This window comes from Somniosus microcephalus, chromosome 6 (genome assembly GCF_052327205.1).
Source record: "Somniosus microcephalus isolate GS21.2 chromosome 6, FLI_Smic_1.0, whole genome shotgun sequence".
NCBI lineage: Eukaryota > Metazoa > Chordata > Chondrichthyes > Squaliformes > Somniosidae > Somniosus > Somniosus microcephalus.
Window position 1 is genome coordinate 138,709,739 of NC_140992.1, and position 72,089 is coordinate 138,781,827.

Consider the following 72,089-nt stretch of genomic DNA (forward strand, 5'->3'; position numbering starts at 1 on the left):
TGTATATGAGCTCGGCACGTACTACAATCAGGGAGAAGGTGCTCTCGCAGACCGTGTGGTTGCTGACGCTTCTCCCAGAGCTCTATCATTTAATAAAGTTGTCTCTCTTACTCAAAGTCTAGTTTCCGAGGTATCATTTTTCCTACAACAAATTGGCGCTGCGAGCAGGGTGCCACGGAGCTGAACAGTCGTTCGAATCAGTGACCAGCGTGAGTAGGCAGATTTTTGACCGCCCATAAATCAGAGACATTCGACAAGGCGACTGAACGGCGAAGCGGCACCAAAACGAATCTGGGACACAGACTGAGTGGGTAAGAGACACTACTTGATTTGTATGTATGTATTTGTATTTGTGTGATAGTAACTAAGTAACTGAGAAAAACCTCGGATCAGGAGGGCACTTGTCTCAGACACCTAGCCTCAGGCCGGTTGTTAAGAGGGCAAATGCCCCACGCGAAGGGCAGGACCATGAAGTAGGTGCCGAGACTCCAAGGTGTTCTAAAGTCGTGATACTAGTCGAGTACTGTTAACATTTTTCTGCATTATATCATGTTGCTAAGTGAACTAGGAGATTATTAGTGTCGGTGTTGTAGGACCCTGATCAGGGAGTTGTAGAAACCCCGTCCAACAAGCAAGCGTTACACGTCTGGGCAGTTTTGAGAGAAAGACAAACCCGGACCTCTGAGAACGCTGGCATAGAGTGCGACAAGAAGCTCGGGTATTCTCGGAAGGAAAGAATAGGGGGGCTCGCTAAGGAACAGATCTCCAGACACGAAGGAACGATCGGTGAAGCAGCGGCGATGTCAGGTGAGGAAGTTAAGAGGGGACCTTCGGGCTCCCTCACATATTCTTATATGACAAACCGACAGTCGTTAATTAAGAAGATGCAGAAAGACGGGTGGGATGTGTCACAGACTTTAGAACTCCAGAGAAGCTGGTTGACTAAACAGACAAAGGATAAAACCAAGAAGGCAGGAGTGTTATTAGTACACCAACTAGCAGGACTCATTGAACAAGTAAACGTAATAAAGAAAGTTGCACAAGACAATGTACAGATGGTTACGGAACTAGAGACAAAGGCATAATGTCAAGCAAAGATTATAAAGGAATTAGAGTGTAAGGTATACGAGGGGGGGGCAAATGGGGACTTGTCCAGACACCCCCTCCCTTCCCCCATATTACAGTGCAGAACCAACAGCCCCTGCAGGTGAGGGGGGCGTTGAAATAGTCGAGATGGCTCCTGTGAGCCGGGGCGGGACATTGGCTAATCCCACCGCCAGTACCCAATAAAGGCGGAGGCCAGGAAGGCAGTCATGGACATAGTGAAGGGGCTAGTAGAAAGGAGTATCCTGAGGGAAACCACGAGCACTACTAATTCCCCCACATGGCCAGTAGAGAAACCTGATGGGAGCTATAGGTTGACTATAGACTATACGGCCCTCAACAGGGTCACTCCTAAATTACACCCCATCGTTGCCGGCCCCTCAACAATTTTGAATGGGCTATCCCCTGAACAGAAGATATTCACCGTTTTAGACATAGCTAACGGATTCTGGGCACTCCCATTAGATCCGGAATCACAAGAGAAATTTGCATTCACAGTAGGGGATAAACAATATACGTGGACCCGATTGCCACAGGGATTCCATAATAGCCCAGCTATTTTTCACCGCGTCATGAGTGATATCCTAAAACAGATAGAAGTACCTAAAGGAAGCACTATTTTGCAGTATGTCGACGACATACTAATAGCCTCGGAAACGAAGGCAGACCATCTGGCAACCCTATATTTAGTACTAAGGGCCCTAGAGACGGCTGGCCTCAAGGTAAGCCCTAAAAAAGCACAGATAGGAAAAACTCAGGTCCTATACCTGGGACATCTAATCTCCCAAGGACTTAAAGAAATGCCACAGGACAGGAAACACGCTGTCCAGGGCATGCCGAGACCCGTAACAGTACGCGGAGTCAGGAAGGTACTGGGGCTCTTTAATTACAGTCGAAATTTTATCCCGGGGTTCGCTAAATTAGCAGAACCTATACAAAGATTAGTGAAAGGGGGTAAACCCGCATTGGAACCGATAGATTGCGGACCGGAACAAGAGGAAGCTTATACTCAACTAAAGTCTGAGCTAGTATCAGCCCCAGGGCTAGGACTGCCAGGTATGAGTAAGGACTTCCACATACATTGCAACAATGAAGAAGGGTTTTACACAGATAGTAGGTATGCCTTTGGGGTGGTCCACGATTATATGACTGCATGGGGTAGGAGGGGATTCATTACTACGGGAGGCAATCCCATAAAACACCAGCTGAGGATAGAAGCCCTCCTAGAAGCTAGCGACAAACCCCAACAGGTAGCAGTAATTAAGATTAAGGCACATCAGAGGGAACCGGACCGGACTAGCCTGGACTGGTTAAATCACCAGGGGAACCAGGCTGCGGACCAAGCAGCACAAAGGGCGCTAGAGCAAGAAAGAATCGAAGAAGTACCAATAGCCGCTGTGAGCAGCTCCGAGGACGAGATAAGTATTGACGAACTCCATGAGGACACCCCCGACGTCGAAAAAGGTACGTGGGAAGAACAAGGCGCAAAGCGGGGAAGCGATAATGTCTGGCGAAAGGATAACAGGGTAATGGCCCCCAAGTGCATTCAAAATACGCTATTAGAACTCCACCATGGGCTTGTACACTGAGGGAGAGAAGCGATGATGGGAAGCCTCAGCAAAGAATGGTGGTGGAAGGGGATGGGAAGAGATATCGCGAGATACTGCCATCGATGTATCACCTGTGCGCATTATAACCCCGGGCGACCCATAAAGGTCAAAATGGGACATCAACCAAGGCCACGAGGGCCCTGGGAGCACATACAAATAGACTTCACAGGTCCCCTTCCACCGTCACACGGCAAAACATACTGCCTCGTGGTCATAGACCAATTCACCCACTGGGTAGATGCTTTCCCCATGCGAAATTGCACCGCTTTGACGGTTGCCAGAGTCTTAGCTGAAGAAGTAATCCCCAGGTGGGGAATACCAATTCAAATGGACTCTGATCATGGTACCCACTTTACTGGGAGTGTCATAAAAACGGTATGCCAATTAATGGGAATTAAACAAAAATTCCACATCCCATACCACCCTCAAAGTTCGGGCATGGTGGAACGAATGAACCGAACCCTTAAAAATGCATTGGCAAAGGCAATGCAGACGTCGGGGAAAACCTGGAATGAAGTATTGCCCATTATCCTAATGAAGCTGCGAGCCACTGAAATCCGAACGACAGGCTTGACCCCTTATGAATTGATGACAGGAAGGGCGATGCAATTGCCAGAAGGCATCATAATAGGTGGGGCCAATGTAGGCCCTTTAAAAGATAGACTAAAACGATACGTTCTGGAACTTAGCACTCAATTAAAGGAGATGCGAAAGAATGTCCGCGATAATCAGGAGGACAAGAATCGGGCACAAGAGCTCACAATGACGGCTTATGTTCCCTCAGCGGGTAGTAAAGTCATGGTGAAAACTCTGCCCAGCAAACCAGGGTTCGCCCCAAAATGGAGCGGGCCATATGAAATCAAAATCAGTGGGGATACCTGTGCCTGTCTAGACATAAGGGGTAAAGGAGTATGGAAGCATTGGACACAATTGAAAGTATATAAAGACAACTGACTGGCTACTTTCTGAATCTGTTTTACAGGTGATCTGCATACCCTTTGTCATAAAATTCCTGTAAAGACTGGACTGTAGTGATATATTAATCATGTTTAGAGTATTATGGGTAATGGCGTTATTTCATATTGTCACGGGAAACGCGGTACCCCATTTACGAAAAGAGAGAGGATTGCATGTAAATACCTTTCTGTATATGTCATATGTCTATGCGAAAAAAATGGGCCAAAGCTCCTACTGGGTGTGCGCCCATGTGCCCACCCATACCGGGGAGGAATCCCATTAAGGCCTATCCCCTTTAAGGTAGAGGAGATGGTAGGGTGGTTATTATACTCTAATACCACCTGGAATAAGGAGGATACCATACAAACCCAAAATAGCTGGAATCCAGATCAGCTGGAACATGAGTGAAAACAAGCAGGGTATAACCCCACGAACTTTAAAGGATGGTTTCATCCCCAGTACGATAATCGAAGGTATCCAGAAGAGCTATTAGTCAGCACAGGGGGAAAACTAAACAATGCAGAGGGGGAAGTCTGCTTGGTAAACTATGACGAGACAGGGTTAGTGGTTGGATGGAGTAAGTGCAAGTATAATTACACTTTAACCAAAACCAGCACTAAACCACCAGGTGCCCTAGAATGGCCCTACGTGGGAACGTTTAATTTATCCGAAGTGCTAAACCGGACTAGCAATCTACCCTGGAGGGGAATACCTGGGATCATGTACCAACTTTGGAACAAATTTGAGGCCTATAATAATACCTATTTCATTTGCGGATATAAGGCGTATCCATCGCTTCCACGAACCTGGACTGCGTCACGCTATATAGGATACGTAGTACCATACATCCATTATTTATCCTCCCTCACCCACCACTACGGGTACCAGTCGTTATGGCAACCAGCCAAGCGTGTTAAGAGAGCTATTACGGAAACCGAAAGATTCTGGGCAATAGCATTCCCCTGGTATGGAACAGGAAAAATAGCAAGGGAATCCATAAACATGGCAGCAGTGCTCGAACAAATAGCCAACGATACGGCTGAGTCCCTGAGAGAAATGAGTGCCGAAATGGTGGCGATCCGGACCACCGCCTTACAGAATAGGATAGCCCTAGATTATCTGTTGGCGGCGCAAGGAGGCACCTGTGCCCTGATCGGGACAGACTGCTGTACATATGTCCCAGATAGCTCCGAGAATATCACGAGCCTAGCAAATCATATCCAAGAAGAAATAAAGAAGCTCCATCAACCCACAAGCACAGGGTGGCTTGATTGGTTGCTAGGGAAAACCGGGTGGGGAGCGTGGATGATGCAAGGGATAATAATAATGGTTGTAATTTGTATGTTGATGTGTTGTGCGCCGAGCCTTATAAAGTTGTGTTGCCAAACTGATATGAAAACCGTGATGCCGATCGCCTCTATCAAGGAGGAACACACCAACCTGCTACCAAGGGACGAAGAACACCAATACAACACTGTCGAAGGAACAACCGAACCCCCGGACATAAGCCAGTGGCCGTAAGCACCGACGAAAGGGGGACCGAGAATGGTCATCTGGGAGCAAATGAATCGTACTCCAGGGCCAAGAGGAGGGACTGTTAGAATAAAATTTTGCTGGACAAGATTGCTGGACGAGATTTTGCTGGAAAAGACACAAACAACAAATTCGCTGACTGGGACTAATTGAATCACTGCACAGTGAGACATGCCACGCTTATGCATGGCTGGAACAAAGTTCATCTCGTGTCCTGACTGGGACTAATTGGATCACTGAGGACTAACAAGGTTCACTGGTATCCTATCATCGAACTAATCACTTGTATCCTATTATCGAACTAATCACATTCCGCCGGGGAACAAGAGGGAACGAAGAGCTGAAGAGGCAGAATTGGAAGCACAAGTTTGTAAACTCCTGACTGGAGGAAAATAACGATATGCGCTAATAAACGAATAGATTGGATGAATGTAAATGATCTAAAACCAACTTCTTGGAATTGTATAAAAGCTCGGCACGTATTACAATCGGGGAGAAGGTGCTCTCGCAGGCCACGTGGTTGCAGACGCTTCTCCCAGAGCTCTGTCATTTAATAAAGTTGTCTCTCTTACTCAAAGTCCAGTTTCCGAGGAATCATTTTTCCTACAACAGGATGTGAGCAGAAGAAGAATGGGATGTGTGAGGAGAGGTAGAATGGGATGTGTGAGGAGAGGTAGAATGGGATGTGAGAGGAGAGGTAGAATGGGGTGTGAGGAGAAGTAGAATGGGATGTGAGGAGAGGTAGAATGGGATGTGAGGAGAGGAAGAATGGGATGTGAGGAAAGGTAGAATGGGATGTGAGGAGAGGTAGAACGGGATGTGAGGAAAGGTAGAATGGGATGTGAGAGGAGAGGTAGAATGGGATGTGAGGAGAGGTAGAAAGGGATGTGAGAGGAGAGGTAGAATGGGATGTGAGGAGAGGTAGAATGGGATGTGAGGAGAGGTAGAATGGGATGTGAGGAGAGGTAGAATGGGATGTGAGGAGAGGTAGAATGGGATGTGAGGAGAGGTAGAATGGGATGTGAGAGGAGAGGTAGAATGGGATGTGTGAGGAGAGGTAGAATGGGATGTGAGGAGAGGTAGAATGGGATGTGAGGAGAGGTAGAATGGGATGTGAGAGGAGAGGTAGAATGGGATGTGTGAGGAGAGGTAGAATGGGATGTGTGAGGAGAGGTAGAATGGGATGTGAGGAGAGGTAGAATGGGATGTGAGGAGAGGTAGAATGGGATGTGAGGAGAGGTAGAATGGGATGTGAGGAGAGGTAGAATGGGATGTGAGGAGAGGTAGAATGGGATGTGAGGCGAGGTAGAATGGGATGTGAGTAGAGGTAGAATGGGATGTGAGGAGAGGTAGAATGGGATGTGAGGAGAGGTAGAATGGGATGTGAGGAGAGGTAGAATGGGATGTGAGGGGAGGGAGAATGGGATGTGAGGAGAGGAGAATGGGATGTGAGGAGAGGTAGAATGGAATGTGAGGAGAGGTAGAATGGGATGTGAGGAGAGATAGAATAGGATGTGTGAGGAGAGGTAGAATGGGATGTGTGAGGAGAGGTAGAATGGGATGTGAGGAGAGGTAGAATGGGATGTGAGGAAAGGTAGAATGGGATGTGTGAGGAGAGGTAGAATGGGATGTGAGGAGAGGTAGAATTGGATGTGAGGAGAGGTAGAATGGGATGTGTGAGGAGAGGTAGAATGGGATGTGAGGAGAGGTAGAATGGGATGTGAGGAGAGGTAGAATGGGATGTGTGAGGAGAGGTAGAATGGGATGTGAGGAGAGATAGAATGGGATGTGAGGGGAGGTAGAATGGGATGTGAGGAAAGGTAGAATGGGATGTGAGGAGAGGTAGAATGGGATGTGAGGAAAGGTAGAATGGGATGTGAGGAGAGGTAGAATGGGATGTGTGAGGAGAGGTAGAATGGGATGTGAGGAGAAGTAGAATGGGATGTGTGAGGAGAGGTAGAATGGGATGTGAGGAGAGGTAGAATGAGATGTGAGGAGAGGTAGAATGGGATGTGAGAGGAGAGTTAGAATGGGATTTGTGAGGAGAGGTAGAATGGGATGTGAGGAGAGGCAGAATGGGATGTGAGGAGAGATAGAATGGGATGTGAGGAGAGGTAGAATGGGATCTGAGGAGAGGTAGAATGGGATGTGAGGAGAGGTAGAATGGGATGTGAGGAGAGGTAGAAAGGGATGTGAGGAGAGGTAGAATGGGATGTGAGGAGAGGTAGAATGGGATGTGAGGGGAGGGAGAATGGGATGTGAGGAGAGGAGAATGGGATGTGAGGAGAGGTAGAATGGGATGTGCGGAGAGGTAGAATGGGATGTGAGGAGAGATAGAATGGGATGCGTGAGGAGAGGTAGAATGGGATGTGTGAGGAGAGGTAGAATGGGATGTGAGGAGAGGTAGAATGGGATGTGAGGAAAGGTAGAATGGGATGTGTGAGGAGAGGTAGAATGGGACGTGAGGAGAGGTAGAATGGGATGTGAGGAGAGGTAGAATGGTATGTGTGAGGAGAGGTAAAATGGGATGTGAGGAGAGATAGAATGGGATGTGAGGAGAGGTAGAATGGGATGTGAGGAAAGGTAGAATGGGATGTGAGGAGAGGTAGAATGGGATGTGAGGAAAGGTAGAATGGGATGTGTGGAGAGGTAGAATGGGATGTGTGAGGAGAGGTAGAATGGGATGTGAGGAGAGGTAGAATTGGATGTGTGAGGAGAGGTAGAATGGGATGTGAGGAGAGGTAGAATGGGATGTGAGGAGAGGTAGAATGGGATGTGAGAGGAGAGTTAGAATGGGATGTGTGAGGAGAGGTAGAATGGGATGTGAGGAGAGGTAGAATGGGATGTGAGTAGAGGTAGAATGGGAAGTGGAAGGAGAGGTAGAATGGGATGTGAGGAGAGGTAGAATGGGATGTGAGGAGAGGTAGAATGGGATGTGTGAGGAGAGGTAGAATGGGATCTGTGAGGAGAGGTAGAATGGGATGTGAGTAGAGGTAGAATGGGATGTGTGAGGAGAGGTAGAATGGGATGTGTGAGGAGAGGTAGAATGGGATGTGTGAGGAGAGCTGGAATGGGATCTGTGAGGAGAGGTAGAATGGGATGTGTGAGGAGAGGTGGAATGGGTTGTGTGAGGAGAGGTAGAATGGGATGTGTGATGAGAGGTAGAATGGGATCTGTGAGGAGAGGTAGAATGGGATGTGAGGAGAGGTAGAATGGGATGTGTGAGGAGAGGTAGAATGGGATGTGAGGAGAAGTAGAATGGGATGTGTGAGGAGAGGTAGAATGGGATCTGTGAGGAGAGGTAGAATGGGATGTGTGAGGAGAGGTAGAATGGGATGTGAGGAGAGGTAGAATGGGATGTGAGGAGAGGTAGAATGGGATGTGAGGAGAGGTAGAATGGGATGTGTGAGGAGAGGTAGAATGGGATGTGTGAGGAGAGGAAGAATGGGATGTGAGGAGAGGTAGAATGGGATGTGAGGAGAGGTAGAATGAGATGTGAGAGGAGAGGTAGAATGGGATGTGAGAGGAGAGGGAGAATGGGATGTGAGGAGAGGTAGAATGGGATGTGAGGAGAGGTAGAATGGGATGTGTGAGGAGAGGTAGAATGGGATGTGAGAGGAGACGTAGAATTGGAAGTGGTAGGAGAGGTAGAATGGGATGTGTGAGGAAAGGTAGAATGGGATGTGAGAGGAGAGGTAGAATGGGATGTGTGAGGAGAGGTAGAATGGGATGTGAGGAGAGGTAGAATGGGAAGTGGAAGGAGAGGTAGAATGGGATGTGAGGAGAGGTAGAATGGGATGTGAGAGGAGAGGTAGAATGGGATGTGAGGAGAGGTAGAATGGGATGTGAGGAAAGGTAGAATGGGATGTGAGGAGAGGTAGAATGGGATGTGTGAGGAGAGGGAGAATGGGATGTGAGGAGAGGTAGAATGGGATGTGTGAGGAGAGGTAGAATGGGATGTGAGGAGAGGTAGAATGGGATGTGAGAGGAGAGGTAGAGTGGAATGTGTGAGGAGAGGTCGAATGGGATGTGTGAGGAGAGGTAGAATGGGATGTGAGGAGAGATAGAATGGGATGTGAGGAGAGGTAGAATGGGATGTGAGAGGAGAGGTAGAATGGGATGTGTGAGGAGAGGTAGAATGGGATGTGAGGAGAGATAGAATGGGATGTGAGGAGAGGTAGAATGGGATGTGAGGAGAGGTAGAATGGGATGTGAGGAGATGTAGAATGGGATGTGTGAGGAGAGGTAGAATGGGATCTGTGAGGAGAGGTAGAATGGGATGTGTGAGGAGAGGTAGAATGGGATGTGAGGAGAGGTAGAATGGGATGTGAGGAGAGGTAGAATGGGATGTGAGGAGAGGTAGAATGGGATGTGTGAGGAGAGGTAGAATGGGATGTGTGAGGAGAGGTAGAATGGGATGTGAGGAGACGTAGAATGGGATGTGAGGAGAGGTAGAATGAGATGTGAGAGGAGAGGTAGAATGGGATGTGAGAGGAGAGGTAGAATGGGATGTGAGGAGAGGTAGAATGGGATGTGAGGAGAGGTAGAATGGGATGTGTGAGGAGAGGTAGAATGGGATGTGAGAGGAGACGTAGAATGGGAAGTGGAAGGAGAGGTAGAATGGGATGTGTGAGGAGAGGTAGAATGGGATGTGAGAGGAGAGGTAGAATGGGATGTGTGAGGAGAGGTAGAATGGTATGTGTGAGGAGAGGTAGAATGGGAAGTGGAAGGAAAGGTAAAATGGGATGTGAGGAGAGGTAGAATGGGATGTGAGAGGAGAGGTAGAATGGGATGTGAGGAGAGGTAGAATGGGATGTGAGGAAAGGTAGAATGGGATGTGAGGAGAGGTAGAATGGGATGTGTGAGGAGAGGTAGAATGGGATGTGAGGAGAGGTAGAATGGGATGTGTGAGGAGAGGTAGAATGGGATGTGAGGAGAGATAGAATGGGATGTGAGGAGAGGTAGAATGGGATGTCAGAGGAGAGGTAGAATGGGATGTGTGAGGAGAGGTAGAATGGGATGTGAGGAGAGATAGAATGGGATGTGAGGAGAGGTAGAATGGGATGTGAGGAGAGGTAGAATGGGATGTGAGGAGAGGTAGAATGGGATGTGAGGAGAGATAGAATGGGATGTGAGGAGAGGTAGAATGGGATGTGAGGAGAGGTAGAATGGGATGTGAGGAGAGGTAGAATGGGATGTGAGGAGAGGTAGTAAGGGATGTGAGGAGAGGTAGAATGGGATGTGAGGAGAGGTAGAATGGGATGTGAGGGGAGGGAGAATGGGATGTGAGGAGAGGAGAATGGGATGTGAGGAGAGGTAGAATGGGATGTGAGGACAGGTAGAATGGGATGTGAGGACAGGTAGAAAGAGATGTATGAGGAGAGGTAGAATGGGATGTGTGAGGAGAGGTAGAATGGGATGTGAGGAGAGGTAGAATGGGATGTGAGGAAAGGTAGAATGGGATGTGTGAGGAGAGGTAGAATGGGATGTGAGGAGAGGTAGAATGGGATGTGAGGAGAGGTAGAATGGGATGTGTGAGGAGAGGTAGAATGGGATGTGAGGAGAGGTAAAATGGGATGTGAGGAGAGGTAGAATGGGATGTGTGAGGAGAGGTAGAATGGGATGTGAGGAGAGATAGAATGGGATGTGAGGAGAGGTAGAATGGGATGTGAGGAAAGGTAGAATGGGATGTGAGGAGAGGTAGAATGGGATGTGAGGAAAGGTAGAATGGGATGTGAGGAGACGTAGAATGGGATGTGTGAGGAGAGGTAGAATGGGATGTGAGGAGAGGTAGAATGGGATGTGTGAGGAGAGGTAGAATGGGATGTGAGGAGAGGTAGAATGGGATGTGAGGAGAGGTAGAATGGGATGTGAGAGGAGAGTTAGAATGGGATGTGTGAGGAGAGGTAGAATGGGATGTGAGGAGAGGTAGAATGGGATGTGAGTAGAGGTAGAATGGGAAGTGGAAGGAGAGGTAGAATGGGATGTGAGGAGAGGTAGAATGGGATGTGAGGAGAGGTAGAATGGGATGTGTGAGGAGAGGTAGAATGGGATCTGTGAGGAGAGGTAGAATGGGATGTGAGTAGAGGTAGAATGGGATGTGTGAGGAGAGGTAGAATGGGATGTGTGAGGAGAGGTAGAATGGGATGTGTGAGGAGAGATAGAATGGGATGTGTGAGTAGAGGTAGAATGGGATGTGAGGAGTGGTAGAATGGGATGTGTGATGAGGTAGAATGGGATGTGAGAGGAGAGGTAGAATGGGATGTGATGAGAGGTAGAATGGGATGTGAGGAGAGGTAGAATGGGAAGTGGAAGGAGAGGTAGAATGGGATGTGAGGAGAGGTAGAATGGGATGTGAGAGGAGAGGTAGAATGGGATGTGTGAGGAGGGGTAGAATGGGATATGAGAGGAGAGGTAGAATGGGATGTGTGAGGAGAGGTAGAATGGGATGTGTGAGGAGAGGTAGAATGGGATGCGAGGAGAGGTAGAATGGGATGTGAGAGGAGAGGTAAAATGGGATGTGAGAGGAGAGGTAGAATGGGATGTGAGAGGAGAGGTAGAATGGGATGTGAGAGGAGAGGTAGAATGGGATGTGAGGATTGGTAGAATGGGATGTGAGGAGAAGTAGAATGGGATGTGTGAGGAGAGGTAGAATGGGATGTGTGAGGAGAGGTAGAATGGGATGTGTGAGGAGAGGTAGAATGGGATGTGTGAGGAGAGGTAGAATGGGATGTGTGAGGAGAGGTAGAATGGGATGTGTGAGGAGAGGTAGAATGGGATGTGAGGAGAGGTAGAATGGGATGTGAGGAGAGGTAGAATGGGATGTGAGGAGAGGTAGAATGGGACGTGTGAGGAGAGGTAGAATGGGATGTGAGAGGAGAGGTAGAATGGGATGTGTGAGGAGAGGAAGAATGGGATGTGAGGAGAGGTAGAATGGGATGTGAGGAGAGGTAGAATGGGATGTGTGAGGAGAGGTAGAATGGGATGTGAGAGGAGAGGTGGAATGGGATGTGAGGAGAGGTAGAATGGGATGTGTGAGGAGAGGTAGAATGGGATGTGAGGAGAGGTAGAATGGGATGTGTGAGGAGAGGTAGAATGAGATGTGAGAGGAGAGGTAGAATGGGATGTGAGGAGATTTAGAATGGGATGTGAGGAGAGGTGGAATGGGATGTGAGGAGAGGTAGAATGGGATGTCTGAGGAGACGTAGAATGGGATGTGTGAGGAGAGGTAGAATGGGATGTGAGGAGAGGTAGAATGGGATGTGAGGAGAGGTAGAATGGGATGTGTGAGGAGAGGTAGAATGGGATGTGAGGAGAGGTAGAATGGGATGTGAGGAGAGGTAGAATTGGATGTGTGAGGAGAGGTAGAATGGGATGTGTGAGGAGAGGTAGAATGGGACGTGTGAGGAGAGGTAGAATGGGATGTGTGAGGAGAGGTAGAATGGGATGTGAGGAGAGGTAGAATGGGATGTATGAGGAGACGTAGAATGGGATGTGTGGAGAGGTAGAATGGGATGTGAGGAGAGGTAGAATGAGATGTGAGAGGAGAGGTAGAATGGGATGTGAGAGGAGAGGTAGAATGGGATGTGAGGAGAGGTAGAATGGGATGTGAGGAGAGGTAGAATGGGATGTGTGAGGAGAGGTAGAATGGGATGTGAGAGGAGACGTAGAATGGGAAGTGGAAGGAGAGGTAGAATGGGATGTGTGAGGAGAGGTAGAATGGGATGTGAGAGGAGAGGTAGAATGGGATGTGTGAGGAGAGGTAGAATGGTATGTGTGAGGAGAGGTAGAATGGGAAGTGGAAGGAAAGGTAAAATGGGATGTGAGGAGAGGTAGAATGGGATGTGAGAGGAGAGGTAGAATGGGATGTGAGGAGAGGTAGAATGGGATGTGAGGAAAGGTAGAATGGGATGTGAGGAGAGGTAGAATGGGATGTGTGAGGAGAGGTAGAATGGGATGTGAGGAGAGGTAGAATGGGATGTGTGAGGAGAGGTAGAATGGGATGTGAGGAGAGATAGAATGGGATGTGAGGAGAGGTAGAATGGGATGTCAGAGGAGAGGTAGAATGGGATGTGTGAGGAGAGGTAGAATGGGATGTGAGGAGAGATAGAATGGGATGTGAGGAGAGGTAGAATGGGATGTGAGGAGAGGTAGAATGGGATGTGAGGAGAGGTAGAATGGAATGTGAGGAGAGATAGAATGGGATGTGAGGAGAGGTAGAATGGGATGTGAGGAGCGGTAGAATGGGATGTGAGGAGAGGTAGAATGGGATGTGAGGAGAGGTAGTAAGGGATGTGAGGAGAGGTAGAATGGGATGTGAGGAGAGGTAGAATGGGATGTGAGGGGAGGGAGAATGGGATGTGAGGAGAGGAGAATGGGATGTGAGGAGAGGTAGAATGGGATGTGAGGACAGGTAGAATGGGATGTGAGGACAGGTAGAAAGAGATGTATGAGGAGAGGTAGAATGGGATGTGTGAGGAGAGGTAGAATGGGATGTGAGGAGAGGTAGAATGGGATGTGAGGAATGGTAGAATGGGATGTGTGAGGAGAGGTAGAATGGGATGTGAGGAGAGGTAGAATGGGATGTGAGGAGAGGTAGAATGGGATGTGTGAGGAGAGGTAGAATGGGATGTGAGGAGAGGTAGAATGGGATGTGAGGAGAGGTAGAATGGGATGTGTGAGGAGAGGTAGAATGGGATGTGAGGAGAGATAGAATGGGATGTGAGGAGAGGTAGAATGGGATGTGAGGAAAGGTAGAATGGGATGTGAGGAGAGGTAGAATGGGATGTGAGGAAAGGTAGAATGGGATGTGAGGAGAGGTAGAATGGGATGTGTGAGGAGAGGTAGAATGGGATGCGAGGAGAGGTAGAATGGGATGTGAGAGGAGAGGTAAAATGGGATGTGAGAGGAGAGGTAGAATGGGATGTGAGAGGAGAGGTAGAATGGGATGTGTGAGGAGAGGTAGAATGGGATGTGAGGAGAGATAGAATGGGATGTGAGGAGAGGTAGAATGGGATGTGAGAGGAGAGGTAGAATGGGATGTGTGAGGAGGGGTAGAATGGGATATGAGAGGAGAGGTAGAATGGGATGTGTGAGGAGAGGTAGAATGGGATGTGTGAGGAGAGGTAAAATGGGATGTGAGAGGAGAGGTAGAATGGGATGTGAGAGGAGAGGTAGAATGGGATGTGTGAGGAGAGGTAGAATGGGATGTGAGGAATGGTAGAATGGGATGTGTGAGGAGAGGTAGAATGGGATGTGAGGAGAGGTAGAATGGGATGTGAGGAGAGGTAGAATGGGATGTGTGAGGAGAGGTAGAATGGGATGTGAGGAGAGGTAGAATGGGATGTGAGGAGAGGTAGAATGGGATGTGTGAGGAGAGGTAGAATGGGATGTGAGGAGAGATAGAATGGGATGTGAGGAGAGGTAGAATGGGATGTGAGGAAAGGTAGAATGGGATGTGAGGAGAGGTAGAATGGGATGTGAGGAAAGGTAGAATGGGATGTGAGGAGAGGTAGAATGGGATGTGTGAGGAGAGGTAGAATGGGATGTGAGGAGAGGTAGAATGGGATGTGTGAGGAGAGGTAGAATGGGATGTGAGGAGAGGTAGAATGGGATGTGAGGAGAGGTAGAATGGGATGTGAGAGGAGAGTTAGAATGGGATGTGTGAGGAGAGGTAGAATGGGATGTGAGGAGAGGTAGAATGGGATGTGAGTAGAGGTAGAATGGGAAGTGGAAGGAGAGGTAGAATGGGATGTGAGGAGAGGTAGAATGGGATGTGAGGAGAGGTAGAATGGGATGTGTGAGGAGAGGTAGAATGGGATCTGTGAGGAGAGGTAGAATGGGATGTGAGTAGAGGTAGAATGGGATGTGTGAGGAGAGGTAGAATGGGATGTGTGAGGAGAGGTAGAATGGGATGTGTGAGGAGAGATAGAATGGGATGTGTGAGGAGAGGTAGAATGGGATGTGAGGAGTGGTAGAATGGGATGTGTGATGAGGTAGAATGGGATGTGAGAGGAGAGGTAGAATGGGATGTGATGAGAGGTAGAATGGGATGTGAGGAGAGGTAGAATGGGAAGTGGAAGGAGAGGTAGAATGGGATGTGAGGAGAGGTAGAATGGGATGTGAGAGGAGAGGTAGAATGGGATGTGTGAGGAGGGGTAGAATGGGATATGAGAGGAGAGGTAGAATGGGATGTGTGAGGAGAGGTAGAATGGGATGTGTGAGGAGAGGTAGAATGGGATGCGAGGAGAGGTAGAATGGGATGTGAGAGGAGAGGTAAAATGGGATGTGAGAGGAGAGGTAGAATGGGATGTGAGAGGAGAGGTAGAATGGGATGTGAGAGGAGAGGTAGAATGGGATGTGAGGAGAGGTAGAATGGGATGTGAGAGGAGAGGTAGAATGGGATGTGAGAGGAGAGGTAGAATGGGATGTGAGAGGAGAGGTAGAATGGGATGTGAGGATTGGTAGAATGGGATGTGAGGAGAAGTAGAATGGGATGTGTGAGGAGAGGTAGAATGGGATGTGTGAGGAGAGGTAGAATGGGATGTGTGAGGAGAGGTAGAATGGGATGTGTGAGGAGAGGTAGAATGGGATGTGAGGAGAGGTAGAATGGGATATGTGAGGAGAGGTAGAATGGGATGTGTGAGGAGAGGTAGAATGGGATGTGTGAGGAGAGGTAGAATGGGATGTGTGAGGAGAGGTAGAATGGGATGTGAGGAGAGGTAGAATGGGATGTGAGGAGAGGTAGAATGGGATGTGAGGAGAGGTAGAATGGGACGTGTGAGGAGAGGTAGAATGGGATGTGAGAGGAGAGGTAGAATGGGATGTGTGAGGAGAGGAAGAATGGGATGTGAGGAGAGGTAGAATGGGAGGTGAGGAGAGGTAGAATGGGATGTGTGAGGAGAGGTAGAATGGGATGTGAGAGGAGAGGTAGAATGGGATGTGTGAGGAGAGGTAGAATGAGATGTGAGAGGAGAGGTGGAATGGGATGTGAGGAGAGGTAGAATGGGATGTGAGGAGAGGTAGAATGGGATGTGAGGAGAGGTAGAATTGGATGTGAGGAGAGGTAGAATGGGATGTGAGGAGAGGTAGAATGGGATGTGAGGAGAGGTAGAATGGGATGTGAGGAGAGGTAGAATGGGATGTGTGAGGAGAGGTAGAATGGGATGTGAGGAGAGGTAGAATGGGATGTGAGGAGAGGTAGAATTGGATGTGTGAGGAGAGGTAGAATGGGATGTGTGAGGAGAGGTAGAATGGGACGTGTGAGGAGAGGTAGAATGGGATGTGTGAGGAGAGGTAGAATGGGATGTGAGGAGAGGTAGAATGGGATGTGTGAGGAGACGTAGAATGGGATGTGTGAGGAGAGGTAGAATGGGATGTGTGGAGAGGTAAAATGGGATGTGAGGAGAGGTAGAATGGGATGTGTGATGAGAGGTAGAATGGCATGTGTGAGGAGGGGTAGAATGGGATGTGTGTGGAGAGGTAGAATGGGATGTGTGAGGAGAGGTAGAATGGGATGTGTGAGGAGAGGTAGAATGGGATGTGAGGAGAGGTGGAGTGGGATGTGAGAGTAGTGGTAGAATGGGATTTGAGGAGAGGTAGAATGGGATGTGAGAGTAGAGGTATGAAAGAAAGAATGACTTGCATTTCTATAGTGCCTTTCATGACCACCGGACGTCTCAAAGCGCTTTTGTACCAATTAAGTACTTTTGAATTTTAGTCACTGTTGTAATGTGGGGAACGGAGCAGCCAATTTGTGCCCAGCAAGATCCCACAAACAACAATGTGATAATGACCAGATAATCTATTTTTGTTATGTTGGTTGAGGGATAAATATTGGCCAAGGCACCTGGGATATCTCCCCTAATCTTCTTCGAAATAATGCCATGGGATCTTTTATGTCCAGCTGAGAGGGCAGATGGGGCCTCGGTTTAACATCTCATCTGAAAGACACCCCCTCCGACAGTGCCGCACTCCCTCAACACTGCACTGGGAGTGTCAGCCTGGATTATGCGCTCAAGTCTCTGGACTGGGACTTGAACCCATGGTCTTCTGACTCAGACATTACCACTGAGCCACTGAAGGAATTTCCCATGCAATTCCGGGGGCAAGTCTTTCATCTTTATCAAGGACAAAGGGGATCAAAATGACACTTTCACAAACAAATGAAGCCATGATTTACAAGTGGGGTTCCAAGATTAAGGCCGACCTTCCAGCTCCTTGCTTTTAGCCAGATAAGGTGACAAGTTATCAATTTGCCACAGTCAATGGCCTGATAATTATGTAGAAGTTTTGCAAAATGTTTCTGCATGGTTCTTTTACAATTGGTAATACTACCTGCTTATACGAGACCTGGGTGTCCTTGTGCACCAGTTGCTGAAGGTAAGCATGAAGGTGCAGCAGGCGGTTAAGAAGGCAAATGGTATGTTGGCCTTCGTAGCGAGAGGGTTTGAGTACAGGAACAAGGATGTCTTGCTGTAGTTGTACAGGGCCTAGGTGAGGCCACATCTTGAGTATTGTGTGCAGTTTTTGTCGCCTTATCTGAGGAAGGATGTTCTTGCCATGGAAGGAGTTCAGCGAAGATTCACCTGGCTGATACCTGGGATGGCAGGAATGACGTATGAGGAGAGATTGGGTCGATTGGGCTTGTACTCGCTGGAGTTTAGAAGAATGAGAGGTGATCTCATTGAAACTCATAAAATTCTGATAGGACTGGACACACTAGATGCAGGAAGGATGTTCCCGATGGTTCCGGAGTCCAGAACCAGGGGACACAGTCTAATGATAAAGGGTAGGCCATTTAGGACAGAAATGAGGAGGAATTTCTTCACCCAGAGAGTGGTGAACCTGTGGAACTCTCTACCACAGAAGGCGGTGGAGGCCAGTTCACAGAATCACAGAATCACAGAAACCCCACAGTGCAGATAGAGGCCATTTCGGCCCATCGAGCCAGCACCGACACATATCCCACCCGATCCCCGTAACCCCTACACCAACACATATCCCTCCCTATCCCCGTAACCCCACATATTTAATCCCCCTAACACTAAGGGTCAATTTATCATAGCCAATCATCCTAACCCGCACATCTTTGGACTGTGGGAGGAAACCGGAGCACCCGGAGGAAACCCACGCAAACACGGGGAGAATGTGCAAACTCCACACAGACAGTCACCCGAGGCCGGATTCGAACCCGGGTCCCTGGCGCTGTGAGGCAACAGTGCTAACCACTATGCCACCGTGCTACCAGAATTTTATGAGTTTCAATGAGATCACCTCTCATTCTTCTAAACTCCAGCGAGTACAAGCCCAATCGACCCAATCTCTCCTCATACGTCATTAAATATATTGAAGAAGGAGTTGGATATATTTCTTAAGGCTAAAGGGATCAAGGGGTATGGGGAGAAAGCAGGGACCGGGTACTGAATTTGGATGATCAGCCATGATTTCATTGAATGGCGGAGCAGGCTCGAGGGGCCGAATGGCCTACTCCTGCTCCTATCTTCTATGTTTCTATGTTAATCTAGATGATTGTGTACTTCAAACAGGAATAAAACAATCAAGGTAGAGGACCTGTTTTCAGTTTCAGTTTTAAATAGAAATTACATTCTAATCAGAGATCGGTAGATTTTTGGGCACTAAAGGTGTTGAGGGATATGGGGATCGGACGGGAAGGTGGAGTTGAAGCACAAGATCAGCCATGATTTTACTGAATCTCGGAGCAGGCTCAAAGGGTTGAATGGCCTACTCCTGCTCTTATTCCTTATGTTCTTATATTTCTGGTGAGAGTAATTCTAATTATATATCGCACTATGTAATTACATCTCAGTTGCTTTCCAATTGATAAGTTTCATCAGATTAAGGCCACCTAACGTCCTCATTCCCCTGTGCACAAATTAGCAGTCACATTTTCTACATTGCAACAGTGACTACACTAGATAAACATCCACTATAAGCTCACTGATTCCCACAGCTAACTGGACTACACTTCCTCCCACCCCACTTCCTTTAAGGACTCTATTCCATTCTCCCAGTTTCTCCGTTGCATCTACGCTGATGATGCCACCTTCCATTCTAGTGCATCCGATATGTCTTCCTTTTTCCTCAACCGAGGATTCCCCTCTACTGTGGTTGACATGGCCCTCGACCATGTCCATTCTATTTCCCGCACTTCTACTCTCATCCCTTCCCCTCCCTCCCAGAACCAAGATAGGGTTACCCTTGTCCTCACCTTTCACCCCACCAGCCTCTGCATTCAATGGATCATCCTCCGCCATTTCTGCCACCTCCCGCATGATCTGACCACCAAACACATCTCCCCCCCCCCTTTCAGCATTCCAAAGGGACCGCTTCCTCCGCGACACCCTGGTCAACTCTTCAATCACCCCCAACACCTTCTCCTCTCCCTGCAGCAGCTTTCTGTGCAAGCGCCGGAGATGCAACACCTGCCCTTTCACCTCCTCCTTTCCCACTGCCCAGGGCCCCAAACACTCCTTCCAGGTTTAACAGCGATTTACTTGTACTTCTTGCAATTTAGTATACTGTGTTCACTGCTCACGATGCGGTCTCCTCTACACTGGGTAGACCGAACGCAGATTGGGTGACTGCTTTGTGGATCACCTCCGTTCAGTCCGTAAGGGTGACCCCGAGCTTCCGGTTGCCTGTCACTTTGATTCTCCGCTCCACTCCCACTCTGATCTCTCCATCCTTGGCTCTTACATTGTTCCAACGAAGCTCAACGTAAGCTCGAGGAACAGCACCTCATTTTTCTATTAGGCACTTTACAGCCTCCCAGACGCAACATCGAGTTCAACAATTTCACACTATAGTCCCTGCCCATTTTTTTCACATGGCAGCTGTTGATGATTCTGCTATTCCCATTTACACCTTCTCTAGACCCATCTTTTGGTTCTTAACTTGTCCCATTACCATCTCCTTTTGCCTCACACCATCATCCCTTTTGTCATTTAATCTCTCCTGCCTCACAGACCTTCCCTTTTGTTCTTTCCATCCCTTCCCTCTTTTCCTGCACTTGCTTAAAATCTGTTACATCTCTAACTTTTTCCTGTTGCGGTGAAGGGCCATCGACCTGAAACGTTAACTCTGTTTCTCTCTCCACAGATGCTGCCTGATCTGCTGAGTGTTTCCAGCAATTTCTGTTTTTACTTGAAAAATACGTCATTGGCTATGAAACGCTTTGGGATGTCCTGAGGTTGTGAAAGGTGCTATAGAAATGCAAGTTCTTTCTTTAGGTGTGTTGATATTTCAAATCTGACAGGATATGGATTATATCCAATCCAACAATGGACCTGCAGTAAAGCAGGTTTCAAGTGAACGACTGGAGTGCGAGGGTCTGAATAAATGATATAAGATGAGCCCTGTTATGTATTGTGTGTTCTATTGTGTGTTCTCCTCCCACCTGTGGTGGCACTGTCACAGGAGATAAATGGTTGGGTGTTCTCTGTTAAGTTTAGCTCTCTTTGTTCGGAACTTCCCAGAACTTCCTTTCCTTCCAATAAAGCACTTCATGTTTGAACCTCTGAGTTCTGAGTCCTAAATTGTGTCTAGGTAGAAAGGTACCGACACAACAAGTGGCAACGAGGAGCGGATGAATCTGTGTACGTTACGGGTGCAGTGAGTAAACAGAAATTTTAATTTGAAACGTGAGATGGCTACTATATTAGGAAACATCGGTGATTTTGATGAAAATGTGGAGCAATGGAGCGCATATATGGAACGTTTTGACTATTTTGTATTGGCGAATGCGGTGGCAAATGAAAAGGTCGTGCCTACCTTTTTGAGTGTAATCGGGCCGAAGACATTCAATTTACTTCGCAGCCTCGTGCAGCCAGATAAGCCATGAACTAAAACATATAAGCAACTAGTGGAAATTCTTGGAGCACATTTTTCACCAAAACCTCTGGTTATTGCTGAGAGATTAAGATTTCACAAGCGGAATCAAGAGGAGGGGGAATCAGTGACGATGTTTATTGCTGCTTTAAAAAGGTTATCAGAACACTGCGAGTTCAAGGAGGTGCTGAAGGACACCATTAGAGACAGACTCGTGTGTGGTCTGTAAAATGCAGCCACACAGAAGCGCCTTCTTACTGAGGACAACCTTACTCTTGAAAAGGCCATTGAAGTTAGTGTCTCCATGGAGATGGCGGAAAAGGAGGCTCACCAGTTGAGTTCAACAGGGAGAGTTCACGAGGTGTCGTCTGAGCCTAAAGGTGCGCGGAACGGCACATGTGACCGTTGTGGGAAAACGGGCCATCACGCTAATGACTGCTGGTGTACGGAGCTGGAATGCCGAAATTGTGGCAAAAAGGGTCACATTGAATGCGCCTGTAGAGGTAAAAAAAGAACAGACAGAGCTGGGAAGCATGGAAGCAAAATGTCTGTCTTTGGGCAAGAGAGGAAAAAGAGTGTTCATTCAGTGCAGTATGATGGAACAAGCAAAACAGAGGGGAGCGACACCTCTAAGGAGGAAGAGGTGCACATACTGACGGTTGCAGGTGATTCAAATGGCTACTGGGTGTCACCACTGGTGGAGGGACAATCAGTGCGGATGGAGGTGGACACAGGCACGGCTGTGTCCCTTGTTTCAGACACTGTCTACAACAAAATGCTAAAGCATCTTATCCTTCAGCCAACAAACATTGTGCGAAAGACGTATACAGGCGAACCTGTGGCCATGAGAGGCGTCAGTGAGGTGACAGTTAAATTGAACGGACAGACTGCAAAACTGCCACTATCTGTGGTAAAGGGAAATTACCCATCGCTACTGGGACGTGCGTGGCTAGAGAAAATCATGCTGGACTGGCCTGCAGTCTGCATGATGTCAAAAGGGGAGTCAGGTCTGACTGCAGTGTTAAACAAACATGCAGAACTCTTCAATGGGGAACTTGGGAGCATGAAAAAGATCAGCGTGAGACTGGACATTAAACCTGACAGCAAGCTGAAGTTTCACAAAGCCCGACCTGTACCCTATGCAATTAGGCCAAAGGTTGAGGCTAACTTGGAGGCCTTAGTCGAGAATGGTGTCCAACACATCAGGTCTGCGCCCTATCAACCCTCTACTAATGGCCAGGCAGAAAGGTTCATGCAAACTTTGAAGCACGCCTTGAAGGCATCGCAAGGTCAGGGCTCAATCCACCAACATCTGAACAGCTTCCTGTTGTCCTACAGGAACGAGCCGCATGCCACAACCAAAACTTCCCCCGCTTCGCTCATGATGAAGAGGCAGTTGCGGACAAGTTTTGACTTACTCAAACCTCCAAGGGCAGAGCAGGTTGTCCATCGTCAACAACAAGCTCAAGTTGAAAAGAGAGAGAAAAGAGCCAAGGAGAGACGGTTTCATCCAGGAGAGCACGTCCTAGCTCGAAACTACAACACTGGACCGAAATGGGTTCCTGCTACGGTGACCGCGCAGACGGGCCCTGTGTCTTACACGGTTGAGACTGCTGAGGACGTCGTCTGGAGAAGACACACAGATCAACTGTTGCTAGGAGCAGAGACAGCCACAGAGGCTCCAACGGCTGGTTGGCCTGAACTGTTTCCGGATGATACCGCAAACCAGCATCCTTTGCCACAGTGCTCTTCTCCAACACAGGAAGTCAAAGAGACTGTTCCACCTGTGCAAACTCCTGACTTTTGACTGACACAGGCACCTTCTCCATCCAGGCCTGTGTCAATGCCTACTGCTGTGGAAGCCAGCGATGACCGCCGGTATCCTGTCAGAGAGCGGCGGCCTCCAAGACGCTTGGATCTGTAGGCTTAGTGACTTACCCACAAGGCTGGGGCAGAATAAACCCCAGGGTAAAGTCAGGGGTTGAGGCAGTCTACCTCTACCCTAGGTTCGTTGAGTGCATTGAAAGTAACTTACCTGTTGAGGAATAATATGGACCTTCCATTTAAGAGGGGAGGAAATGTTATGTATTGTGTGTTCTATTGTGTGTTCTCCTCCCACCTGTGGTGGCGCTGTCACAGGAGATAAATGGTTGGGTGTTCTCTGTTAAGTTTAGCTCTCTTTGTTCGGAACTTGCCAGAACTTCCTTTCCTTCCAATAAAGCACTTCATGTTTGAATCTCTGAGTTCTGAGTCCTAAATTGTGTCTAGGTAGAAAGGTACCGACACAACAAGCCCGATCGCTTTGTTCACCTGTCCCTACCTCAGCTCCCAGAGGCTGTAAATTGCTAAAGCATAAAACGGTGACACCAAGGTTCATGTCTGTGATTTACCCACACGGTGAATTCCAGACCTTAACAGTGCCATCAGGGATCGACTGGGCACTTGAGCAATACTGTTTGGGGATGGGCTATCTCTTACACACCCTGAACAGGATGGCGGGAAAAGTGACAAAGAAAGAAGAAAGAAAGAAAGACTTGCATTTATATAGCACCTTTCACAACCACCAGACATCTCAAAGTGCTTTACAGCCAATGAGATACTTTTTTGAAGTGGAGTCACTGTTGTAATGTGGGAAACACAATTACAAAGTACAATTGAATTTACTTTAAAATGAGGAGCATTCGAGAACTTCAGGAGCATGTCTGCAGTAACATAACAAAACTGTTAAAAACAAATTCTCTAACTGTACTGAATCTTGAGCTGAAGAAGGCACAAAAAAGATTTACAAGGATGATACCAGGAATACGAGGTTAAAACTATCAGGAAAGACTGAACAGGCTGGGGTTCTTTTTTCTAGTAAAGAAAAGGTTGAGGGGTGACCTGATAGAGGTCTTTAAAATTATGAAGTGGTTTGAGAGGGTTGACGTAGAGAAGATGTTTCCACTTGAGGGCGAGAACAAAACTAGGGGCCATAAATATAAGATAGTCACTAATAAATCCAAGAGGGAATTCAGGAGAAACTTCTTTACCCAGAGAGTGGTGAGAATGTGGAACTCGCTACCACAGGGAGTGGTTGAGGTGAATAGCATCGATGCATTTAAGGGGAAGGTAAATAAACATATGAGGGAGAAGAGAATAGAAGGGGATGCTGACTGGGTGAGATGAAGAAGGGTTGGAGGAGGCTCGTGTGGAGCAGAAGCACTGGCACGGACCAGCTGGGCCGAATGGCCTGTTTCTGTGCTGTAAATACAGTGTAAACGTGTAATTCTACTTTCCTAAATGGGTGACCTTGCTGAATATCTGAAATGTTTGAATCATTGCACAACAGGCAGAGGCAGAGAGAGAGTGTGTGAAATGTGATTGCAAGCACCTCACTGAAAACATAGACTGAATTTTCAAGTGCTGTTGTTAAGAATGTGGCTGGTTCAGGAGGTGTTAGATAACATTCTACAAATACTTGGCAGATTTCAGTAGCAGAATGTTTACTTTTGGGGAAGCACTGTGACTTTTGCCATATCGAGTGAGGAACTGCATCCAGTTACATTGCAGAGATTGCTGACCTTGTTGTTGCTGCCTTTTGACAAGTGTTAGGTGGTGAAGTCCCAGTCACTTAACTTGCAATCACTTTGGCCAGAATGCTCCTTACCTAGGCGGATCGGGTGCGTGTGGGCCACGTGTCGGGTCGGAACCATGTTGTTCTTATCATCCCGCTCCTCAGAGCGACTTTCAGTTAATGGCACCTATTAAGGCTGGCCTGCGCGTTTCCCGGCCCTATTAAATGGTGCGGGACTGATGACATCATCAATGACTCATTTCCAGCGGGGATATTTAAAGCAGCCTTGGCAACACTGCATTTGAAGGTTCATCTAGGAGTTGCAGGGAGGATACCTCACGATCTGGCTATTGCCCAGTCTTGCAAAGATGACTTCACAAAGACAGAGGGCTGCACCCAGGTTCTCAGATGCCTCCCTACATATTCTTATGGAGGGTGTCAGAGTACGCAGGGAGGTCCTCTTCCCTTCTGATGGGAGCAAGAGACCTCCCCAGGAGACTAAGAGAGCCTGGCTGGAAATTGCAGATGAGGTCAACAGCAGGGATGTGGTGAGGCGGACCCGGGTGCAGTGCAGGAAACGATTCAATGATCTCATGAGGAAAAGTGAGTGCCAAGCCATACCCACCTTCATCCTGCTGTGCCTCTTATCACATCCCCACCACTCTGCCTTCCCAAGCCTGCTCCTGCACATCATTACTCAAACCAACATACCTTGCACGTTCACCCATCCCTCTCTCTCTATCTACATTATCACATCCCCATCTGACTAACCACCCTTCACACTCACCCTCATCCTAATGCAATCATACCAACTAACACCACACAAGGAGGCCATTTGGCATTGGCACTTTGGCATTGGCACCACATTCTCTCATAGTCACCTTCTACAGATGTAGCCCACACATTCCTTACACTCATGCCATCGGTCTCACTCAAACTTCTCTTCTGTCCCTCCTTGCAGGAGAAATGAGTGCACAACAGGGAGAGGAGAGAGCCGGTGCTGGCCCTCCATCATTCGCAACTTTGACAGCAGCAGAGGAGGTCACCCTGGAGGTGTCAAGAGTTGCGGAGCAGCTAACGGTGGGAGACGGAGAGAAGGGGATCTTTCAGCAAACTGGTGACGGATTTACATCTCATACAGCCACATGATATATAGCAGTCACTCATATGGGGACTGATGTCAGCAGCCAGTGAATGTTCAACATGTGCTTAATGGTATTGTTACTCATTATGAATATAATATTTCCCCCCCGCTTGATCCTTTGAAAACCACCACCTCAAGTTCCCCTCCAAGTCACACTGGGTAAAAATCCTGGAACTCCCTCCCTAACAGCACTGTGGGAGTACCTTCACCACATGGACTGCAGCGGTTCAAGAAGGTGGCTCACCACCACCTTCTCAAGGGCAATTAGGGATGGGCAATAAATGCTGGCCTGGCTAACGATGCCCACATTCCAGGAACGAATAAAAAGAAATTTGAATTCATTTCTTTACTCTCCCACAGGTCCATCAAGTGTCCCCCCCACTGTCCAGCCAGAGGAGGAAGGCGAATCCTCAGACGAGCCTTCAGCACTGAGGGCGCACCATCACCAGACCTAAGCGCACCCAGCACCAGCGCAGATATGCACATCTTGGTGGGTCCTACACGAAATAGAGTCGTGTTGTCACCTGGTACCTCACAAGTCACAAGTGAGCAAGAGGAGATGGTGGAGACAGGGATTGGAGTGGAGACTCCTCGCTGGAGGGCGCAGGATCCTCCCAGCTCTGCTCAGTGGCATGCACACGCTGAGCCTTGGGGCCCATCGAGGAAGAGGCTGATCCTGGAGGTGCAGGAAGAAGTGCAGGAGGCTCTGACAGGTTTTGTGGCTGCGATGTCTGCAAATGTTCAGAGAATGGAGGAGTCCATCTCCAACATGAGCACCACCATGTCGCTGGCGATGACAACTGTAGGCTCTTCCATGAATAGGATGGCCACCTGCATGGAGCAGTTAATGCGTCACCCTCATGAGTACATGCTATCTATGGAGAACAGATGACAGGTGCTCATAGACCTCCTATCGAGGGGGGAACTAAATGTAGACTTGGGTCCTCATGGTCCCACTGCTGTGCAGCAAGGTGCACTCCAACTCCTTGCTAGCAGGGAAGTACGGGTGGCCCATGAGAGGGATGATGGTGAGAGGGGACATGGAAGTGAGGGCTCCTCTCAATGCGCTCCCACTTCTCCCCCGTTGTCTCCCCCTCAGACAGACCCCCACATGCCTCCTGGGATCGCGATGGTCAAGTCTGCCCCTGCACAGTCACAGGAGAAGCAGACTTTGGCGGGGTCATCACAGACTCCAAAATCCAGAGGACATCCGCCAAAAGCGTCTACACATTTGCAACAGGGAAGTGAGCAGGCTGCCTCTACCTCTGCTGAAGCCACAGAGGTTGCACCTTGTAGAGACACATGTAAATGAAAACTGGGTGTTTAAAGAAGTATTTTTTTATTCGTTTATGGGATGTGGGTCTCGTTGGCAAGGCCAGCATTTATTGCCCATCCCTAATTGCCCTTGAGAAGGTGGTGGTGAGCCGCCTTCTTGAACCGCTGCAGTCCGTGTGGTGAAGATACTCCCACAGTGCTGTTAGGGAGGGAGTTCCAGGATTTTGACCCAGCGATGATGAAGGATCGGCGATATACTTCTAAGTCAGGATGGTGTGTGATTTAAAGGGAAACTTGGAGGTGGTGGAGTTCCCATGCACCTGCTGTGTTTGTCCTTCTAGGTGGAAGAGGTCGCGGGTTTGGAAGGTGCTGCCGAAGTAGCCTTGACGAGTTGCTGCAGTGCATCTTGTAGATGGTACACAATGCAGCCACGGTACGCCGGTGGTGGAGAGAGTGAATGTTTAAGGTGGTGGATGGGTGCCAATCAAACGGGCTGCTTTGTCCTGGATGGTGTCGAGCTTCTTGAGTGTTGTTGGAGCTGCACTCATCCAGGCAAGCGGGGAGTATTCCATCACACTCCTTACTTGTGCCTTGTAGATGGTGGAAAGGCTTTGGGGAGTCAGAAGGTGAGACGCTCGCCGCAGACTACCCTGCCTCTGGCCTGCTCTTGTTGACACAGTATTTATGTGGCTGGTCCAGTTAAGTTTCTGGTCAATGGTGACCCCCAGGACGTTGATGGTGGGGGATTCGGTGATGGTAATGTAGGGGGTGGTGTGTGGGGTCAGCTTCACCTCTGACTTATGAGCAGTTCGAATCACTCCCACTCCCTTGGTTCTAGACCTTAGACTTATTTGGGGGTTGTGATAAAAGTGCAGCAGACAAACTGATTTTGGTGCAAGTACTTTGAATTTTATTTGAGAAAGGAAATACAACACAATAATCTTAACATGCTAATAAAATGAGGAAACACTTCAACATACACGAGGGAAAAATTATAGTGGACAAATATCTCACCCCTCCCAATCCCACCTTACGAGCTAAGTTAGGCTCTAAAGGACCAGGGATCACACAGAAAATCACAGAAACCCCACAGTGCAGATAGAGGCCATTTCAGCCCATCGAGCCTGCACCGACACATATCCCACCCGATCCCCGTAACCCCTACACCAACACATATCCCACCCTATCCCCGTAACCCCACGTATTTAATCCCCCTAACACTAAGGGTCAATTTATCATAGCCAATCAACCTAACCCGCACATCTTTGGACTGTGGGAGGAAACCGGAGGAAACCCACGCAAACACGGGGAGAATGTGCAAACTCCACACAGTCACCCGAGGCCAGATTCGAACCCGGGTCCCTGGCGCTGTGAGGCAACAGTGCTAACCACTATGCCACCGTGCTCACCAAAACGACTCTTTGACATTTGAGCTGGTTCGCGATTTCGGGGTTCGCTAGATGTGTTGGTTGGGGCCTGCCGTACCCCGGACGCGGTAGAGGACTTCACCTGCGTATCTGGTCAGTCTTCGCGAGTCCGCTGATGCGGTAGGATACGTATTGGATCTATCAGGTGAGTACCCAATTTTCTTTGGTTAGAAGCAGGGCTTAGAGTCTTTTGAATAAAATCTTACCCAGGGGTAAGTCAGGATAGTTTATAGAGTGGAAAAACTTACGGATCTTCGGTTTCTTCTGAGTTGGTTTTTCGTTGGTCACGGTGGCCCAATATTACCCGATTGGCTGAGGGTAATATTCGGTTGGTTGTTTCGTGGGGCCCTTGGTGCCGCGAGGTGTCCGATGATGTGTTACTTCTTCTTCTTCTTCGAGAGAGAGAGAAATGCTTCGAGATGCTTGCTCCTTGATCTTGATGTTACTCGATGATGGCTCTTCTTGAACTTGTTTCTTCTTTCCGATCGAACTGTACTGTTTAACTGTTGAACAGGCCTCCAATTATACTAATCGAGGCCTGCTAATCTATGCGCCAAATCAGTTTAGGTTTATTGTTAGATTTTGGCGGGCTCGTTAACATTGAGTTGTGTAAATTGTTTAAGCGGTTTCGGAATGGCTTTCTGAGCTGTTGAAGTTGTTTTAAAAATGTGAGAAGTGGTTTCGGGATGGGTTTCCTGAGCTGTTGAGCTCTTATTTAGTTGTAGTGAATTGTCCTCAAGCTTTGAGTTTCCTGTGGGGACTGAGATTCTTTGTAGGTTGGCGAATCGATTTGTTTTATGCATGTTTTTTGGATGGGTCCTGTGAGGCTGTTCTTCCGTGGGTCTATTGTTAGCATGTAAATGTCTTGATAGGGGCTGAGTGATGTTTACAGTTCCCCCAGACAGTTTGACTATCTCGAATACTCAGACTGCCTACTGCAGAGGTAGATCCCAAATGCTGTAACAGCCCTTTTCCAAACATGCCTGAACATGCCTTTTAAAATGCCAAGTCTGTTTCTGACCTTGAATCTCCTTGTTAGGCCCAACATGCCCTTTTATCCTCCTGAAGTTTTTAGCAAGGGTCCAAAGTCATTTTTAATAGGGTTATTCTTTCGTTTTGGGGATCTGTTAATTTTGAGAATCTTACAGTAATACCATTGAACGTCATTGTCTGGCACTTCTGTGGCACAAATGTTACCTGCCACTTATCAGCCCAAGCCTGAACATCGTCCAGGTCTTGTTGCATGCGGGATTGGACTGCTTCATTATCTGAGGAGTTGTGAATGACGCTGAACACTGTGCAGTCAACAGCGAACATCCTCATTTCTGACCTTATGTTGGAGGGAAGGTCATTGATAAAGCAGCTGAAGATGGTTGGGCCTAGGACACTGCCCTGAGGAACTCTTGCAGCAATGTCCTGGGGCTGTGATGATTGACCTTCAATCACCACTAGCATCCTCCTTTGTGCTAGGTATGACTCCAGCCAATGGACAGATTTCCCCTCGATTCCCATTGACTTCAGTTTTACTAGGGCTCATTGATGTCACACTCGGCCAAATGCTGCCTTGATGTCAAGGGCAGTCACTCTCACCTCACCTCTGGAATTCAGCTCCTTTGTCCATATTTGGACCAAGGCTGTAATGAGGTCAGTAGCCAAGTGGTCTTGGCGGAACTGAAACTGGGCATCAGTGAGCAGGTTTTTGGTGAGTAAGTGCTGCTTGATAGCACTGTCGATGACACCGTCCATCACTTTGCTGATGATTGAGAGTAGACTGATGGGGCGGTAATTGGCCGGGTTGGATTTGTCCTGCTTTTTGTGGACAGGACATACCTGGGCAGTTTTCCACATTATCGGATAGATGCCAGTGTGATTGTTAAGCTTCCGTTAATGTTATGACACATGTTAAACGATTCATTTTCACCGCTTTCTGGTCATGCCCATTTTTATCTGCTACTTTGGCAGTGGCTTTGTGAGTTGGAGTGAATGGTGAGACTTAACTTTACCACCCGCAATGGTGACCAGTCTTGGTCATTGTAGGGATGCTTTATGGTGTTGCTGTGGGGTGGTGTCAACCTGGTGCAGCATGTGGCAGCCATATGGTGTAATGCAGGGAGTTAAGTAAATCTGGCCATGATGAGCCCATCCCTGGCCTCCCAGGCAGCAATGAGCTCGGGTGCTGGTGGGATTTTGACCGCAGTTTCCTCCTGCTCCTCCTCCTCGTCTTCCAGCTGATGCTCCCCCTCCTCCTCCTCCTCTGAAGAGGCTGTGCACTCTGTGCCTTGCTCCTCATGCAGTGCTAATCCTCGTTGCTGCACTATGTTGTGCAGGGCGCAGCAGACCATGACAATTCTGGAGACCCTGGCTGGTGCATACTGAAGGGCTCCTCCAGATCTGTCAAGGCATCTGAAGCACATCTTCAGCATGCCTGTCGTTTGCTCTATGACACATCTGGTGCACATGTGGCTTTCATTATATCTCTCTTGAGCCTCAGTACTTGGCCTCCTCAAGGGTGGCATGAACCATATCTTCAGTGGATAACTCTTGTCCCCAAGCAGCCAGCTAGTAAGTCCATTTGGAGGAGTGAAGAGCTGAGGGAGGGTGGACTGGCGCAGCATGAATGAGTCATGACAGCTGCCAGGGAATCTGGCACACACATGCATAATCATCTTCCTATGATTGGAGATGAGCTGCACATTGAGTGGAAGCCCTTGCAGTTCACAAACACTCTTGGGTTATGATGGGGTACCTTGATGGCCACATGTGTGCAGTCAATAATGCCCTGCACCCATGGGATGCCAGCCAGAGTGGCAAAGCCGAGCACCCACTAAGTAACACTTGTTTCATCCGTGGCAAAGTTGACATAATTGGCTGACTTGTCAAACATGGCATCGGTGACCTATGCATCTGTGTGCATCCGACTGCGAGATGCCACAAATATCTGCTGCAGAATCCTGGAAAGAGCCTGAGGCAAAGAAGTTGAGGACGATGGTGACTTTGACAGCCACTGCTAAGGTATGTCCACCAGCTCCTCTGGGCTGCAGGCAAGCTGCAAATGTCTGCGATGACCTGGCGTGATAGCCTGAGACTCCTTTGGCACTGCTGCTGAGTCATGTTGAGGAAGCTCATCCTCTGCCTGTATACCCTATGTTGGGAGTATCGCCTCCAGCGCGGTGCAGCCCTGCGCCTTCTGTCCTCTGGAGCATCAGGTCATTGAGGAGAAGACCGCTATTGTTGTTGCTGCTGCTGCTGGTGTGCTTGCTGCTGCTGGCATTGGGTCTCTTCCTGGTCCAATTCTGAGGACCAAGGTGACACAGTATAAGCGGAACCCATTCTGATGTAATAGATGGCAGGTCAAGTAGGGATCAGAGGAGCAATCTGTCAATGATGTGATAGTTAGTAGCAATGAGGTAAGAGTGGCTTCCGAAGTTGCAGAAAAGGCTTGCAAACTGTAGACATCTAAATCTGTGCAAAATGGAGGCAGCAAGAGCCTTTCCCTTAGGCAAATAAGCAGGTATCATGTGAGAGTATTTTGGGGGAGTTCCATGCTCTGCAGTAATGACTTCGATCAATGGCCCCTGAGCCTCCACCTCAGGTTGACAGACATGGTTCCCAAGCTGCGTGATTCCTGTGGTGGTGCAGTGAAATTCTAAAGGCTTGGTTAAAAACACTGTTAAGGGTCTGATAACAGGGTTTAATAAGCTTAATTAGGTCAGCCGCCTCTGCCATTCGAGTCCGTGCCGTGCTTGCAAACGCGCCCGAATTAAAGGCGCGAGGAGGCGGGATGACGGCAGGTTCCCGACGCGCTCCCATTTTCAGTGGCTTATACTGCCGAGCCACCTCCAAACCCACATGCACGCCAATGGAAAAATTCCGGCCTTCATCTCTGCAGCTTGCTTCATATGGTAAAGATGATGGAATATAGGAAAAGCGGTATTTCAATGATGGGAAAACACAGCAACATAGAAAAATAGGAAAAGGAAGAGACCATTCAGCCCCTTGAGCCTGTTCCATCATTGAATGAGATTATGGATGATGTGTATCTTAGCTCCATCCACCAGCCTTGGCTCCATATCCTTTTATACCCTTGTCTCGCAAAGATCTATCGATCTCAGATTTAAAATTATTAATTGAGGAGAGTTCCACACTTCCACCACCCTTTGTGTGAAGAAGTGTTTCCTAACTTCTCTCCTGAATGGCCTGGCTCTGACTTATTCCGGACCTTCCCTTTGGCTGCAAATGTTTCTCTCTATCTACCCTATCAATTCCTTTCATTATCCTAAAAACCTCAATCAAATCACCCTTGACCTACTGTATTACAGGGAATACAAGCCTAGTCTATGTAATCTCTCCTGGTAATCTAACCCTTGGAGCCCTGGTAACATTCTGATGAATCGGCACTGCACACCATCCAAGGCAAATGTATCCTTCCTAAGATGCGGGGCCCAGAACTGTACACAGTACTCCAGATCACTGTTCCCTTTAAGCTGCGTGCCCGGCTCATCGGCATTTAAGTCGGAAGAACTGCGCATGTGCGGTATTTTGAATGGGCCATGCAGCCCCTTAAAGGGGGTGCACATCCAAAAAATAATTAAAGGGAATTATTCCAGGAGTGGTTGAACTAGGGCTTTGTATGGCTGCAGCCCACCTTCCTCCCCCTTTACATTCCAGAACTCTAGGTATAAAAGGGAAAATGCTGGTAGAGATGAAGTGATGCCTTCTCCACAGTGACAACAGCCAGTTCAGTTTTAAGGACTTTTCATAAATTTGGATTTCACTAGCTGGATTGACAGAGGAACATTGTAACAGGAGGAGGCTATTCAGCCCCTCGAGCCTGTTACACAGAAACAGGAGGAGGCCATTCAGCCCCTCGAATCTGTTACATAGCAACAAGAGGAGGCCATTCAGCCCCTCGAGCCTGTTACACAGCAACAGGAGGAGGCCTTTCAGCCCCTCGAACCTGTTACACAGGAACAGGTGTAGGCCATGCAGCCCCTCTAGCCTGTTGCATAGGAACAGGAGGAGGCCATTTATCCGATTGAGCCTGTTACACAGGAACAGGAGGAGGCCATTCAGCCCCCCTAGCCTGTTACACAGGAACAGGAGGAGGCCCATTCAGCCCCTCAAGCCTGTTACACAGCAACAGGAGGAGGCCATTCGGCCCCTCGAACCTGTTACATAGGAACAGGACGAGGCCATTTAGCCCCTCTAGCCTGTTACACAGGAACAGGAGGAGGCCATTCAGCCCCTCTTGCCTGTTACATAGGAACAGGAGGAGGCCATTCAGCCTCTCTAGCCTGTTACATAGGAACAGGAGGAGGCCATTCAGCCCCTCTAGCCTGTTACATAGGGACAGGATAAGGCAATTCAGCCCCTTGAGCCTGCTGCATAGGAACAGGAGGAGGCCATTCAGCCCCTCGAGCCTGTAACACGGGATCAGGAGGAGGCCATTCAGCCCCTTCTAGCCTGTTACATAGGAGCAGGAGGAGGCCATTCAGCCATCGAGCCTGTTACATTAGGAACAGGAGGAGGCCATTCAGCCCCTCGAGCCTGTTACATAGGAACAGGAGGAGGCCATTCAGTCCCTCTAGCCTGTTGCATAGGAACAGGAGGAGGCCAATTATCCCATTGAGCCTGTTACACAGGAACAGGAGGAGGCCATTCAGCTGTTTCTAGCCTGTTACATAGGAACAGGAGGAGGCCATTCAGCCCCTCAACCCTGTTACATTAGAAACAGGAGGAGGCCATTGAGCCCCTCTAGCCTGTTACATAGGAACAGGAAGAGGCCATTCAGCCCCTCGAGCCTGTTACACAGCAACAGGAGGAGGCCATTCAGCCCCTCTAGCCTTTTACATAGGAACAGGAGAAGGTCATTCAGCCCCTCGAGCCTGTTACATAGCAATAGAAGTTGGCCATCAATTAGTCTATCAATCTCAGTCTTGAAAGCTCCAATTCACCCCCAGCATCCACAGCCTTTTTGGGGAGAGAGTTCCAGATTTGTGTGAAAAGGTGCTTCCTGACATCCCCCCTGAATGGCCTAAACTCTAATTTTGCGATTATGTCCCCTTCTTCCAGACTCCCCCACCGGAGAAAATAGTTTCTCTCCATCTACCCTATCAAATCCTTTAATCATTTTAAACAATTCGATCAGATCACCCCTCAATCTTTTATACTCAAGAGAATAGAAGCCAAGTTTATGCAACCTGTCCCCCTTGTTTTATATTATCTGTAAATATAACAGAAATGCATTGACTCTTTTCCCAGGGCCCAATTAAGAGGATCTGCCATCTTGGAGAACTCCTGTGTGAAAGATAGATAAATAAGGGAAGGTAATCAATCTTATGAAATTGAACACTTTAAAATCCAACCTAAGGCAAGAACTAGTACTCCCAGGTTTATTTTCCAAACCACATTCAGACCCTTGATGCTAAGGCCAATAAGTAACATTTAATTACACAAACAAAAGGCAAAATCCTGCAGGTAACAACAACAACTTGCATTTATATAGTGCCTTTAACATAGTAAAATGTTCCAATGCGCTTCATAGGAGTGTTACCAAACAAATATTGACACCGAGCCACTTAAGAAGTTATTAGGGTAAGTGACCTAAAGCATGGTCAATGAGGTTTTAAGGAGCGTCTTAAAGGAGGAGAGAGAGATAGAGAGGTGGAGAGGTTTAGGGAGGGAATTCAATGCTTAGGGTCCAGGCAGCTGAAGGCACGGCCGCCAGTGGTGGAGTGATGAAAATTGGGGGATGCTCAAGAGGCCAGAATTGGAGGAGCGCAGAGAGCGTGGAGGGTTGTAGGGCTGGAAGAGGTTACAGAGATAGGGAGGGGCGAGGCCATGGAGGGATTTGAACATAAGGATGAGAATTTTAAAATCGAGGCTTTGCTAGACCAGGAGCCAATGTAGGTCAGCGAGCACAGTGGTGATGGGTGAACAGGACTTGGTGCAAGTTAGGAGACGGGCAGCCGAGTTTTGGATGAGCTTAAGTTTATGCAGGGTGCGAGGTGGGAGGCTGCCCAGTAGAGCTTTGTAATAGTTGAGTCTAGAGGTAACAAAGGCATGGATGAGGGTTTCAGCAGCAGATGAGCTGAGGCGGGGCGGAGACGGGCGAAAATGAGAAGGTGGAAGTAGGCGGTCTTGGTGATGGAGAGGATATGGAATTGAAAGCTCAGCTCAGGGTCAAATATGATGCCAAGCTTGCGAACGCTCTGGTTCAGCCTCAGACAATGGTCAGGGAATGCGATGGCATTGGTAGCTAGGGAAAGGAGTTTGTGGCAGGGACTGAAAACATTGGCCTGGAGTCGTCACAACGTTGCGCTGGTTTCTCAGTGCAATTTGCCCGAAATTGGCCAAACCGGCGCAAAAGATTGCGGAATTTCAAGCGCAAATTAAGTTCAGCGCAAACCTAGTTTCCGCGATCTTTTGTACCAGTTTAAAAAACATCGTGCTAGACGCTGGCCCCGCCCACAAGACTGGTCTTGCCCCCAGATCGAATTAATCAGCATTGGGAGTTTCTGCTAATTGCGCCCATTTGTGGGCCTTCGAGGAGGCTCGGAAAATTAAGCTGGTTCTTTCAGGCACAAGGACACTAATTTTAAAAGCTTTTAAATATTATATTTTTTTAATTTACTAAGAAAATGACTACTCTACTCCAATATAACTGGCAAATGGTTCAGTGTAGCTTTTAAAAGACTTTTTCAGTTATTTAAAATCAGGTTACTCACAGGTGGTGGACAAGACACTGCTTAAAATGATTATTTTTGTGATAAACCCATTTTCAGCTGTATTAATAAAACTGCACCAAGTTACCACTGGTAAATATATCATGGTGTAGGAATCAACGGATTCCTATCTAAATCACTGAGGTCGAGTCAGTTCAGTAAATTAACCGAATTTAATTAAACTGGTGAACAAAACAAAAACATGCAGGAGCAACAGCAAACAGGTCTATACAGTAGCTTGTTCCACGAGGTCTGAACTCAGAACCTCCCACCTCTGATGTCATGACATCATCATGTTTCCCGCCACTCGGGGCACCACGTGACCAACGTGATGACGTCATCGCGTTGTTTCAGGGTTTTTACAGACGGACATAGGTGCTGTAACATTGCTTTAAAGACAGTTATTTATTCATTTGTACAGGAGTTCATTGGTGGTTTTACCACAATGGAATATTTTTTAATGCAAACTTTTTTTTTGAATGACACTCTAAGACGCTGCCCGATTGCTCTGGTTTGGGCAGATTTTACGTTTGGCGATATGCAAATGAGTTTGAGTAGATACCTGATTCAAAAAAACTTCTTAAAATTACCGCAATTTTGAGCACAATTAGCGGCCGGATCACCGATTGCGCACAAAGCGGAAACTCCAGGCCAATGTCGCTCATCCAATACTAGGGCTGGAATTTTACCGGCGCTGAGAGGACGGGATCGGAGGCGGATCAGCTGTGAAAATGGAAATGATTGACGGCGGGTCAGGACCCCGCTGTTAACCCACCTCCACGCGAGTCTCCCAGGTGTCGGGTCTGTCAGCACTGAGCAGACCCGACACCAAGCGGCGGGGGAGGCAGTTTTCATCAGATTGTTAAGAGACAATTAAATAGTATTTTCAGGTCACCTTTAGATTTTTAGAGTTCGCCAATGGCTTCCCCGCTGCTCAGGGATCATGTCAGGTAAGGAGGTTGGGTGTTGTCAGCATGGGATGATTTCTAAACGTGACAGGTGCAAATGGTCTATAAAAGCTCCCATTTCATAGGTCTTCACTTTCCAAGCTCAGAAGCTTTTGCTTACTGCATTTGTAAGACAGATTGAGCTTTATGCAGCTTGCAAGTGTTTGGAGCAAACTCTCTATCAAGTGTCACCTCATTGGAACAACCTTTCTCACCATTGACAGATCGCTTCTGTCATCTCAACCTCACCCGCTATCTATTCCATCAGCATTGGTATCCTTGAAAAAAATCTCACCTTGGTCTTCAGAATCCCACCACGATCAGCCCCAACACCAGCAGCACCAGGCACACCAGCAGCACCAGCAACAACACCAACCTTCTCTGCATTCAGCTGGTACTGCACAGGACACAGGGCATCAGCACCTGACCACATTGCTGCCCAGGATGCCAGGGATGGCATCACCACAGCCAGATTTACTTCACTTGACGCTGAATACCCTGGCTGCCACATGATGCGCCAGGTTGGCACCACCCCACACCAACACCATAAAGCATCCCTACAATGCCCAAGCCATTTCTTTCACACTCACCACCATTGCGAGGGATACCCTTATGTCTCACCATTCACTGCAACTCACTAAGCCACTTCAAAGGTGCACACAAACCTGTCCAAGAACGCAAAGTGTTGGAAATAAAGGTTTTATTGTTTGACAGCACATTACCTGAACCTTCACATGAACATTGACTAAAACACCCAAATGCCGACCCTTGTGTGTTGTTAGTTGATATGATTGGACTAGGATGAGGGTGAATGTGAGGTGTGGCTAGTGAGATGGGGAAGTGATAATGTAGATAGAGAGGGATGGATGGAGGTGCAAGGTAAGTTGGTGTGAGTAAGGATGTGCAGGAGTAGGTTAGGGAAGGCAGAGTGATGGGGATGTGATGAGTGGCACAGCAGGATGACGTTCAGTGTGGCTTGGCAGTAACGTTTCGTGATCTACTGAGATAATTGAAAGGTTTGCACCACTGCAACCTGGTCCTCCTGACGACATCCCTGCTTGTGCCCTCCTGTGCAATGTGCAACCAGGCTGCGTGATCTCCTGGGGAGGTCTCTTCCGCCCCATTGGAAGGGAAGAGAACCTCCCTGCATGCTGTGACTCCCTCTGTAAGCATATGGAGGGAGTCATGGGGGAGTCTGGGTGCAGCCGTGCACCTGTGTGCAGTGCTTGTCAGTGTTTGCAGAACCTCAATGCAGTAGAACACTGACAGCAGAAGTGTCAAAATCAATTTGGACATGGCCCCTTTAAGGAAACCAGCTGATGACGTGTCATCAAATGACGTCATCAGACCCACTTCCTTTTAATTGGCTGAGAACTTTGCTGGGCGGGCTTAACAAGCCCAATCAATGAAAAATCACTTCAACAGAGCGGCCTGGACCCGCCTCAGTCGGTGAAATCGCAGCCATGATGTCAGACAAGCAACGTGACAAATCAAGGGCAGTGGTGGAGGCTGGGGGGGGGGTGAGTTGAGAGAGGTGGTGGTGAGGTAAATGCTGAAAATCTGAAACTGAAAATGCTGGAAACACTCAGCGGGTGCAAAGAGAAACAGACACGTTGACATTTTGGATGTGGACCCTTCTTTAGAATTTATAGGCCCTTGGCTGTTCTGCATATAGGAAGGAACATAGGGTCCAATTCAAAATAACTTACTTGTCTGTGCTCGCCACAGATTTAATTACATGAAGGACTTCAAGCAACAGAGGGGAAGAAAGGCGTCGTCTCTTTAACACTGTAAAAGATGCGAGTCTTGAAAACAGTTGTCCAAAAACTACTTTTCAGCTATTTCCTCCCTTGCAAGTAAGGAAATGGATGGCAGGATTCGAATGCCATGTCTTCGTCAGCTGTTCACCAGCATCATTGTGGCAGCTTGCACGTGTGCCCAATACTGCCTTTGCAATACACTTTGCAGATCATTAATCTTGAACCTGGCTGGAGTACCTGCCCACGACTGCTGGTGTGGCCCCTTTAATTTGACATCATTTGGAAAGTCTGAGTGAAGCTTACTGCATCCCTAAACCCTATATGCAAAACATGTGTTGAAAGGCTTCTTAGCAACCTTTCAGTAAATATGCAAACGAATCCCCAGCAGGCCTAAACAGCCTTCTGGTTCCTGTCCTGAGCACAGAGGAGAGCCATGCCGTGCAGTGTGGATGGGAGCGTAGGACCAGACATCCTTTAGAAAGTTTTCTGAATTTGAGCTGCAGGTTTTGGTGGATGTTAACTTTCAGCAAGGAATGCCTGAGTCAGTTCTGTGAAGTCTATTCTGCCGTGACACAACACTAAATCATTTTGTGGATCCAACCAGCCTTAGTGTTGAGGCTTGCCTGCCGGAATGGAGCAATAATGTGATGGTTAGTAGGCCCTAGATTCCTTTAACGTTCGATCACTGAAAGCCACCACAGTAATGCAGCTGCTAGACATCTGAGCTCAGCCCTTTTCTCGGAATGAGTTTGAGGAAGATCGTCCACTGATCAAGCTCAGTAATTGGACTGAATGTCCCATTTCCCAAATGGCTGAATGGGGAAGCCTCAGTTTGTGGAGGAAGAGGTTAACGACAATAGACCTCATTCGTTGGAGGAGGGGTGGTGGCGGGGGGCAGTGGGTGGGGGGGAGGCAGGGGTCACAGTGTTAAATGTCTGTATGATACAAAACATTGGCACATTGGCTGTGTATTGTGAACATTTTCCTTTATTCCACCATCACACCCGCCCCCAAAACAACTTGTGTGGTCTGAAGACCAATTAATATTCATTAGTTTGTTTAATTTCTGTATGTTCTTTTATGGATATGGGGAAATGTCATCCGTTGATACTAACCATTTTACAGTGGTCAACGAGTGATGATCCGTTACTGACAGTTTCCACCACTGATGTTCTCTGGTGCATTGGCCAAGATATTGGCAGGAGGTGGCCACCCATGTGAATGCCAGGGGCATAGCTCCATGGAACTGCCTGCAATTCCAAAAAAACTTCAATGATCTGACCAGGTGCTCCAAGGTAGGAAACCTCACTCAGATCTCTCATTGTTTCCACTATAAAGGACGCAGCTGGAGATCGGGACGCTGCACAGTCTAACTGCACCTCCCAATTCTCCCATGCTTGCCCATTATGGAGCAGAGTAGGTTTCAGTGACCCTTTCCTTTTCCTTTCCTCACACCTGGATATGCTGCGCCTCTGACAACTCCTTCCATTTACTGTACCTACATGATGCTTGTTCCTGCAAGCACACAGACAACGGTTAGCTGATATATGACAAAAGCTGAAAGTCCTCTCGCCAATGCCAATTATTTATCCTCTTCTACTTTTCTTGCAAGAGATGAGTGTCCCCAACAAGATGGGGAGAAACATCAAAGCGCATAATATCACATTTTGTGGAGGCAGCCCATGAGACTAAGTGTAGGGAAAGAAGCAGGAGATGGGAAATGTGGATGCCTGGTCCCAGCTGAGGGTTTGTGGCCAACCTTTTCTCATCCTACTTTTAGCACACACTCCTTCACTCACTGCCTGACTCTAAGCAACCCTTTCACAAAACCAACGTCACTTGGTTGCCTGTTATTGTGCAGAAGGCGACTTGATGTGTCGTGGCCATTAAAGATATGTCCTAATCCTTGCCCCTCTTCTCTCGCTGTAGGTCTGGTACAGGACCCTGAGTTGGACTGCAGGAGATGGATGTGAAAAGCCCACCTCAAGTAGCACAGCACCCCGTTCTTACCCTGGCAAGCACCAACTCGACAATATCCAACCGGCAGGATTTAGATAGTGAGTATGAGGGTGGACACTGGGCAATACACTGAGCACAAGTGAGCAAGAGCAGGTGTTGAGGTTGGTGGCAAAACAGCAAAGGAATCAATTGTAGTCATCCATACTAAAAAAAGTTAGGGAAGAGATAGCAGAGGCACTATTACAAATATATAAAAATTCATTAGAATAGGGAATAGCACCAGAGGACTGGTGGACAGCTAACGTGATTCCTATATTTAAAGAGGGAGATGGAACAAGTCCAGATAACTATAGACCAGTTAGCTTAACATTGGAAAGATAATGGAATCATTACCCTTGCCCTTATTTCTTTATTCGTTCATGATGTGTTATCTGGAAACTGAAAATATAATAAAGAATAATCAGCATGGATTTCAAAAGGGAAGCTAATGCTTGACCAATCGTATTGAATTATTTGAAGAAGTAACAGAAAGGGTAGACAAGGGTCATGTAGTAGTTGTAATATATTTGGATTTTCAAAAGGCCTTCAATAAGGTACTGCATAGTAGACTCATGACTAAGGTCAGAACAAGAGGACACAGGGGACAAGTCACAGAATGGATAGGAAGCTGGCTACATAACAGAAAACAGAGAGTAGGAGTTAAGGGTAGGTACTCAGACTGGCAAAAGGTGGGTAGTGATGTTCCACAGAGATTGATGCTGGGACCACTGCTGTTCACCATTTACATAAACAATTTGGATTCAGGAATCGGAAGTACAATTTCAAAATTTGCAGATGACACCTAATTGGGGGATATAGTTAATACTGAGGAGAACTGTGACAAAATACAGGAAGACATTAATAAACTTGCAGAATGGGCGTGTAGTTGACAAATGAACTTCAATATGGATAAGTGTGAGGTGGTACATTTTGGTAAGAAGATTAAGGAGGCCACATACTCCTTGGAAAATAAGTGTCCAAGTGGGGTGGAGGAACAGAGGGGTCTGGGGGTACAGATACACGGATCACTAAAAGTAGCGACACAGGTTAATAAAGCCATGAAGAAAGCAAACAATGCACTGGGGTTCATTTTTAGAGGCAGAGAATTGAAAAGCAGAGAATTTACGTTAAACTTTTATAGAACTTTGGTTAGACCACACTTGGAGTACTTTGGAGTTCTAGTCTCCATAATCCAGATTTTGCATTAAGAATAATGGTGAGGCTAACAGCACTCACTATAAATTGGACAGCAACTTCCAGCGTACGCATGTGCGCAGTTAAAGGTGGAAATCCGGAAGTTGCTGTCAGAGATACCCTGCTCCTCCACAGGGTGTGCTGTTGCAGTCATTACCGATAGACTCAGCACTGAAATCAATGCAATGGCATGAAGCTGAGGTATTTGCCTACTAGTTCCCCACTAAAGCCCCCAGAAAAAGTTAGGGCTGGTGCATTCAGGAGTAAGTGAATTTTTAACGACGTGATAAGTGATAATTATTGCTGAAGAACCTCTCTGGCCCTGAAAATTTAATTTTACAAGTCTGGAGTCTCATTCCTTCAGAAGTATATTAATATTGGAGATTCAAAAAAAAAATATTTTTTACTTTTTCTGTCTGTCTCTTTTATCTCTCTCTTAATCCCATCTTTCTTTCCTAATCTTTATTTTGCTTCCTGTACATGATTTAAATCTAATTTATAATTCTCTTTTATACTTCCTGGTTTACACTCTGCGGGGCTTCAATCTGATTGGTTGAAGAGCCTCGCTGTTGCTTTGACTGCTCACAGACGCCACCGATGCCCTGTAGAGGGCGCCGCACTGGATCAGACGCTGGATGACAGCAAGTCTACGCATTATAGCCCGCAAGAACTTTGTGGGCAACTGTCAGTGAGGTGCACAGCGGGCGCCCTTCCTTCGCTGCTGACCGCAAAATCCAGGCCAATATATAAAAAGGATATGGAGGCACTGGAGAAAGTGCATAAAAAGATTTACTAGAATGACTTGAGCACAGAAATCTATGCTGACACTCCTGTGCAGTATTGAGGGAGTGCTGCACTGCCGGAGGTGCCGTCTTTTGGATGAGACGTTAAACTGAGGCCCCGTCTGCTCGTAAAAGACCCCATGGCACTATTTTGAAGAAGAGCAGGGAAATTATCCCTGGTGTCCTGGCCCTCAATCAACATTACTAAAACAGATTATCTGGTCATTATCTGATTGCTGTTCGTGGGAGCTTGCTGTGTGAAAATTGGCTGCCGCGTTTCCTACATTACAACAGTGACTACACTTCAAAAATACTTCATACTGTAAAGCGCTTTGGGACTTCTGGTGGTCATGAAAGGCGCTATATAAATGCAAGTCTTTTTTTATACCAGAACTGAGAGCTTATAACTATCAGGAAAGACTGAACAGGCTGAGGCTCTTTTCTCTAGAAAAGAGAAGACTGAGGGGTGACCTGAGAGAGATCTTTAAGATTATGAAAGGGTTTGATAGGTTAGACATAGAGAAAATGCTTCCACTTGTGGGGGAGACCAGAACTAGGGGCCATAAATATAAGATAGTCACTAATAAATCCAATAGGGAATTCAGGAGAAAGTTCTTTACCCAGAGAGTGGTGAGAATGTGGAACTTGCTACCACATGGAGTGGTTCAAGCGAATAGCATAAATGCATTTAAGGGGAAGCTCGATAAGTACATGAGGGAGATAGGGAATTGAAAGTTATGCTGATCGGGTGAGATGAAGTAGGGTGGGAGGAGGCTTGTGAGGAGCATAAACACTGGCATAGACCTGTTGGGCTGAATGGCCTGTTTCTTGCGGTAAATACTACATAATTCTATGTAATAAGCACCCTGTGAGACAAGAAGAGTACAGTTACCTAATTCTGGCACTAACACCTGAGAGGTTATCAGCTCCAATCCGACCATGGCAAGTTTTGAAATTGAATTCGATATACTGTATCTGGTAAGCTTCGGGTTGGCGCCAACAAAAATGAGCATGAAAGTTGTTAGATTGTTGTAAAATCTGGTTCAGTAATGTCCTTCAGAGAAGGAATCCTGCCACCCCTACCTGACCGGGCCTATATATGACTCCTTTCCACACTGTATGTTTTGACTTGTAAAAGCCCTCAGGGGCAACTAAGGATGGGGAATAAATGTGGCATTGCCAGTGTTACCCACATCCCAAGAAAAAATAATTAAAAAAGAACTGGGACCATATTAGCCTAATGTAGCCCCTTATCATATATTACATAGGCTGTCCAGTTAGTGAATGTGCGTTCATTCCTATTGTTGAATGACTGATGTTTGCAGGATATTTGTGAAAAGGAATTAATGAGAATGATTGTGAAGCCTTCAACTGCAACTTAATTGTTTCACAGCCCCTCAGAATGGTGTTTGTCTTCTCCTTGGTAGATTCATCCTCAATAATTGGCCTAATTGGAGCTTCAGTCATTGTACATTAATCCATTGCAATTGGGCTTAATCCATGGTGGCATTAATGAAAGAATTGTTTAGCACTGTATTACCATCTGTGGTAATATGAAATGTGTGGTAGCATCACCACAGAGGATAACTAGCAAATATTTTCATACTGCATGAACTAGTGTCATTATCAAAATCTTTCAGACATAATTGAGAATGTCAGTGAACTCATTAGTTATTGTAATTAATACTCTTGGGGGTGAATTTCCTCGGGCATATCCTGCTCCTCTACTTTAAGCTCAGCATAAGTGCAATGGAAACCCCGTCTACACGTGTAAACTAAGTCTCCGCCGAACTTACATCAAAGTTACGCTGCTGGATAGGAAGAAACCACGAGGAAATTCACTCCCTTGATTTCACTGAGCTTTCATCTTGAGAACAACCGTCATTCCCTCCCCCACCGTCTCTCCTTGGCTTCCTTCCTTTCCTGATTCGGGGGGGCCTTATACTGGAAGATTGTTTCACAGGTGCCAGTAGCCCACTGGTACCTTGCCCAGCTGGGCAGTCCTCGTGTAAGTGTCTAGACAAAGAGTGCCGATGGGTAGGGTTGTGGGGAGGAGGGGAGCTATCACCGCCAGCTCTATCTGCTCTCCTAGGGCCATGTCCATGTATGTGCTTCCCATATAATCTCACTGGACAGCAGTCCGCAGCATGTAACCTGATGGATTTATTTTCCCTCTCAGGAGCCCATAGTGGATTTTGTATTGAGATAGACACAAGCTGGCGACAGCTGCTCATAAAGTGCAGAAAGCTCCCACCGTAAAATAAACTTGCCACGATTTGCTAATCATAGAATCATAGAATGATACAGCACAGAAGGAGGCCATTCGGCCAATCGTGCTTGTGCCTGCTTGTTGAAAGAGCGCTCCAATTAGTCCCACTCCCCTGCTCTTTCCTCATAGCCCTGCAAATTTTTTCTTTTCAAGTATTTATCCAATTCCCTTTTGAAAGTTACTATTGAACCTGCTTCCACCACCCTTTCAGGCAGCACATTCCAGATCACAACAACTCACTGTGTAAAATAGTGTTTCCTCAGGTCTCCTCATTTTGGCCAGATCTCCCCAGGCATGAGCTTTAGTGAATCCAGGTGACCTACTTTCAGATGGTGGTAGTGTAGTGGTTATGTAACTGGACTAGTAATCCTGGAGCCTGGACTAATGAGTTGGAGAATGTGAGTTCATAATCCCATCTTGGTAGCTTGAAAATTTGAACTCATTAAAAAAAAATCTGTGAGTAAAAAGCTGCTACCAGTAAACATGATCATGAAGCTGTCAGATTGACATAAAAACCCCACTGGTTCACTGATGTCCTTTTGTGAAGGAAAACTGGCGTCCTTACTCAGGCTGCCCTATATGTGACTCCAGTCTCAAACCAATGTAGTTGTCGTTTAGCTGCCCTTTGATGGCCAATAAATGCCGATCTTGCCAGCAACACCGGAGAATGAATTGATAACGGTGCCAGCAAGGATATGAAATTGGCTCAGGGACAGAAAGCAGAGAGTAGTGGTGAACAGTTGTTTTACAGACTGGAGGAAGTATACAGTGGAGTCCCCCAGGGGTCGGTACTAGGACCACTGCTCTTCTTGATATATATCTATATATATATTAAAAACCTGGACTTGGGTATACAGGACATAATTTCAGTGATTGCAGATTACACAAAAATCAGAAATATAATAAACAATGAGGAGGATAGTAACACACTTCAGGAGGACATAGACAGACTGGTGAAATGGGCAGACACATGGCAGATGAAATTTAACACAGGGAAGTGTGAAGTGATACAGTTCGGTAGAAAGAATGAGGAGAGGCAGTATGAACTAAATTTTACAATTTTAAAGGGGATGCAGGAACAGAGAGACCGGGGGTGTAAGTACACAAATCTTTGAAGGTGGCAGGACAAGTTGAGAAGGCTGTTAAAAAGGCATACGGGATCCTTGGCTTTAATAATAGCGGAATAGAGTACAAAAGCAAGAAAGTTATGCTAAACCTTTATAAATCACTGGTTCGGTCTCAGCTAGAGTATTGTGTTCAATTCTGGGCACCACACTTTAGGAAGGATGTCAAGGCCGTGGAGAGGATGCAGAGGAAATTTACTAGAATGTTACTGGGCTGAGGGACTTCAGTTATGTGGAGGGATTAGAGAAGCTGGGCTTGTTCTCCTTAGAGCAGAGGATGTTAAGGGGAGATTTATTAGAGGTGTTCAAAATCAAGAATGGTTGTGATAGAGTAAATAAGGAGAAACTGTTTCCAGTGGCAGAAGGGTCAGTAACCAGAGGACATAGATTTAAGGTAATTAGCAAACGAACCAGAGGCGACATGAGGAAACATTTTTTTATGCAGCGAGTTGTTGTGATCTGGAAAGCACTGCCTGAAAGGGTGGTGGAAACAGATTCAATAGTAACATTTAAAAGGGATTGGATAAATATTTAAAGGGAAAAAATTAGCAGGGATGTGGGGAAAGAGCAGGGGAGTGGGACTAATTGGATAGCTCTACCAAAGAGCCAGCACAGGCACGATGGGCCGAATGGCCTTTTTCTGTGCTGTATCATTCTATGATTCTATGAAGCCAGTGGTTTTGGGATAGATCGTGGGCTATATAATTGCAGCTAGTGAGGACAGCTTCACCAGCCAGTAGTGCTCTGATTGTGGTCCGCTAAATCCGCACTGAGAGAGATTGAGCTGGAGCGTTCGCTACCACACATTCCCCACACAACCATCAAGGGGCACCTGTGAGGCACATCTTTACAAGATAATGTAGCCATTTTAAACATTTATAAGAGGCCTGGGGTGAATTCCCACTCTAACTAACACCAGGAATTTCCTTGGGGCTTCTCAAGAGATGCGGTCTCCTCTACATTGGGGAGACCAAACGCAGGTTGGGTGATCACTTTGCTGAACACCTCCTTCCAGTCCACAAGTATGACCCTGAGCTTCCAGTCACTTGCCACTTTAATTCTCCGTCCTGTTCCCACTCTGACCTCTCTGTCCTCGGCCTCCTACACTGTTCTAGTATTGCCAACACCTGCGAATCCTTTGCGAGAGATGCAATTTCTGAGTGAAATAAAGCATCAGTCGTGATCTCGCGATGGAAGTCCTAAATCTCGGGATTTTTATTGGATTCATGCCGAATGCTTGATGATGTCAATTTGCCGATATCTGCATGCGTGAAAAAAACCACCGATTTGCACACGCGGGAGAAATTCGCCACATCATCGAAAGGCTCCGGGGAGGCAACTGAAATGATTGATTCCAACTGCCTGCCCTTTCATGTCAGAGCCTTAGGATTGGGTAAGGAAGGCCGTTGCCTTCTCTAGGGTGCTTAGAAGCTGGTTCCCGATCCCTCTGACTTCACTTGATATTTTCCTCTTTTTTTTCAGTCTGCCTATTTTGATCAGGATGATGTTGCGCTGAAGAACTTTGCCAAGTTTTTCCAGAGTCAGGTCCACGAGGAACGGGAACGTGCGGAGAAATGGATGAAACTCCAGAACAAGTGCGGGGGCCGTGTCATTCTTCAGGGTGTTTCCGTTAGTGCAATATAGTAATCTGGGATGTAATGTTTAAGTTATCCACCAGATGGAGCCAAAGAGTAAGGTTTCACATTCACCAGTATTTAAGGTAATGGGTCATGTACTCAATGTCCTGGTACACCAGTTATTAAGGTAATGTGGCATTGCATTATGGGTATGGCTCAGAGGTGAATCCTCCATCCTACCATCGTGCAGTAAGAAATGTGTTTTGCCTGCAGCCTGTAAGAGCTATGTTTCTCTGCCACACCGTGTAATAAACAGTTGGGTTTTGTTCCTTATATCTCGCTTATCTCAGTTTCGGACCTTACCACTCGGATATCACATATTGGCAACGAGGATCAACAGATCACATCTTGAAGAAGAAACAAAAAAGAGCACTGAATAGAGGATCATGGCTGCTATGGTAGGAAAGATCTCTGCTTTTGATGTTCAGACACAGACCTGGGATGAGTATTGCGAGGTGCTGATGCATTTCTTTGAAGCAAATGGATTTAATGATGTCGGAAAAAGGAGAGCTATTTTGCTCACTTCCGTGGGAAGTCAGACGTATAGTTTAATGAGAAACTTATGCAGTCCTGAAAAGCCTGGAGACAGAACATTTGCTATCTTAGTCGCCTTGCTGAAGGACCATTTCAATCCCAGACCGAGTGAGATTGTACAGCGTTTCAAATTTAATTCACAGAACAGAAAACCGGGAGAGACTGTATTGGACTATGTAGTGGTGTTGAGAAAATTGGCACACGATTGCAATTAAGGGAACAACCTGAAAGACATGCTGAAAGATAGGCTCATTTGTGGGATAATGGATGATCGAATGCAGAGGAGATTATTGTCCGAGACTGGGCTTATGTATGAAAAAGCGTTGGAACTTGCTCAAGCCATAGAGACAGTGAACCGAGATGTAAAAGAAATATAAGGTTCAGACTGGGCTACTACAAAGCAAGTTGGAGGTCAGGTTAATGTGCACAAGTTAAATATGCATCAGGAACCACAACGTGAGCATGTAAAGGCATGTTATAGATGCAATGGCGATCACCTGGCGAGGGAATGCAGGTTCCTGGAGGAAAAGTGCCACAAGTGTGGGAAAAAAGGACATATAAAATGTGCATGCAGGGCAAAAGCAATCGTGGAGGAATACAAACCAAAAGAGGGAGGAAAGCAAAACCTAGGAAGAGAAGTGAAAAAACAGGGAGCACATCACATCAGCGGAGAAGCTGAAAAGAAGACGACATGTTCATAATGCATAGTATGGTAGAGAACATTCCAAAAGTGGATCCTATCACTTTGCAACTGACAGTAAATGACTCTAAGGTCAACTTTGAAGTGGATACAGGATGCGGCATAACCATAATGAACAGGGAGGAGTACTCAAAATTGTGGAACCATGCAAAAGTTCCAGAGTTAAAGTCTTGCTCTATGCAGCTTAAAACATATACCGGTGAACGAGTGGTGACATTGGGTACAGCTACTGTAACTGTGGAACAGCTACCTGTAGTTGTAGTATCGGGTTCCGGACCAAACTTGTTAGGTCGGGGCTGGATACAAGAACTTAAATTAGATTGGGGAGCAATAAATCAAATAGAGGGAGGCAATCAATTGTCTTTGCAAGAAGTGTTGATTGAACATGAGAACGTGTTCAAGGAAGAACTTGACACATTTAATGGCCCCCCAGCTAAGATTTATGTAGACAAGGAGGCACTGCCAAGGTTTTTTAAACAACGACCTATGCCGTATGCCATGAAACCAAAGGTAGAGGCTGAGCTTGACCGTCTTTTGAGAGAGAACATTTTGGAACCCGTGAAATGTTCAGAATGGGCAGATCCCATTGTACCTGTTTTAAAACTGGATAATTCGGTAAGACTCTGTGGAGATTATAAATTGACAGTCAATAGGGTGTCTAAGCTAGAACAGTATCCTATTCCCAAAACAGAGGATCTCTTTGCGAACCTGGCTGGAGGGAAGAAATTCACGAAGCTGGATATGAGTCATGCATATTTGCAGATTACACTAGATGAGGAATCCAAGAAGTATGTAACCATAAATACACACAAGGGTTTGTTTACCTATAACCGCTTACCATTCGGTGGGCAGTGACGTTGAGGGCATATGAGTATGTCATCGTTTACAAGGCAGGCAAGTACCATGGGAATGCGAGTGCCTTGAGCCGTCTTCCACTGCCAGGTACACCTATCCGTGCAGCTCCAGAGGACAGAGTTTTGATGTTGGAGGACACGGACACGGCAATTGTGACCGCAGAACAAGTAAGGACATGGCCCGGTAAAGATCCGGTACTGTCTAGAGTCCGAGAATATGTGATGAGGGGTTGGCCACAGCATCCGGAAGGGACTGATTTCACACCTTACAGTGTCAGGAAGACAGAGCTGAGTGTGCAGGATGGTTGCGTGTTGTGGGGAGCACGAGTGATTATTCCACAGCCAGCACGACAGTCTATCCTAGGGCAACTACATCAGTGTCATCCTGGAGTTTCGCGTATGAAAGCCTTGGCAAGGAGTTACTTGTGGTGGCCAAAGCTAGATGAGGAGATAGAAAATCTAGTCAAGACATGCAGCACTTGTCAAGTGCACAGGAAGACACCAGCAGCGGCTCCTCTCCACCCCTGGGAGTGGCCGGATAAACCATGGAGAAGATTACATGTAGATTATGCGGGTCCATTCATGGGAAAGATGTTCCTCATAATCACTGATGCACATTCCAAATGGATGGATGTGTATCCTGTTAATTCTGCTTCATCTACTGTTACTATAGACTGCCTGCGTAGGAGTTTTAGTAATCAAGGGCTACCGGAGATCATAGTAAGTGACAATGCCATGTGTTTTGTGAGTACAGAAACAAAAGAGTTCATGAGAAACAATGGCATAGTGCACGTGACCTCAGCTCCATATCATCCATCTTCAAATGGACTTGCGGAGAGAGCCGTACAAACATTTAAGGAGATGATGCAAAAAAGTGCGGAAGGGAGTTTGGCAACTCAGGTGTCATGAGTTCTGTTCAGCTACAGAATAACACCTCAATCTACCACAGGCCTCTCTCCTGCTGAGCTGTTGTTAGGACGTCGACTACGCTCCACTCTTGACCTGGTTCACCCAGACCTAAAAAGGAAGGTGGAAAACCGACAAATCAAACAAAAGGAGAACCATGACAGAAGGACAAAGAGCCGCAGTTTTGGAGAAGGAGATGCGGTCCTTACCAGGAATTTCAGTTATGGTCCAAAATGGATTCCTGGCGTCATAGACTCAATGACCGGTCCAGTATCATATACGGTCATGGTGGGAACTGGTCAGGTAGTATGCCGACATGTAGATCAGATACTGACCAGACCAGGGGAAATCGAAATGGAGGTTCCAGAGGAGATGTCGGAGGACAAGTTGGGCCCCAGTTATCCAAATGCATCGGTGGTGTTGTGTCTGTGTATAATAAGACACAGACTGCAGGAGAACGGTACAACAGGTGTTTACTCAACGTGGCTCACACTGGAACTGATCTGTACAGATTACTATTCAGTGCTATATACAGGTGTGGTCACTGCCTTGAGGTTCTGTTTTTTAATTTGACCCCAGCTGCTCATACTCCTTTAACAGAACCTCCTTCCTTGTCCTATCTACGTCGTTTGTACCAACATGGACCACGACAACTGGATCCTCCCCTTCCCACTCCAAGTTTCTTTCCAGCCCAGAAGAGATGTCCTTAACCCTGGCACCAGGCAGGCAACACAGCCTTCGGGACTCCCGCTCTTGACTGCAGAGAACCCTATCTATCCCCCTAATGATACTATCCCCTACCACTACAACATTTCTTTTTACTCCCTCCACTTGAATGGCCCCCTGTACCATGGTGCTGTGGCCAGGTTGCTCATCCTCCCTGCAGTCCCCGCTCCCGCCCTCACAGGGAGTCAGAACCTCGATCCTGCTTGTAGTGTATGCACCTTTAAGAGGAACTATGTTTTTGAAGCCCCTGTATACTGTAGTACCAGTAGTGACCACTCAGGTATATAAGCCTGTAAAGTGTCTTGTGTAGTTAGTTCACCTCCAGACTTTGTTCAGTAAACACTTGTTAAATCAACTCCTGCATTCCGTGTCTCCATTAACACACGGATCTAACAGTGGCGACGAGTTAGAAACGAACTTACCTGCAATTCGGCAGCACCTCAAGGGCATCGATTCCTCAGACGAAGGTCAAAGCCAGAAGCAAGAAAAAAACTGTGGTTTCACCAGCTAAACGGGCTCGTGGCAGATAGTGCACTGATCCTTCCTGGGCTGCGGCGGGCTAGAGCTCGATCGGGTGGCTCTGCAACGGGGTCGGGCAGCGAGTTGGGAAGCAGAAGCAAAGAGAGAGAGAGGGTGGAGCACTCAGGGCGCGGCCAGTGCTGCAAAGCAGGTTGGCGTTCGGACCGAGCAGAGGGAGGGGAAAGTCTCAGAGGTTCCGCTCCACGACGGGAACGGTTCTCCAAGTAACGATGAAACTATTGAAGCGACATATAAAAAAAATAGAAATACCTCGAAAAGCTGCAGGTCGCAACGGGAACCGCGGAGAACAGCGTTGGCAGCAGCGGCAGCGGCGGGAAAGCGTGGGAGGCGCCATCTTAACACGGCGGGGAAGAAAGAAAAGCGCGGGAGGCACCATTTTGATCCATCGGGGACAGAGGAAAAGCGCGGGAAGCGCCATTTTAGATTTTCAAGATGCTGAAGACTGGCAATATTACTGCTTTCGATAGTAATATAGAAGATTGGACCAGATATGTGGAAAGAGTGGAGGTATATTGCAAGGCGAATGAAGTAGCAGACGATAAAAAGGCATCGGTACTTCTAAATCTGATGGGCGCAAGGACATACGGGCTGTTACGAAACTTGATCACTCCAGCCAAACCGATGGACAAGAATTTTAAGGAGATTGTTGATACCTTACAGGAGCACTTAAACCCAACACCGCTGCTGATAGCGGAACGATTCAAATTCTTCAGGAGGAATCAGCACAAGAATGAAAGTAACGCTGATTACCTCACCGAATTACGAAAGCTGTCAAAGCACTGCCAATTCGGGGCAGGACTGGCAGATTCTCTACGAGGCAAATTCGTCTGCGGTCTCCTAAGCGAAGGAACACAGAAAAGACTACTTTCTGAGAAAGATTTGACACTGGACAAGGTTTCAGTGTGGCTGTATCATACGAAGCAGCAGCAAGAGGAGCTGCAGAGATACAGCAAAAGCCACAGGACTTCGGCACCCATGAAATTACATGGGGTTTCGAGAGATGTTATCACTGCGGCAGATCCACCCATGACCAGAAGGACTGCTGGTTCAAGGACAAAGCATGCAGGCAATGCGGAAAGAGGGGACACATTGCACGTGTATGCAGATCTGGAAAGAAATCCGCTGACAGTAAAAAGGTCAATAAGGAAAAGTACAGAAAGGTACAAATGATGACGGACAGCAGCTCCGAAGACCAGAAGAGCGATAGCGACTCCGGAAACAAGAGACTAAGCTGTCTCAAATTACATAATGTAATTGCCAAAGAAGATTAACAGACCATTTGGGTTACCCTCATGATAGCGGGGTCCCCAGTCAAAATGGAGCTAGATACAGGATCAGCTCTGACGGTCATGAGTCGACGGGATTACGAGCGGCTATTTCCGCATATACCTTTGAAAGACACATCCATTACCTTGAAGACATATACGGGGCAGAAAGTATACCCCAGAGGGAAAATAAGGGTGCCTGTTGCATACAACGGCAAGGAAATACAGAAGTTGTATTTATACATTCTGCAAGATGGTGGTCCACCGTTGTTGGGACGTGAATGGATCAGAAAGATGCGTTTAGACTGGCACTCCATTCAGGCACTGACGGTGGCCAGTAAGAAAAAAAACGATGATGACGTCATACCTGGACGATTAAAAGAAATCTTGGCTAACGCCAAAGAAGTGTTTCAACAGGAACTAGGAACCCTGAAAGGCGCCACCGCCTCAATAAAAGTGGAAGATGCGGCAAATCCCAAGCTTTTTAAGGCAAGGCCGGTGCCATACGCAATTCGTCCAGCCGTTGAGGCAGAGCTGGAGAATTTGGAAAAAGCAGGCGTGTTATCCAAGGTAGATTGGAGCGAGTGGGCAACACCCATCGTCCCGGTCATGAAGAAAACGTTGAATAATGATAAATCTGAAGAACAGAGAAAAGTTCGCATCTGTGGGGACTTCAGAGTGACTGTAAACCCGATTCTTCACATGGTACAGTATCCTCCTCCGAGGATAGAAGATATTTTCGCCTCACTATCTGGAGGGAAACGTTTCACCAAAATTGACTTAGCACAGGCATATCTACAGATGGAGGTTGAGGAGGCCTCTAAAAAGTATCTCACGATAAACACACACAAAGGCCTGTACCAGTACAATCGACTGGTTTTCGGAATGGCATCAGCTCCGGCTATCTGGCAAAGAGCTATGGAGCAAGTCCTGCAAGGGATTCCGGGGACTCAATGCTACCTAGACGACATCCTTGCCAACTTGGAGCAGGTGCTCACGAGGCTGAGAGAGCGGGGCCTACGAGCAAATCGCCCCAAGTGCGAATTTTTCCAGAAACAGATATCATATTGTGGCAATGTCATTAACGAAGAAGGGTTGCATAATTCACCTGAAAAAATTGAAGCGGTCGTAAAGGCCCCAGCGCCTGAAAATGTCTCACAATTAAGGTAGTTCCTGGGATTAGTAAATTACTATCATAAATTTTTACCAAACCTGTCGACGGTTCTGCACCCTCTTAACGCACTGCTACAAATGGGAGTAGTTTGGAAATGGAGCGAAGACTATAAACGTGCCTTCCATAAATGCAAAGGCTTGATCACATCCAGGGAAGTGTTGGCTCATTACAACCCATCACTGCCAATCAGACTGGCGTGCGATGCATCCCCTTACGGCGTGGGAGCGGTATTATCGCATAGATTCCCTGATGGCTTGGAGCGGCCGATAGCTTTTGCGTCACGCTCATTGAACTCAGCTGAGCGTAACTATGCCCAGATCGACAGGGAGGCACTCAGCCTGGTGTGGGGGGTGAAGAAATTCAACCATTGCCGACACGGACAAAAAATTTACCTTGTTGACTGACCTTCAACCCCTCGTCTCCATATTCAACCCTAAAAAGGGCGTTCCCATTATGACAGCGCAAAGGCTACAGAGGTGGTCCCTTTTCCTAGGGGCACACCAATATGACATAGAATACAAAGGAACAAAACAGCATGGGAATGCTGACGGGTTATCGCACCTACCATTGCCAACGGTGGAAGAGGCGCCTACAGTGGACCCAGTGGAGATGTTCCACTCGACCATAGTGGAATGTCTACCGGTGACAAATTCTACCATTGAAAAGGAAACGCGAAATGACCCGACTCTCTCACGAGTCTACGATTTAACGGTGAAGGGATGGCCAGCACATGGCGAACACTGTTGCCAGCATTCTCGCAAAGAAGAGAACATCTGTCAGTGTGCCGAGGAACCTTGACGTGTGGATCCAGAGTGTTGATTCCACCCAAACTCAAGGATAGAGTGCTAAAGGAGCTTCACGAGGGGCATCTGGGTGGAGTGAAAATGAAGAACTTAGCCAGAGCGTTTGTGTGGTGGCCAGGTATCAATGGAGACATTGAAGAAATGACCAAGAGCTGTCTAGGATGCCAGAAGGTCCAAAATGCCCCACCACAAGCCCCTCTACATCCATGGGAGTGGCCCTCATCTCCATGGCAAAGGGTACATATCGACTTCGCTGGTCCATTTATGGACTCAATGTTCTTAATCACGGTGGATGCACACTCCAAGTGGCTGGAGGTAATAAAGATGTCCTCTGTTAAGTCCGTGAATGATTGAGACATGGACTAGCAGGAGAGAAACAAACAAGTCTTTACTGGTGAAAGGCATAAACGAAACTAACCAACAGGGGCTCTCTAGCGCCTTTTATACAGGGGTGGTCACTGCCGGTACTGCAGTCTGAGACCAGTTATTCTCTTAAAGGTACATACACAACAATTCCTCCCCTTTTAGATAAACAGTACATAACATTCATTTAACAACTAATGATAACAAATTACAATCACAATTACTGTTGCTAGATACATTGGTTAAGTTTAAGCAATTATAAGTTCAGTCTTTGAGGAGGCTTCCTGATTCTGTCTGGATAACGCCTCTTTGGAGTATCAGGTTCTTCTGGCAATGTTGAGTTGGAATCAATGTCGTTGTTTGGTTCATCTGCTTCCAATATTACCGGTTCTGCGGTAGCTGCAATTGGAACGTTGATTTCATTACCAGGTGTATCAGATCGTGGTGTGGAGTTGACGTTTTCCAGTGACTCTAGAATCTGGTCAGCATGGCATCTTACAATGCTCTCCCCAACGTCCACGGTATACATGAGAGGTCCTTGTCGTGTACAAATTGTTCCTGGCTGCCATTTCTCAGTGCGGTAGTCCCGTGCCAAAACTGGTTGACCTATCTTAAAACTCCTGGTCGGCCTTTCATTCATATTCTGAAACTGCCTGTTCTCCACATCTCTTCGGACGTTTGGCTTAACCAAATCCAAGCGGCATCGTAGTCTTTGATTGAAGAACATCATGGCTGGAGTTTGGTTGGAAACCGCATGTGTCGCATTCCGGTAGGCAAACAAGAAGTTGTCCATCTTGTGTTGTCGGGGTATATCTTCATTACACATTGCCTTGATAGCCTTCTTGAATGTTTGGACAAACCTCTTGGCCAATCCATTAGTGGCTGGATGATATGGGGCAGATGTGTAATGCTTAACACCATTGTTCTTTAAGAACCTCCGGAACTCTTCAGACACAAACTGTGGTCCATTGTCAGAGCAAATCTGTTCAGGCAGCCCATTCCTGGCGAATATGGTTCATAAAACTGCGATAGTTTTTTCTGTGGTGGTTGAGGACATTTTTATTACCTCTGGCCACTTTGAATGTGCATCCACCGCAATTAAAAACATCGAGTCCATGAAGGGACCAGCAAAATCAATGTGCACCCTTTGCCATGGAGATGAGGGCCACTCCCATGGATGCAGAGGAGCTTGTGGTGGGGCGTTTTGGACCTTCTGGCATCCTGCACAGCTCTTGGTCATCTCTTCGATTTCTCTATCGATTCCCGGCCACCACACAAACGCTCTGGCTAAGCTCTTCATTTTTACCCCACCCAGATGACCCTCATGAAGCTCATTGAGCACTCTATCTGTCAACTTAGGTGGAATTACTACTCTGGATCCACACATCAAGGTTCCTCTGCACACTGACAGCTGTTCTCTTCTTGGCAAAAATGCTGGCAGCAGTGGTTCACCATGTGCTGGCCATCCCTTCACCGTTAAATCATAGACCCGTGATAGTGTCGGGTCATTCCGTGTTTCCTTTTCTATGTTTGCATTCATCACAGGGAGACATTCGACTATGGTCAAGTGGAATAACTCCATTGAATCCACTGCAAGGTCTTCTTCTTCCACCGTCGGCAACGGTAGACGTGACAATCCATCAGCATTTCCATGCTGTTTAGTTCCCCTGTACTCGATGTCATATTGGTGTGCCCCTAGGAAAAGGGACCATCTCTGCAGCCGTTGTGCTGTCATTATCGGTACGCCCTTCTGAGGGTTGAAAATGGAGACAAGAGGTTGATGATCGGTTAGCAGAGTAAATTTTTGACCGTGCAGATAGTGATTGAACTTCTTCACCCCCCACACTAGGCTGAGGGCCTCTCTGTCAATCTGGGCGTAGTTACGCTCGGCAGAAGTTAACGAGCGTGACGCAAAAGCTATCGGCCTCTCCAAACCATCAAGGAATTTATGTGACAGTACCGCCCTAATGCCGTAGGGAGACGCATCACATGCCAGCCTGATTGGCAGTGCTGGGTTGTAGTGAGCCAATACTTCCTTCGAAGTGATTAAGTCCTTACTCTTCTGAAAAGCACGTTTACAATCATCGCTCCATTTCCATGCTACCCCCGTTCGTAGCAGGGCGTTCAGTGGATGCAGAATTGTCGACAAATTCGGCAAAAACTTATGATAGTAATTCACCAACCCGAGGAATGACCTCAGTTGCGACACATTTTCAGGCGCTGGGGCCTTAACAACCGCTTCAATTTTGTCAGGGGACTTATGTAACCCCTCTTCATCAATCACGTGGCCACAATACGATATCTGTTTCTTAAAAAATTCGCACTTGGGGCGGTTAGCTCGCAGCCCATGTTCCCGTAGTCTAGTGAGCACCTGTTCTAGGTTGTTAAGGTGTTCACTGTCATCTTCACCTGTTACAAGGATGTCGTCCAAGTAACGCTGAGTCCCCGGAATCCCTTGCAGGACTTGTTCCATCGCTCTTTGCCATATCGCCGGAGCCGATGCTACTCCGAATACCAATCGATGATACTGGTAAAGACCTTTGTGAGTGTTTATCGTGAGATACTTCCTAGAGGACTCTTCAACCTCCATCTGCAAATATGCTTGTGCTAGGTCAATTTTTGTAAAACGCTTCCCTCCAGACAGTGAGACGAAGATGTCTTCTATCCTTGGAAGAGGGTATTGTACTGTGTGAAGGACAGGGTTCACCGTCACCTTGAAATCCCCACAGATGCGAATCTTCCTTGGCTCTCTGAACTTATTGCTTAACGTTTTCTTCATGACAGGAACGATGGGTGTTGCCCACTCGCTCCAGTCGACCTTAGACAACACACCCGCCTTCTCCAGATTCTCCAGCTCTGCCTCGACAGCTGGACGAATTGCATATGGTACCGGTCTCGCTTTGAAAAACTTGGGAACTGCATTCTCTTCTATTTTTAACGAGGCGGTTACACCTTTAAGCGTGCCCAGTTCTTGTTGAAATACCTCTGTGGCGTTAGCTAAGATTGTTGACAATCGTCCAGGAGTGACGTCTTCATCTTTTTTACCGTCCACCGTCATTGCATGAATGGAATGCCAATCTAAGTTTATCTTCCTGATCCATTCCCGTCCCAATAACGGTGGTCCACCATTTGGCAGTATGTAGAGATACAATTTCCGTATTTTCTTGCCATTGTATTCGACAGGCACCCTTATTTTTCCTCTGGGGTATACTTTTTGCCCCGTATATGTCATCAAGACGATGGATGTCTCTCTCAAGGGTATGTGTGAAAATAGCCGCTCATAGTCTCGTCGATTCATGACGGTTAGCACTGATCCTGTATCCAATTCCATTTTAACTTGGGACCCTTCTATCGTGAGGGTGACCCAAATGGTTCGGTGATCCTCTTTTGCGATTACATTGTGAAGTTTGAGACAGCTTAATCTCCTGTTCTCGGATTCACTATCGCTCATCTTTTGTACTTGTACGGTTCCTTAGTAGCCTTTTTGTTGTCGCTGGTCTTCTTCCCAGACCTACAAACTCGTGAAATGTGTCCAATCTTCCCGCATTGTCTGCATATTTTGTCTTTGGACCAGCAGTCCTTCTGGTCATGGTTAGTTCTGCCGCAGCGATAACATTTTGCAAATCCCCGTGTCATTTCGTGGGTGCCGTATTCCTGTGGTTTTTGTTGAATTTCTGCAGCTCCCCTGGCTGCTACTTCATACGATACTGCCACGCTGAAAGCCTTATCTAGCGTCAGCTCTTTTTCTGCGAGTAACTTCTTCTGTGTTCCTTCACTCAGGAGTCCACAGACAAATTTGTCCCGTAGGGTATCTGCCAGTCCTGCTCCGAACTGGCAGTGCTTTGATAGCTTGCGTAGTTCCGTAAGATACTCAGCATTGCTCTCATCTTTGTGCTGAGTTCTCCTGTGGAATTTAAATCTTTCTGCTATCAACAGCGGTGCAGGGTTTAAGTGCTCCTGTCGAACAGCAACAATTTTGTTAAAACTCTTCGCCTTCGGTTTGGCTGGAGTAATCAGATCCCGCAATAGGCCGTACGTTCTAGCGCCCATTACGTTTAGCAATATTGATGCCTTTTTCCCCTCCGCTATTTCATTTGCCTCGAAATATACCTCGACTCTTTCCACATACGTGGTCCAGTCCTCTAATGTATTATCAAAAGCAGTGATACAGCCAGTCTTCGGCATCTTGCAAATCTAAAATGGCGTCTCCCGTGCTTAGCCTTCTTCTCTGATTTAACAAAATGGCGCCTCCCGCGCTTTTCCTTCTTCCCCGCTGTTGTTAGCGCTGCTTTCCACGGTTTCTTGCACGTATTCTTTTTCTTTTATTATTTTCCCGTCGTGGAGCGGACCCTCTGGAACACTTCCCTCCCTCTTCTGAGGTCCGAACGCTGCCCAGCTTCGAAACACCGGCCGCGCCCTGTATGCTCCACCCTCTCTCTCTCTCTCCTTGCTTCCCGACTCGCTGCCCGGCCCCGTTGCAGCCCAGGAAGGATCAGAGCACTACCTGCCACCAGCCCGATTAGCTGGGAAACCACGGACCGAGGAACCCAGCCTGGCTCTGGACAGTCTCTCCTGCAAGTTCTGAAATCGATGATTAACGGTCGACGCCCGTTTCTCGAGTTTCAATGGCCTATTTTTTTTTTTTTTTTTTTTCTGGCTCCGACCTTCAACACGTCATCGGAGCTGCTGCTGAGTTGCAGGTAAGTTCATTTCTAACTCGTCGCAAGTGTTAAGTCCGTGAATGATTGAGACACGGACTAGCAGGAGAGAAACAAACAAGTCTTTACTGGTGAAAGGCATAAACGAAACTAACCAACAGAGGCTCTCTAGCACCTTTTATACAGGGGTGGTCACTGCCGGTACTGCAGTCTGAGACCAGTTATTCTCTTAAAGGTACATACACAACATCCTCCACCACCACAGAAAAAACCATCACAGTATTAAGGACCATATTCGCCAGGAATGGGCTGCCTGAACAGATCTGTTCTGATAATGGACCTCAATTTGTATCCGAAGAATTCAGGAAGTTCTTAAAAAACAATGGGGTTAAGCACTACACGTCCGCCCCATACCATCGTGCCACCAATGGATTGGCTGAAAGGTTTGTCCAGACCTTCAAGAAGGCCATAAAGGCCATGGGTAATGTAGACATAAATCTACAACATAAGGTAGATAACTTCTTGTTTGTGTACAGGAATGCAACACATGTGGTTTCAAACCAAACCCCCGCCATGATGTTTTTCAATAGAAGCCTAAGCTGCCGGCTGGATTTGGTCAAGCCAAACGTCAGAAGGGACGTAGAGAACCGACAATTTCAAAGCATGAATGAAAGGCCAACTAGAACCTTCCAAATAGGTCAACCAGTTTTGGCCCGGGACTACCGTACCGAGAAATGGCAGCCTGGAACTATTTGCACACGACTAGGACCGCTGATGTATACCGTGGACATTGGAGAAAGCATAATAAGGCGCCATGCTGACCAGATCATGGAGTCATCCGAAAAAGGACAACCTACACCACAACTCTATATGCCTAGTGATGAAGCAGAGATACCCATAGTATCTACCTCCGATCCGGTGATACTGGAACCAGATGAACCCGACACTGGCATTGAAGCCGAATCGACCTTGCCAAAAGAACCTACTACACCACCGAGGCGTTATCCGGACTGAGTCAGGAAGCCTTCAGAGAGACTGAATTTGTAATTGATTAACTTCAGCAAATGTGTGTATTATTGTTCTTGTAAAAATGTTATTTAATGATTACTTAAAATGTTATGTACTATTTATCTAAAAGGGGAGGAATTGTAGTGTATGCACCTTTAAGAGGAACTATGTTTTTGAAGCCCCTGTATACTGTAGTACCAGTAGTGACCACTCGGGTATATAAGCCTGTATAGCGTCTTGTGTAGTTAGTTCACCTCCAGACTTTGTTCAGTAAACACTTGTTAAATCAATTCCTGCATTCCGTGTCTCCATTAACACACGGATCTAACACTGCTTGACAAGAGAAGGGCTGCGGCTCCTTCAACACTACATCCTGGATCCCTGTACCTGCCTCACTCGTAGTCACACCGTCCTGTCCCTGACCACGGACTACATCTGCAGTAATTAATTTCATAGGTGTGACCACCTCCTGAAACATAGAGTCCAGGAACTTCTCCCCCTCCCTGATGTGTCGCAGTGTCTGAAGCTCGGTCTCAAGCTCTTTAACATGGAGCTTGAGTTCCTCTAGCAGCAAACACTTATCGCAAATGTAATCACCATGAGCCTCAATGGGGTCCACCAGCTCCCACATTTCGCAACAGTGACACATCACCTGTTCACCCATATCTGTGTAATTAATTAAATTTCTTATTATTAGTTATGAAGACCCTCTGCCCCGATATAGATGATAATATTACACCACTATTTAATAGGACTTACCAACTTAAAGGTATAGAAGAGAAGGAAGAGGACCTACCAACCAGCTGATCACCAACCTCCCTCGTGAATGCTGTCTGGGGGACCTGTCCGGTTGAATTGTCTCGCTGCTCCACTTCCGCAGTGTTGGATTAGCCTGAGAGTGGGAAGCAAACCAGAGCAAAAAGCACCCCTCACCTCCCACTTGCCCGAACTCTCCCACTTACCAAACTCTACTTACACTCAATGCGACCGCACTCAGCGCTACTGCACTAAGCCCGCCCCATTTTATACCCGGATTCTACTTCCGGTTTAAACTCCCCAAAAGCTTAATTTACTCTAAAAAATTAAACTTACTTCAAATAATTCACTTTTTTCTCACTAAAATTCAGTAAATGCACTTAAAAGACTTTTTCTGCCACTTACCAAAGTCTGCTTAAACTCAATGCGACTTGCACTCAGCCTGCCGCAATAAGCCCGCCCCTTTTTATACCTGGATTCTACTTCCGGTTTAAACTCCCCAACAGCTTAATTTACTCTAAAAAATTAAACTTACTTCAAATAATTCACTTTTTTCTCACTAAAATTCAGTAAATGCACTTCAAAGACTTTTTCTGCCACTTACCAAAGTCTTATTAAACTCAATGCGAATTGCACTGAGTAGGTTACAGAGATCTCGGAGAGTGTAGGGCTGGAGGAGGTTACAGAGACCTCGGAGAGTGTAGGGCTGGAGGAGGTTACAGGGATCTCGGAGGGATTTAGGGCTGGAGAATGTTACAGAGATCACGGAAGGTTGTAGGCCTGGAGGGGGTTATAGACATCTCAGAGGGTTTTAGGGCTGGTGGTGGTTACAGAGATCTTGGAGGGCTGTAGTTCTGGAGGAGGTTACAGAGATCTCGGAGGGCTGTAGTTCTGGAGGAGGCTACAGAGATCTCAGGGGGCTGTAGGGCTGGAGGATGTTACAGAGATCTCGGAGGGCTGTGGGGCTGGAGGAGATTACAGAGATCTTGGAGAGTTTTAGGGCTAGAGGATGTTACAGAGATCTCGGAGGGCTGTAGGGCTGGAGAAGGTTACAGGGAACTCGGAGGGCTGTAGGGCTGGAGGTGGCTACAGAAATCTCAGAGGGCTGTAGCACTGGAGCAGGTTACAGAGATGTCAGAGCGTTGTGGGGCTGGAGGAGTTTACAGAGATCTCGGGGGCTGTAGGGCTGGAGGAGGTTACAGAGATCTCGGAAGGTTGTTGGGCTGGAGGAAGTTACAGAGATCTCGGAGGGTTGTAGCGCTGGAGGATGTTACAGAGATCTCGGAGGGTTGTGGGGCTGGAGGAGATTACTGAGATCTCGAAGGGTTTTAGGGCTGGAGGATGTTACAGAGATCTCGGAGGGTTGTAGGGCTGTGGGAGGATACAGAGATCTCAGAGGTTTGTAGGGCTGGAGGAGGTTATAGAGATCTCGGAGGGTTGTAGGGCTGGCATAGGTTACAGAGATCTCAGAGGGTTGTAGGGCTGGAGGTGCTCAGAGATGTCAGAGGCTTGTAGGGCTGGAGGAGGTTACCAAAGTCTCGGAGGTTTTTAGGGCTGGTGGAGGATACAGAAATCTCGGAGGGCTGTGGGGCTGGAGGAAGTTACAGAGATTTCGGAGCGTTGAGGGGTTGGAGGAGGTTACCGAGATCTCGGGGGGCTGTAGGGCTGGAGGAGGTTAAACAGACCTCAGATGATTGTAGGGCTGGTGGATGTTACAGAGATGTCACAGGGTTGTGGGGCTGGAGGAGGGTATAGAGATCTTGGGGGGCGGTAGGGCAGGAGGAGATTACAGAGATCTCAGAGGGTTGTAGGGCTGGAGAAGTTTAAAGAAATCTCGGATGGTTGTAGGGCTGGAGGAGGTTGCAGAGCTCTTGGAGGGTTGTAGGGCTGAAGGAGGTTACAGAGATCTTGGAGTGTTGTAGGGCTGGAGGATTTTACTGAGATGTCGGAGGGTTGTGAGGCTGGAGGAGGTTACAGAAATCTCAGAGGTCTGTAGGGCTGGAGGATGTTACAGAGGTGTCAGAAGGTTGTAGGGCTGCAGGAGGTTACAGAGATCTCGGAGAGATGTAGGGCTGGAGGATGTTACAGAGATGTCGGAGGGTTGTGGGGCTGGAGGAGGTTACTGAGATCTCGGTGGGTTGTAGGGCTGGGGCAGGTTACAGAAATCTCAGATGGTTGTATGGCTGGAGGAGGTTACAGAACTCTTGGAATGTTGAGGGCTGGAGGAGGTTACAGAGATCTCGGAGGGTTGTAGGGCTGCAGAAGGTTACTGAGATCTCAGAGGGTGGAAGGGCTGGAGGAGGTTACAGAGATCTCGGATGGTTGTAGGGCTGTAGGAGGTTACAGGGATCTCAGCGGGCTGTAGGACTGCAGGAGAATACAGAGATCTCGGAGGGTTGTCAGGCTGGAGAAGGTTACAGAGATCTTGGTGTGTTGTAGGGCTGGAGGAGGTTACAGAGATCTCGGAGGGCTTTCAGGCTGGTGGAGGTTACAGAGATCTCGGAGGGTTGTAGGGATGGAGGTGGTTAAAGAGATCTCAGAATGTTGTAGGGCCGGAAGAGGTTACAGCGATCTCGGGGACTTTAGGGCTGGAGGAGTTAACAGAGAACTCAGAGGGTTATGGGGCTGGAGGATGTTACAGATATCTCGGGGGGCTGTAGGGCTGGAGGATGTTAAATAGATCTCAGAGGCTTGTAGGGCTGGAGGAGGTTACACTGATCTCAGAGGGTTGTATGGCTGGAGGAGATTAAAGAGATCTCGTAGGGTTGCGGGGCTGGAGGAGGCTACAGAGATCTCGGAGTGTTGTAGGGCTGGAGGAGGTTACAGTGTTCTTGGACGGTTGTAGGGCTGGACGAGGTTACAGAGATCTCGGTGAGTTGTAGGGCTGGAGAAGGTTACAGAAATCTCGGATGGTTGTAGGGCTGGAGGAGATTACAGAGCTCTCGCAGAGTTGTAGGGCAGGAGGAGATTGCAGAGATCTCGGAGCTTTGTAGGGCAGGAGGAGATTACAGAGATCTCGGAGGGTTGCCGTGCTGGAGGAGATTACAGAGATCTTGTAGGGTTGTAGGGCTGGGGGAGGTTACAGAGATTTTGAACGGTTGTAGGGCTGCAGGAGAATACAGAGATCTCGGAGGGTTGTCAGGCTGGATAAGGTTACAGAGATCTTGGAGGGTTGTAGGGCTGGAGGAAGTTACAGAGATCTAGGAGGGCTTTCAGGCTGGTGGAGGTTACAGAGATCTCGGAGGGTTGTAGGGATGGAGGTGGTTAAAGAGATCTCAGAGTGTTGTAGGGCTGGGAGAGGTTACAGAGATCTCAGGGACATTAGGGCTGGAGGAGTTTACAGAGAACTCGGAGGGTTATGGGGCTGTAGGATGTTACAGATATCTCGAGGGGCTGTAGGGCTGGAGGATGTTAAATAGATCTCGGAGGCTTGTAGGGCTGGAGGAGGTTACACTGATCTCAGAGTGTTGTTGATGTGTCCGAGAGTAATAAGACACCAGACTGCAGGGGAACGGTACAACAGGTGTTTAATCAACGTGGCTCACTCTGGAACTGAACTGTACAGATTACTACTCAGTGCTATATACAGGTGTGGTTACTGCCGGTAATGCAGTATACATGAGCTGTAAAAAGTAGTTCCCCCCTTAAAGGTATATACATTAAAATTCCTCCCCTTTTAGATTAACAGTACCATAACACTCATTTAACAATTAAATATCAAACTAATTACAATTAACACTTATAACATACAACGTTAGCTGAAAATAGTCCATTTACATATTCAGTTTTTGGGGAGGCTTCCTGATCCTTTCTGGATAGCGCCTTTCCCGAGTGTCTCGCTCTTGGTGCGGAGGCGATTCTGGCACCCTGTCGTCGGTTGGGTCATCAGCTTCCGATGCAACTGTTTCTGGGGTAGATGCGACCTGTACGTCGGGTTCCTCACCAGGTACGTATGAGCGAGACATGGGGTTGGCTTGTTCCTGTGACTCTAGGATCTGGTCAGCATGGCATCTCACGGTGTTCTCCCCAACGTCCACTGTGTACATTCGTGGGCCCTACCGTGTGCATATCGTTCCTGGCTGCCATTTTTCTGTTCAGTAGTCGCGGGCCAAGACTGGTTGCCCTACATTGAAGCTCCTTGTTGGCTTCTCATGGATGTGCTGGAATTGCTTACTCTCAACATCTCTTCGTACGTTTGTTCTGAGCAAATCCAGGTGAGATCTTAACCTTCGGTTAAAGAACATCATGGCCGGGGCCTGGTTGGTGACTGCATGTGTTGCATTCCGGTAGGCGAACAGGAAATTGTCCACCTTATGCTGCAGCGGAATGTTGTCATTGTACATAGCCTTTATTGCCTTCTTAAAGGTTTGTATGAACCTCTCAGCCAATCCATTTGTGGCTGGATGATATGGGGCGGATGTGTAATGCCTTACCCCATTCTTCTTCATAAACCTTCGGAACTCTTCGGACACAAACTGTGGTCCGTTATCAGAGCAAATCTGTTCTGGCAAGCCATTCCTGGCAAAAATGGTCCGTAGGACTGCAATAGTTTTCTCTGTGGTGGTGGAGGACATTTTGATGACCTCAGGCCATTTCGAGTGCGCATCCACGGCTATTAAAAACATTGAGTCCATGAATGGACCAGCAAAATCAATATGCACCCGTTGCCATGGAGATGAGGGCCACTCCCATGGGTGTAGAGGGGCATGTGGTGGTGCATTTTAGACTTTTTGGCATCCTGAGCAGCTCTTGGTCAAGTCCTCGATTTCTTTATCGATTCCCGGCCACCACACATAAGCCCTGGCAAGGCTTTTCATTTTTACCCCTCCCAGATGACCCTCATGAAGCTCATTGAGCACTCTATCCCTTAACTTGGGTGGAATTACCACTCGGGATCCACACATCAAGGTCCCCTGGCACACTGACAGCTGTTCTCTTCTTGTTGCGAATGCTGGCAACAGTGAGTCGCCATGTGCTGGCCATCCCTTCACCGTCAAATCACACACCTGAGACAGTGTCGGGTCATTTCGGGTCTCCTGTTCTATATGAGCGTTAGTTACTGGTAGGTATTCAACTATAGTCGAATGAAATATTTCGACAGGATCCACTGCTGGTGCTTCCTCCGCAGTAGGCAGTGGCAGGCGTGATAGCCCATCAGCATTTCCATGCTGTTTCGTGCCCTTATACTCAATCTCATAGTGGTGCGCCCCTAGAAAGAGTGACCATCTTTGTAGTCGTTGCGCAGTCATCACCGGAACGCCCTTCTTCAGATTAAAAATGGAGACAAGGGGCTGGTGGTCAGTCAGCAAGGTGAATTTCTGCCCGTGCAGATAGTGATTGAACTTTTTCACACCCCACACTAGGCTGAGGGCCTCCCTGTCAATTCGGGCGTAGTTACGCTCGGCTGAGGTTAGTGATCGTGACGCAAAGGCTATTGGCCTCTATGAGCCTCCGAGAATTTGCGCGACAGCACCGCTCCAATGCCGTAGGGTGACGCATCACACGCCAACCGAATTGGTAGTGCTGGGTTGAAATGGGCCAATACCTCTTTCGATGTGATTAGTGTTTTGCTCTTCTGGAAAGCTTGTTTACTTTCGTCAATCCACTTCCATGGCACCCCAGTTTGCAGTAGGGTGTTCAGTGGGTGTAGTATTTGTAGTGTATGTACCTTTAAGGGGAGAACTACTTTTTACAGCTCCTGTATACTGTAGTACCGGCAGTGACCACACCTGTATATAAACCCTGAGTAGGGATCTGTACATTTAGTTTTAGAGTAACCCTCATCCAGTAAATACCTGTTGATTGTTCCTGCAGTCGAGTGTCTAGTTATTGAAGGACACACAACATCAAAAATACACGGATCTAACAGTGGCGACGAGGCAGATTCGAACCTACCTGCAACTCTGCATTACCTCCCAGGGATTCGCTCCTGGAGAACAGTGGAAGAAAGTTGAGGCCAGAAGCACGGGCGTCGACCACGAGCAACCGCCCAGTCATCCAGCAGAGATTGAGCATCGCAGGGGAGGCTGTTGAGAGCTGGGCTTGGTTCTCCAGTCACGGTGGTCCAGCGAAACGGGCTGGCAACAGGTACGGCACAGACCCTTCCTGGACAGCGGCGGCTAGAGCCGACCGACGGCACAGAAAAGGCCGAGCAGCGTCGACGGGAGAAGAGAGAGGGTAGAGCGCACAGGGCGCAGCCAGTGTTCAGGACCAAACGGCATTGATGGGAGAAGAGAGAGAGGCGCGAAAGAAAACGCGCAGAGCGCAGCCTGTGTTCAAGGGATGAGCAGCGTCAGCGGGGAAGAAAGGGAAAAGCGCAGAGTGCAGCTGGTGTTCAAGGGCCGAGCAGCCGCAGCGGAGAAGAAGGGAGAGCGCGGGAAATGCCATTTTGAGCCGCAGCGGAGAAAAAGGGAGAGCGCGGGAAAACGCCATTTTGAGCCGCAGTGGAGAAGAAGGGAAGCGCGGGAAAATGCCATTTTGAGCCACTCTAACCACACCCAGGGATGCCGAAGAGTGGCAGTATCACAGCGTTTGACAATGAAGTCAAAGATTGGACAACATATGTCGAACGCATAGAAGTGTACTGCAAGGCGAATGAAGTGCCAGATGAGAGGAAAGCACTGGTATTGTTGAATTCCATGGGTGCAAAAATGTATGGCTTACTGCAAAACCTAGTAACCCCAGAGAAGCCAGTGGACAAGGATTTTGGAAACATAGTGTCAACTCTACAGAACCAGTTAAACCCCACACTGCTGCTGATAGCAGAAAGATTTAAGTTTCACAAAAGGAACCAGCATAAAGATGAAAGTAATGCCATGCTGAAAGCCTTTTCCAGCGTAAGGTCCTTATTTAACGGAACTGCGTAAGCTATCGAAACACTGCCAGTTTGGAGCGGGACTGGCAGATACCTAAAGGGACAAGTTTGTGTGTGGGCTTCAAAGTGAAGGAACTCAGAAACGGCTTTTATCTGAAAAGGATCTTACGCTGGAAAAGGATTTCAGCATGGCAGTATCACATGAAGCAGCCGCACGGGGCGCTGCAGAGATACAATGGAGACCGCAAGAATATGGCACAAATGAAATGTCATACGGAACAGTGAAGTGTTATCGCTGCGGCAGAACAACACACGACCATAATGATTGATGGTTTAAGGACAAAGTGTGCAGACAGTGTGGAAAAGTAGGACACATAGCAAGAGTCTGCAGGTCGGGAAAGAAAACCAGCAGCAAGAAATCTCCACAGGAGAAGTACAAGAAGGTACATAAGTGATGGATAGTAGTTCAGAAGAACAGAAAAGTGATACAGACTCCGGAAGCAAGAAGCTGGGTTGTCTGAAACTACATAAGGTGATCCAAACGGAGGATCATCAAACTATCTGGGTCACGCTCAAGATAGCTGGAGTCCAAGTGAAAATGGAATTGGACACAGGATCAGCCCTAACAGTTATAAACCGAAGGGACTACAAGCGGCTATTCTCACATATACCCTTGAGAGATACAGAGATTGTCTTGAAGATGTGCACGGGGCAAAAAGTCTACCCCAAAGGAAAAATAAGGGTGAACGTTGTATATAATGGTAAGGAAACACCAAAAATGGACCTATATGTATTGCCAGATGGAGGACCATCACTACTAGGACGTGAATGGATCCGGAAGATACAGCTAGATTGGCATTCCATACAAGCACTGACTGTAGATGCCAAAAAGGATGACGACGCCACACCTGGACGACTGTCAAAAATGCTAACTGACGAATCCGAAGTGTTCCAGGAGGGACTTGGAACACTAAAAGGCATAACAGCAACGATCAAAATGGAGGAAAATGCAAGCCCAAAGTTTTTAAGGCCAGACCGGTGCCTTATGCGATCCGCCCAGGTGTCGAAGCAGAGCTGGAAGGTTTGGAACGTTCAGGAGTACTGTCCAAAGTGGACTGGAGCGAGTGGGCCACACCCATCGTTCCTGTAATGAAGAGGTCGTTGAGCAATACGCCTGGGGAACCAAAGAAAGTTCGCATCTGTGGGGACTTTAAGGTGACAGAGAACCCAGTCCTTCACACGGTACAATATCCGCTTCCGCGGATTGAAGATATTTTTGCCTCGCTATCTGGAGGGAAACGCTTCACTAAGATTGATCTGGCCCAGGCGTACCTGCAAATGGAGGTAGAAGAAGCCTCGAAACAGTACCTCAGGATCAACACTCATAAAGGTCTCTACCAATACAACCGGCTGGTGTTCGGGGTAGCATCAGCTCCGGCTATTTGACAAAGGGCAATGGATCAAGTCCTGCAAGGGATTCCAGGGACCCAATGTTATTTGGACGACATCATGGTCACGGGCGAAAATGACAGTGCTCACCTTGCCAACCTGGAGCAGGTGCTCACTAGATTGAAGGAATATGGGCTCCGAGCAAATCGCCACAAAAGCGAGTTTTTCCAGAAGCAGATCTCGCATTGTGGCCACGTTATTGATGAAGAGGGGTTACATAAGTCCCCTGAAAAGATTGAGGCAGTTGTCAAGGCTCCAGCACTGGAAAATGTGTCACAACTGAGGTCATTCCTCGGGCTGGTGAACTACGACCATACGTTTTTGCCGAATTTGTCTACAGTACTACACCCACTGAACACCCTACTGCAAACAGGGGTACCATGGAAGTGGAAAGACGAATGTAAATGAGCTTTCCAGAAGAGCAGAGAATTGATCACATCAAAAGAGGTGTTGGCTCATTTCAACCCAGCACTACCCATTCGGTTGGCGTGTGATGCATCACCCTATGGCATTGGAGCGGTGCTGTCACACAAGTTCCCGGACGGCTCGGAGAGGCCGGTAGCCTTTGCGTCTCGGTCACTAACCTCAGACGAGCGTAACTACGCCCAGATTGACAGGGAGGCCCTCAGCCTAGTGTGGGGAGTGAAAAAGTTCAACCACTATCTGCACGGGCAGAAGTTCACCTTGCTGACGGACCACCAACCACTTGTCTCCATCTTTAATCCAAAGAAGGGCATGCCGGTGATGACTGTGCAACGGCTACAAAGATGGTCTCTTTTTCTAGGGGCGAACCAATATGAAATCGAGTATAAGGGCACGAAACAGCATGGAAACGCTGATGGGCTATCACGCCTGCCACTGCCTACTGCGGTGGAAGCACCAGCAGTGGACCCTGTCAAAATATTTCATTCGACTATAATTGAACGCTTGCCAGTAACTAACGCTGATATAGAGAAGGAGACCCGAAATGACCCGACACTGCCTCGGGTATCTGACTTGACGGTGAAGGGATGGCCAACACATGGCGACTCACTGTTGCCAGCATTCTCATCCAGAAGAGAACAGCTGTCAGTATGCCAGGGGACCTTGATGTGTGGATCCCGAGTGGTAATTCCACCCAAGTTAAGGGAGAGAGTGCTCAATGAGCTTCACGACGGCTATCTGGGAGGGGTGAAAATGAAAAGCCTTGCGAGGGCTTATGTGTGGTGGCCGGGGATCGATCAGCAAATCGAGGACCTGACAAAGAGCTGCTCAGGATGCCAGGAGGTCCAAAATGCACCACCACATGCCCATCTACACCCATGGGAGTGGCCCTCCTCTCCATGGCAACGGGTGCATATTGATTTTGCTGGTCCATTCATGGACTCAATGTTTCTAATAGCCGTGGATGCGCACTTGAAATGGCCTGAGGTGATCAAAATGTTGTCCACCACCACGGAGAAAACTATTGCAGTCCTACGGACCATATTTGCCAGGAATGGCTTGCCATAGCAGATTTGCTCTGATAACGGACCACAGTTTGTGTCCGAAGAGTTTCGAAGATTCATGAAAAGGAATGGGGTAAGGCATTACACATCCGCCCCGTATCATCCAGCCACAAATGGATTGGCTGAGAGGTTCGTACAAACCTTTAAGAAAGCAGTAAGGGCCAT